This window comes from Cryptomeria japonica, chromosome 9, assembly GCF_030272615.1.
Source record: "Cryptomeria japonica chromosome 9, Sugi_1.0, whole genome shotgun sequence".
In the NCBI taxonomy this organism is placed as follows: Eukaryota; Viridiplantae; Streptophyta; class Pinopsida; order Cupressales; family Cupressaceae; genus Cryptomeria; species Cryptomeria japonica.
In genome coordinates this window covers 468,008,172-468,080,260 of record NC_081413.1, presented here as the reverse complement: position 1 = coordinate 468,080,260, position 72,089 = coordinate 468,008,172, and the positions used below count along the sequence as shown (strand labels likewise).

Here is a 72,089-nt window from a genome sequence, read left to right as displayed (position 1 = left end):
ACAGATAGAATTTGAAAAAAAAGGGTATGAGGAATAGGTTGATGGTACGATTAGTGGGGATAGGAAGGGTGGGAGAGTTCCAAAAGGGATTGGATAAGGTGTACATGGTGCATTTTCCCAAGGGAGTATGGACTCATGACTGGTGTCTAGGGGATGATAATTGGGAGGGTTGGTCAATCCTACCCATTACACAGCCACAAGCGACTATTGATAACTCAATATCATGGGTATGGTAATTAACTTCATGGTCCTTGAGATTTCATAATTCATAAGAAATCATCTAGTTATCTTTCATAAGGACAACTCCTAACCCGTCAGAAAAGGGCATAAACTACAAAATATGTGGTAGGAATAGGCACTATGAGAATTTATTCACTATTCAACCACTCCTTGAGAACCTCTAAGGATCTCTCACACTTATTTAAACACACAAAATATTTTCCTTCAACTAAAATATAATGAGATGTGACAGTCAATAAATCATGAAAAATCAATATTAATATTACCTACTAAACCTATGTAACTATGGACCTCAAAAATATTTTTGGGCATAGGCTAGTCCACAATAGCTTGAATCTTAAATGAATCTAACAAGATACCATATCCAAATATAACATGTCCTAAGTACTTCAACTCAAATTGGAAAAACCCACACTTCATCAAGTTACCATAAAGTTGGGTCTCATCGAACACTAAGAAATTGATGCAAGTGGACTTCATGTGCTTCCATTGTGCTCATATAAATTAAAATTTCATCAAAGAACACAAGGACAGATTGGTATAGGTAGGTGTAGAACACATTATTCATGAGGCTTATGAATGTGCATATATTTATTGACCCAAATGGGACTACAATGAAATTCAAATGCTTATAAGGAATCTAAAAAGTCATTTGAGGAATATCAACCTCCTAAATATGAATTTGATTATATCTTTAATTCAAAAAAAGTATAGGTAACACCTTTTCTCCCCTCATCTAGTTGAACAAATTATTTATCCATGGAAATGGATAAATTTTATTTGTCGTCATCTTATTTAATTGTTGACAATTAATACACAAATGAAGAAACATGTCCTTAACAATAATGACCAGTGAACCTTATGGGGATGCACTAAGGAAAGTGTCCTTTTTCTAGAAACTCTTGCAACTACAACTTAAGCCCGCTAAGCTTTTAAGTAGTCATCATGTAATGTGAGATAGGTTCAAGTCCTAGAATGAGGTCAATAAGGAATTCAACATTCCATGTGATCAACATGCCAAGGATGACACTAAAAACCATGTCAAAAAACTCCCTTAAGAGTATCATTTTTTTTATTAGGGGAAAAACAGGTTTTGAAGGGACCCGAAACCCTTTACAACCAGTAAAAGATAGGATCGGGAATCCTCAACTAGAAAGTTGTCTAAATAAAAGGAACAGGGAAAGCACCAGACAACCATGGGTAAAAAGGATACCCATAATAAAAAAACAACAAAGATGCAGAAAGAACAACCTATAGGCAACCAAAAACCATCCCCTACCTAAGAACCGTTAAGGTTTACATTTAGAATTTCTCTTCTGGGATCAGAGAGTCATATCGAAAGAAGTATTAAAGGACTTAGTTTTTTTGTTTTTAACAGAAATCCATCCCTCTTCCACTTTTGTTTCCTTAACATGCCAATCCAGCGCACCAAAATATTGAGAGTGAGAGCCAACAACCGTTGTCTCAGCCTCACCAGAACCAACGGACAACACAGGCAAAACCCCAGCATCACCAGTCCGCCTCAATCTAACAGACATAGCTTCACCAGAACCAACAGATGACAAAACCCCAACATCAGTAGGCGAGTCAGCAAATTTGGTAAAAATAGGAGTACTAGCCAAATCATTATCACCAGAAGAAGCCTCCTGAGTCTCCTTCACACAAGAGACATCAGGAGACACATGCACAGTTTCAACAACCCCACCAAGAGAGACAACCAGAGGGGATGCCTCAGGATCTTGTGGTTCCAAAGCAACCACCTCAGAAAAACTCCTAAGTTGATCGGGTAACTTCGACACCGTATAGTGTTGTACCGATGCGCCTTTCCACCATGTAGCCTTAGTTGCCATTTTCTCATATCCACAATGCTTAGCAGCATATCTAGTTTTAAAACATCTTCTGTAGTGAAACGGAATCCCTTCATAGTCCAAAGATTGGACACAAGAACCCTTTGAAGAATTAAGTAAAATTTCAGCAGGCAACCCATTTGAGATATCTAAGTCAACAAGTATGCGAGCAAATGTGGAGTGGAAAATATCAGAGAATTCAACATCCACCATCAAAAAATCACCAAGGGCATCTCCTACTTCCTCTAAAAGAGAATCATTCCATAAATGAATTGGGAGATTAGGAAGTCGAACCCAAGTCGGAATCTTATTAAACATTTCAGTAGAAGGGTTAAAATCAAAGTGTCGAGGCTTAATCATCATCAAAAATTTATCCTCACCGCTAAAAAGTGGTCACATTAAATTTTGTCTTTGTCCTAGGCATTATCAAACTTTGCAATGAAAAACCCCTTAGCCATGAGGAAAATATGAGCTTTACCTGTGATAAGAGGCTCCCAATGTTCATATATCCAAGTGTGCAACTGAGAAAGAGAAGGCCAAAACCCCCTAAAGCGGCAGATCACACCATGTAAAGAGAGGATAGAACCATTATAAACAATTTCCTCTGTTGTATCATCTTTCAGATTGACAGATATGGCCTTAGTAACCGGAATGAACCCACCAAATGGTCTAGGTCGTGGCTTTTGAGTCACACCAGGCCACACACCAGCAGCATTGGGACGAGAGGACACTGGGGAGGAGCCCATCGCACCCAAAACCCCAGTAGGAGCATCCAAGGGCCAAGAGGCATCAGACTCCCCTAGGACATGAGGATCCACACTAGGTTTTGTCTGAGCATCACCCTGTACAGCCAACGCATCAGCAGAGGAGACGCGAGCAGTCGAGGACGAAGAGTTTGAATTTTTTTGGGCGAGATCCCTTGCTTCGGTGATTGAAAGACAGGAGCAATACAAGTGTTATCAGAAGCAGCAATAGATAAAAGAGATGGAATATAAGCAGTTCTCTAGTATGATTATTAAGGGAAAACTCATGAATTTTTTCCTCAAGAAGATCACTTTCCATGTTAGTGAACATCGGGCACCCCTTTCACATATTTTATATTTGTTACATGGCTAATATCATACAAAGAGAGGTAGGCCTTTGGATTCCTACTATCAGTACATGATCACCATAGTATTCAACATACTCTACTATCTTTTAGCAACAATTAATAATCACATCGTGATCATCAAGATAATCCATACCACGGACAATCTCATAAGTCCCTGATGGCAGGACACACAAATATACAATGGTGGTGAAGGTACCAAGATCCAACACATAAGCATGTACAAAAGGATCTGACGTCACCTTGACACATAGATAATTCAACCTGCCAATCAATGTCCTTCCATGCTCCTACTAGCCTACATCTCAACCAATAATGTAAACGGACTCAAAAGCTCTTAAATTAATTAAGATAGAAACATGCACACAACCAATCATACTTGAAGTCTTAACCATTGCATCCTAATGGTCGATCCAACATTTATCCATCATTGTAAATACTTTATGAGATCTACCAACACATCCAACCATCTTCTCTAGCCTTGTGGCACCCTAATCACTATTTACTACTAATATTTGTTGACAATCTATAAAAATGTGGCCCTCCTAACCACAAGTGAAACATGATCATAACCCCTAAGGCTACATGAGTATAAGTTTTCTCAGTTTCTAAAAACTCAAGAATCTAGGATGAGGCTAGCTACCCCTAATTTCTATTAGAAATCATGCTCTTTGACACACTACATGTGACTCTCCTTGCAAGTAGAACCTCCTCTAGTTTGGGCACTCTACTAACCCTAAGGCTTCTGCTTTTGAGGTAATACTATTAGGGAGTCCTAGGTAGTGCTTAGAAAGTCTTATAACTCTCCTTGGGTTGTGGTTAAAATCTCCAAACGCTAGGCCTTGCCTAATAAGGTACCACTAGTTATGAACTAAACTAGCTCACATGGCCTCTAACCACATTCCTCATAAACTTTCTCACCCATAATGCAAGAGTTCAAACCCCTCATAAAATTTCTCACAAGCAAATTTTCATCGTCTATAAAACATATATTTTTTTGGCACAAAGAAATGATTCTCATACTAATCCACCATCATTCAAAGATGTTGGAGTTTATGAAACTCATATGCAGAGTGTTGCATGAAGTTATCAAAAAGGTAATGAGGATGGAATCTATATCAAAAATTCTCCCAATTGATACTGGAGATGTCTAAATTCCTCTGTACTCCTTCCAATCCAGTCAAGTGGAAGCATACCCATTAACTTACATAATGGCTAAATGAGCCTTGATGTTGTTCTCAAAATGTTGTGTGATGAAGCATCAATAAAGAACCAATAGTCAACCCTCTAACTTAGCTCCCTCAATGGATCCTTCAAAATTTAATGGATGAAGAGGAAGTAGGTCTCTTATAATCATTTTATCCTTACACTAGATCTTTGGAAAATATTTTTCAAGGTCGCTTTGAAGAGTGTAGTAGTTCCTTAGAGTCATTTTCCTTCACAAGCAAGTTGCATAGATTATAACAAACAAGTCAATATATTCACACATAGTAGTAAATATAAAGAACAAAGATACACACAATCTATAGCTCTCAATATTGTAACATGGGCTCAAATACAAATGCATTAATGAATAAACACACACACTTATACTAAGAGGTGGGGTGAATCAAAATAAGACCAACTTTTTGCTTATTTAAAAATTTAGCAACTATACTGAAATAATTGAAAGCATCCACACAAATAAGAATTAACAATTGATAACACAAGCTTTAAACACGATTTACATGGAAACCCTTGTAAGATAAAACTATGACAAAGTATTGCTTATATTGGAAACCCCTTACAATCTACATAGGCACCAATCCATAGGAGACACCAATCCCCTAAAACTGGACACCAATCCAACAAGAGACACCAATATTATTCCAATGAGAGGCACCAACCTCACTTTCTCTTAGAATGGAAAGAACGAACCTTCAAATTATAAACTGAATATATGCAAACTTTTGATCTGAAATATCTTTATAAAAATTGGCCTTAACCTCGTCCAAATCTACCTATAATCTTCAACACATTTTGTACAATAGGATGCAATAATTCAACTTATAATTTTTTCATATCTTTCAACAAAATCTACTCTTAAAGTCTAAAAGAATCAGCTCATAAAGTTTGAAATAAATTCCTCACATATCCTCCTTAGAACTACTCTAATGTCTCTTCAAATCTGCCTTGAATGGGAATAGTATTCAATGAATTGCTTGATAAAATAATCTTCAATTGGCATCTTATTTAAACCAACTACAAACCTCTTCATCAAATGGTTGTATCTCTTCAACAAGGTCAGTCAAGATAGCAAGCAATATATTTTTTATTGATAATTATTTGCCTTGTCCAAAGTTGGTGCTCAAACCTAGGGGGTCGGCAAAGTAAAGTATTTTTTATTTAATTTAAATGCCACCAAACTTGAGGTGTACCACTTCAAGGGATTGTCCCTCATAGCATTAATATTTAAAAGCGTTCTTTTATTCCCATAAACGAGCTGGTCCAAGAGGGAGGTCGGCCACAATAATAAATAGTTATTTTTTCATTTTGTCATTCTTCTTTAAACATGGATGAAAAACATTAAATACTTGTGCAATTTAATAATTGCATTTCCTCTCAAATGGGTTAACGAGATCTCGATCATAATGCCATATATTTGGCATAACTGCTCCAATCATTATGACATTGATTTTTCCTTTGACGTCAATGACAATAATCCAACAATTAATGGATGAATAGTTTTTTCACATTGCAAATATGACATTAGCAATGCCACATTGCACCTCTACATACACAAGGTACAATGAAACCTACATTGACACATGAGTCATTCCATCACCAATGTATCATGCATAGTGACACAAGAACATATACCAAAACATATGTCAAATCAATATGAAAAGTATAAAATAACAAGTGTGACAAAGATGTAGAGTTCCCTTTCAATATGCAACTCTTACAAAGTTGTTCCTAACCTCTACTTTCTACATCCTTGCATTGTGGGACTACAAAAACCAAGTGCTATTCTACATCATTTCAAACTTTAGAGTCTAAATTGCACCATTTTAGACTTCACACTCCAAATACATTTTTACAATATTTTGGACTTCAAAATTTGAGTTATCATTTTGACTGAATTGCATCATTTCACAACATTTCAAACTTCAAAGTCTAAATTGCATTATTTCAAGCTACGAATTCTAAATACAATTTTGCATGCTACAAATGGTTGACCCAACTTTGACTACAAGACCAAGTATTGCAAACCAAATGTAAGGTTTTCTCATTTCGGGTAATACAAAAATGGCTTAGACCAAATACTATAAGAGGTCCCAAAGAGCTCCATATCATACAAACCCAATGTCAAATTTCTCATACCTTAATGGGTCTACACATGATAAGGAAATGACAAGGTATGCAAGGGGGGAAACTACCCATAAAAATAAATGTTGCAAATTCCAATTGCAATAGATTTGTAGAAAAAATAAGTAATTCAACGTTTTTTACTACATGTTTAGTCACACAAGACAAATCATGTTTCCTGAACAACATCAATAAATTTCCACAATCCATTCGATTGATAATGTATGCTTCTAGATTCGATTGTGTAAGAATTTTTGCATCAACGTTTCGGATCACACTTTGTGATCCATCATCTCCTTATACTCTCTATCATCATAATGATGGATCATGGGGTGTGATCTGAAACGTTGATGCAAAAATTCTTACACAATCGAATCCAAAAGCATACACTATCATGTTTCCTGGATTCAACCAAATATAAGAATTTCATACACATGTTATACACCTTCGACTCCAAGGTCAAAAAATACTAATAAAATGGTAGATTTCACATATATAATTGAATTGCAATTTGTCATAACAATCATGAATCATATTTACCTATTTACATATAAGGACTACAAAATATGAATTATACAAATTTTCAACAAAAGTATAAGATAATTTTATCACATCTACAAGGTCATGAAATCCTTGTATGCTCTCAAACATGCCCCAAAGTATATGTGGGCTCCAATGGTAGCTCAACACCACCCAATCATATGGAACCCTTAATCCACCTCTCTAAACTAGGAAACAACAAACTGGGTAATTATTCAACACACATGTGCACTTGGGTATGACACATGACCATCTCAATCAAATAGCACAATATCCAAGGCACACATAAAAAGATACCCACATGAGATTGGAAATAATTCACGAATCAATGCAATTTAGGTTCGCAAGTACTCATCAAATCCACAATCTAACGAACAAGCAAAAAAGGTAGTATCACATGTACATTAATGGAGTGTCATCACATGGATTTAGCCGACCATCATAGAGAGACCTCAAAATATGGCCTATCCAATAGATATTCTCAACAACACCATCATTGATTCTTGGGATTGAATGAAATCCTTTACAATCATACATTATATCCACATGAGCATTAAGAAAATGAACTTGTGAATTGATCTTTTATTTGGGAAATGTGTAACCTAATTCTTTGTTGCTATATTTTTTATTACCTTTCATTTACCCTAGCATCATTTGCATAAAAAACAAATGAGGGTGTTACTTCATTAAGACCTAGCACCCCCTCCTCTTAAGGCCATAGTCAAAAAAACACAATATGGGCATTAAATGGAAAACGAGATCTAATCATAACACACATATAGCCATACTATAATTCATCCTATTTCTATAAGAAAATTTTGTTCCACAAAATAATACTAAATAAGTTAGCAATTCAAATTTCATTTTTCAATGACATGAATAAATTTGCAAAACTTTTAAACTTCAGTGATGGGAAATTTATACCCCACCCAAGATCCAAACTTATAATTTCTAAATTCTAAAAATAACCTTTTGAAGGAAACAATATGGAAAGCACACTTTCCTACTAGCAATTTTTTTGTAAAATATTGCTATAATTGCAATGCAAAATGAATAATCTCGAAATTTTACAACATGAGAATTGTTATATTGATTTTACACAATTTAACAATTTATCTTACATGTTTTATCCTAAAACAAAAATGTCATGTGCAACCACCTAAGGTGGGCATGGCAAAAGCAATATAAATAAAAGTTCGAATTTGAATCGCTTACCTTCAATCCAAACAACTGAAAGAATATAAATGAGAGTTTAAAGAATCTCTTCCACTCAACCCAATTTCAGCAGCTCTTCAATACAATCATCGATCCAAGGCAACAAACCAACTTCAAATCCTTCGAAGCAATCTTTCCAAAATCTCAAGTAAGTGAGAGGAGAGAAGAAAATCCAACACAAAAGCATAATAAAAATAAAACTCTCCAAAATGATCTCTTTTCTTTTATACAATGGAAATTTTCACTTTACAAAAAGTCGCCCCTTTTCCATTTCACACTTAATACAAGACATTTCTTAAAAAGTGACATTTCTACATTTCTTTTTGAAGAAAAATACTTAATTTAAATACCATGCACCCTTCTTTTCACAAATGCAAAACTAGAACATAAATAACCTATATAAAACACAAACATGTTTTACATGTTTTACAAGTTTTCACATGATTTGGGAATCCAAAATCAACATATTCAAATTCAAGCTCACAAGGCCACACAAGACTCATCTCATAAATCAAAATTGAACGAGACAGTGATATGAATGCAACACTCTTACCCAAACCAATTGTGTTCAATTAATTACCATTGAAGAAACCCATATCTACACACACAATAAAACATCAAGCATATATACACTGTTAGGACCCAGAGGCAACTGAGAGGGGGGTGGGGTGGAGTTGGGAGGGGGTGGGTGAATCAGTCTGCACATGCCTAGAGCTCACTGCTCAATCACAAGATGGGAGTCACACTGACTACAATTGGATGGTTAAATCTAATGATAATGTACTGCTCAAAATAGCATCTTCATATGTTGGATTCAGTACCGGTTAAGCTCTGATTGTTTTCTTCAAACCTTCCTTGTATCTTCAAATGATGTCTGTGTGAGTAGCTCTGCTTATATTCGCATATACCTTATTACATTCCTCTTCCACTACTACTACATAATCTCACAAATGAGATCTTACATATATACCAAAACCTAAGACCAAATGTGTAGGTCGGCTCACTAAGAATATTACAATTAAATCAATTACAAATGAATCAATATGCGATACATCATGTCGGCTCAAATGCATTTACAATAATAACCAATCAATAAATCATCTCCATAACGTGTTTTGCTGATCTGGAATAGATAACGCTTGTCGGTCCATAACCTAGACAAATTTGTCGATAACAGCAAATATGCAAACTCGATTAAACCAATAACCAAATCACCAAAACCAAGTGTCCAAACCACGTCTTCAACATAACCAAGTAATCTCCAGATGATAACAGATCATCCTCAGTGTCAGTGAACAATATAACCTATCAGTGAACCAAATACCGGTGACTGTGCATAAGTCACTGAACATGCCGATGAACATAACCAAAGATCTCCAGTGTTGACAAGTGTTGATAAGTGTTGACATCAAGGACAAAACCAATGCAACACATCCATAATACCAACATACACAACACAAGATAGTCAAACCACAATATATACCAACCAATAAGATAATGTCATAATCTATATATAATTGAAAAATCGTCCAACATCGGGATAATTCAAATAGTCATGTGCTTAATACCATAATCACAATGTAGAACTCAATGAACCTAACTATAATCATGCACCCTACAAAGCAATGAACTTGAAAACACTATAAAGTCCAACATATAAAAATCCACATGAATAAATTACAAGATCCCTACACCTTGAAGGCAATCCAAAAGACCATCATCAACAATTAAATCCATACAACTCAATGGCAATCCACAAGAACATCATCAACAAGTACGATAACAACATCAAAACACATATAAGAAAAACAAAATAAAGCATGTACTCCCAAGGCCAAATAGTAGAAGGTTACTTGAAGACCACTTAGATACCTTGAATCAAAATGTCATTTATACAAATGTTGGCAATATTGAGGATGCTCGAGAAAGTCTTCAATTTCTTTTTATAAAGACAAATTTGTGTCTGGATTGAAAAGGAGGGAAAGAGGGTGAAAGAGCAAGCAGGCTTTAGGCCAAAGCATTCTACGATCGACCATTGCATTACAATCGGACATTTGATTGAGAAGGTTTGGGGCAAACAAGGAGGGGAGGTCTTTTGTTGCTTCATTGATTTCAAGAAAGATTTTGACACGGTACCTTTAAGCAAAATGTGGAGTAAAATGGAAGAATTGGAAATTCCAAAACATTATAGGGGGGTTGTTCATAGATTGTATGACCAAGTCTACACCAAAATCTGAACCAAACAAGGATTATCAAAATGCTTTGGAAGTGACATTGGGGTCAAGAGGGGCTACCCATTATCTCCTACTTTATTTGAGATATACATTGACAAATTAGAGAAATGGATAAACAAGTTTGGTGGTGGACGAGTTCACTTGACCAATTATGTAATAAAGTTGCTTTTATATGTTAATGAAATGGCAAAAACAACACAAGATTTGAAGGAACACTTAAAGGCTCTAGAACATTTTTGCCATGAGGTGAGGATGCACATGAACACTAACAAAATTAAGGTCATGATCTTTACCTTGAAAAGAAAGCTCATAAAGAATTTGCTTTTGAAGGCAAACCCTTACAAATAGTCAATGAATATAAATACCTTGGCTTTGACTTCTACAATAAACTCAACCTGAAATCATTTAGAGCACAAAAGATTCAAGGGGGATGGAAAGCTCTATACTCATTACAAAATAGATGTAGAAGAGCTTAAGTATGGGACTAGAAAACTAAAAAACCTCTTTTTGAGTTTCTTGTGGTTCCAATGGTACTTTATGGATTTGAGGTATAGGGTAGCAACACTTCAGCAAGCAAATGGAGACAAATAGAGAGATTATAAAAACATTTAATCACAAATAGCATCAAGATTAAATCATATATTCCTTACAAGATTGTCTTACCAAAGGCGGGGGTTTTTCTTATTGAGGCGTCAACTATGTTTCGGTTACTAAGTTATTGAAGAAGATTAGAAAACATGGAGATATATCGTTGGCTAAAAATAGCAACAGAAGAGAAACTAGACAAAAGGAAGAGCACATGGATGAAGCAAAACATTAAATGGATGAATAAGTGGGATATTAGCATAAGAGATTGCCCAAATAACAATAGAGGAATAAAAAAGTACATACAAGAAAAATTCTAAGAAAGCATGTGGACAAGACAACTCCGGAGAAAAAAAGAATACTATATCAAACATTTCAATCCCACACATGACGATACACAAAAAAACTACATAGGTATGGAAATAAAATGGAAAACAAAAATGTCAATTGTCACATAGGTACCAGCTCACATCAATTTAGATGTGAAACCAGAAGATGGATGATACCTAAAGAGCAGTGGGCAGATAGAATATGTAGATATTGCACTCAAAGTGGTGGAGACAGAGTGTCATTACATCATGGAATGCGCAAGTTACAAGGATATTTGGATCAACTATATTGAGACGCTAAATGTAAACACCTTGAGTAATCTCTTTCAAGAAGAAAGGATAACAGGAGTTGCATATTTCTTGATCAAGATACATTGTAGAAGATCCAAGATGTAGAAGGAAAAGGAGGTTTAGTAGACATAGTGTTTTGGACTTGCATGCTTCGCTTTGCTAGCTACCTATGGGTCCTATAGACTGTTTGGCCTCGTGGATGTTATTAAAAACATTCATTCATTCATTTCACTGAATTGAGAGGTCTAGAGAAGCCGATTCATCATTACATCTTTAAGTTTAGTAGACATAGTGTTTTGGACTTGCATGCTTCGCTTTGCTGGCTACCTATGGGTCCTATAGACTGTTTGGCCTCATGGACGTTATTAAAAACATTCATTCATTCATTTCAATGAATTGAGAGGTCTAGAGAAGCCGATTCATCATTACATCTTTCATAGAGGCTAACCAGCCAGAAAAAATTATCAACCCTCTAAAGTTGAATCATAATGATTTTGAGGAATATGTAACTTTCCTCATAGTTTGTTAGAATTGAGGACCTTGGTTGGAAGTCATGTATCTTTGTCAAAGCTTTTTTGTACTAATGGCATTTATGCCCTTCTGATATAAATATTTTAAATTTATCCCAAAAAAACAAAAAATGCCAGTGTTACAATTCATAAAATCCTCTTATTTAAGAGAAGCATTTAACCGAAATTGAGAGCATATATGATGTATTATAATTCTATCGATGCTTTTAACAAAGTTCAATTTAAAGGAACTTTTTACCAGCATTCAGATTGGATTTTTACGGTTACTTCGCTCCAAATATTATTCCTTGTTTTTGATTGCCAACCGCTCCTTCCTTTATTCGAGAAGAGCCTATCTACTCCTACTGTATCCTGCTAGGTAAGTAAATATAAGCTTCAATTTCAAAAATACTATAAAAAAGCAGTTGAGATATATGATATATTGAAATGTGAACCTCTTCATATCATTTCAGACGTAATTTCATGATACTTAAATTTTCAAAATTCAGTTCCCCAAACTAAACACCAGCATTTATTACATCGTTGGTTTACCCAGCTGAGAAGTGTTGATGCAAACTCTGAATGACATAGAAATCACTCGGCAGGAAATATAAAAAACTGCGTATCATGTCAATCTTCATAGTCCAAGAACATACAACATAATGGCATTTTGGGCATGCATCCTATTTTCTGCCTGCGGGAAAACAATAGAATTAGAAGCCTCTATAACACCATCAGTGACTTCAGTGCCTCTTTCAGCAGGAAGGCAGTGCATGAATAACACATTTGGATCTGCCAACTTCATCAGAGCCTCATTAATCTGCAGGATACATGTTTGTGTAATTATTAGTTCTAGCTCGATTTTCTAAACTGCTGTAAAGTATAAGAATTCTGATAGTGACCAGATTTAAAAAATGCTACAGCAGATCTACAAAACATTTATATGCATTCTATTGACAACTGTCCTCTCTCATACCTGGAAGCCTTTAAATCGTTCATAGCGATAAGCTGCTTCATCCTTCTGGCCCATACTTGCCCATACATCTGTATATACAATATTTGCCCCCCTCACAGCCTCAGCAGGATCATTTGTTATTTCAATTTTACTAATCCCAGCATTCCTTGCCTTCTCTACAGTGGCATGATCAGGTTCAAACCCTTTAGGGCATGCACAAACAAAATGAAATGGCACCACAGATGCCAATAAAAGCCAAGAATGCACAATGTTATTTCCATCTCCAATGTACACAACCTGTATGAAACAAGATGTTATAGCCAGCAAATCATGAAAAGGAGTAGCTTAGTAAGCCTTAACTTTGTCCAACAAGATCCTTATCAATGAAAGAATCCTCATAGACTAGCCGTAGGTAGAAGAAACATCCAAAATATATGTAATCACTGAAATATAAAACCATTATGAAATTCAAATGCCTGCCTGGATGATGCATACCATATCGCAGCTCACTAATGCTAACTATCAGAATATTTCTTGCATCCATGTCAACAACTAAAACAGATTGTCTAAAAAATTGCATAAAAAGGGAGCCCTATTAAATTACCTTAACACCTTCCAGCCCACCAAGGTGTTCTATAATAGTTAGTGCATCAGCCATAATTTGACACGGATGATTAAAGTCAGACAAGCCATTGATAACAGGTACACTGGCATACTTTGCTAGATCTAGAATATCCTATTTAACCAATAAAAAACAAATGATTAGCGATGTTGCACAACTCTAAAAGATTAAAATGCACTTGTATGAAAGCCAACAAACAGTTTAACTTAATTCTTTTAGTCATGACAATTTAAATGAAACCTCTATTAGAACAAATACAGGGTTGTGAGAATTATACCTGATGAGCAAAGACCCGTGCCATAATGAGGTCATTATAACCCGATAGCACACGAGCAATATCACGTGTCTCTTCCCTTTTCCCCATCTGTATATCATCTGGGCCTAAGTATATGGCATGCCCACCCAAAAGGAAGAATCCCGTTTCAAAAGAAACACGTGTTCTCATGGATGGTTTTTCAAATATCATAGCCATTGACTTTCCCCGCAAAGGCTGGAAATTCTTATCCCCAGATTTAATTATTGACTTCAGTTCCACTGCCCTTCGAAGGATATGCATTATTGTATCCTTGTCAAAATCACTAATATGTAAAAATCCTTTAGGGCTGTGGTTCCCTGCAGACATTCCATCAACATAAAGGCAAGAGGTAATAAGCATTAGTTTCAAGACAACTTACAATTTCTAGAGCAATTAATTTATCTAGCTTGATCCCCCACACACCAACCAATATTTCTTCAAGGAATAAAGAACAGACCATACCGTATTTCTAAAATATTAAAAATAGAGATTACATGGATGAATTTCTATATAACTAGGGTTCAAGTACACCAGCCTTCCAATCTTCCACAGATGCTAAATACCACAGTCTAACATCAAACTTATTGCTAGCTAGCCAAAAGACTACAGCTACCTAGACTAACAAAAACTATGAAAATAAACATGAGAAGGACGATTAAAGATATATGCAGGAAATAAAAACTAACAAAGTATATTTGATAAGTATCATAGTTAGCAGAATTCTCATAATTACAGGTAAAATCCATGTTAAACCTCCAGGTTTTGTCATTCCTCAAGCAATTGGAGCTACCCTTATTTCACAAAATACTATTGTCCCATTCCATTCCAAACTGGCTTAAGTCTATGGGAGTTGGAGATAGCTAAGGATTGAAACATTCTATGCCACCGAAGCATATAGATAAAAATGAGCGTCTATTAAAGCATCTATGACTATTCAAAGTGTGGACCCCATTTATCATTAATCATTGACTTCATGTTAAAAGAAATACACATATTTTCATCTATCATTCTTTGTAACTCAATTGAATTGAATGTAGAGTCAGAAGTGTTTTGATTAGACAAGCGCTTTCAACCGGAGCTATGAACTGGGTTACAAAAACAGCCAAGAAAGCAAAAAAAAACCTTGGATGCAAACAAAACAAGTCTCACAAGGAGTGAGACAAAAACCAACCAACAGAAACACTGAAAAGAAATACAAAACAGCTGGCCAGCGGCTAAAGAGACAAACAACAACAGAAGCAGCAGCACAACGACTGAAAAGACAAAAAGAAACAGGATGACTTGAAACCACTCAAGGCGGTTTGAAGCCAAACTTAAGTAGAGGCCTCAGATGAGGGGCAAGATGGGAGTGAAAAGACCTTCTATACTTCAAAGACTCAAACGAAGGATTTCCATGTACTTCAGCAATTTTCCTTTTTACCTTGCCCAAGGAGTCAACGAACATCAATTTGGATCCCCAAGGAGGGGCTCCCACAATCAATTTGTTCCTCACAAGAATTGGGAACCTTTCCAAAGCAATCACTCACTATAAGATTTGAAGACAACCTGGAATCAAATGAGAAGCCTCATAATGCAGTTCCTGCTCCCAAACCCCAAACTAGATCGAAGTTTCACACATTTCGGCAACATAAAACTTGCCTCAACCAAAACATAAAATCTAGCAAAGAGGAAGTTGGTTCTAGATTTAGTAATATTGTCAATGGATACCCCTAATAACACAGTCATCCTAGAACTCTAAGGGGAGTTGAGGAAGATGAACCCAAATAGGAAGCCCGTTTACTTTGGTAGCATTAGAACCAGCAGATCAGCTTTGTAAATGGAGAAGGGCCTTATCGAGGAACCAGGGGCCACCATGAAGAACTCGAGTGCAATCTTTCAAGGAAAAAAAGAAGCAGATAACCGTTTGGTAGTGCCATGATATTGAGACCTAGAGACTTCCAGCAATTAGAAGCCCAACTATGGATAAAGTCAATATTCATTCTCTAACCATAAAACCTCCCAATGAGAGCAAAATGAAGGCCAGTGGTAGCTATATCTACCCACCCATCAGAAATTCTTAGAGAAGCGTAAGGCAACCCAAGAGAGGTAGCATCTCCAAAACTCTGGTTAGCAAAGTAGATCTAGTATGAGCAGCTGTGAGAGGAACACCCAAGGGGGACCCCATATCCAAACCCTCACAAGAGCAACCAGAGAATTCAGACCTCTTCTCATCCCGAACAACAAATACTTTAGCAAGGGGAGAACCTCCAGTTCTAGGATCAACAACATCTAGAGGAACAGGTGTCATCGATCCCCCAGACATAGGTTCTGTGTAAGGAACCTCTTGAACCCCTTCATGGACCGGCTGCAAAGAGGAAACTGGGGAAACAGAAATCCCTTCAGTGAAGGCCCCATACCAACATGGGTCTGCAACAAAATAGAGGGAAATTGGGGAAATAGAAACCCCTTCAGTGAGAGGCCCCATACCAGCATGGGTCTGCAACAAAACAAAGGAAACAAGGGATGCACTGGAAGAGGGCATCCCCTCAGAGGCAAACCCCTTGCCATCTCACTCAACAAGCGGGGCATCCACCCTATAACCCATTTTAACAAGAGGTTGGGAAAGGAAGCCCTTATGCAAGCTCAGATCAAAGCCAAACAAGGTCACATTACCAACAGGCAGAGCAAACTTGTTCTACAATCTTGCTTTGAAAAGAATGTCAATAAGGAGCTCCTCCTCATCAGAACTGAGCTCCTCCAAGCCATCACTACTAAACCAGCTGTCACCAAACTCAAAATCTTCTGAGCCAAGGGCAGAATCCCACATTGAACCTCTACTATCAACTGCAAGGTCCTTGCAAGAATCATCGCTCACGCAGGAAGCAGACTCCAGTTGGAGGAAAGGAAAAGCTGAGCCTAGGCCTCCAGCATCTGCATTATCATCCATCGCTTCTTCTCCAACGCTAGCAGAGCCTTCATCACTAGCGCCTCCTACAGTTCCCACTGACATCTACGACATTCCACATATAGTTTGAAGTGTTAATGTGTCTGTTAGAATACATTTTAATTTTTAAACCATGATCATGATAACTAATTTCTATGACTAGTCTAAAGAAACTCTGCAAAGAATACAAGCACCTAAATATTTGTTAGTATCACAAAGATTTGGACCTATTTTTGAGTATGGGTGTACCTTGTAAGACTTCCTTCTATTCATCTTTAGCTCACATTACTTCTCTTTGATTTCAATACTTAATGCGAAATTACTTGTTAGTTGTTATTAAGGACAATACATCATAGGGACTTAATGCAATGTGACTCTTATTAAAATCTTTCATTCATTCATTTGTAATGCTGGAAGGAGGGGTAGAGGCTAACAAGGGGATGTGGATGCAAACTCTTTTTGATTTGTATTTTAAAGGATAACATAAATGATAAGAAACATTGAGATGTAGCCTAAACCAAGAGAACGTCACCATTAAAACTAAACATATTTGGTAAAGTTATGACTTTAGAAGCTCCAGATTTTGTGATTGGGGATAGAAATGTGTCATGCCCCATCATAGACGCTAGCTGCAGCCCTCATAGACTCTAGTCGCAGCTGTCATAAACCCTAGTCACAGCTTTATATAATTAAGTATAGGCGATTAAATGAATGCAAGGGCCAACCCAAAATAAAGACAATCAACATTTGGCGGTTATTAATTAAAAGAAGGCTGACTAAGAGTAATTAGACTGTGTTTAAGGGAGAGACCAACTAGTCAGAGGGAAAATTATTAACAATATTCAAATGGTAATAATCTTTCTAAGGAAGCCAACTAGGATTTGTTAAGGTGACACCTAGCTGTGAAAAGGTGTGACCCTTGCCTAGGGTAAGGGGTGTCATGAAGAGATATGACTCCCTTCAAATGGAGATATAAAAGGGAGAACAAGTCATCCAAGAAAGTCATCGAATGAAGTAAGCATTTGATCTGAAATCAGGTATCAAGCCAATAAAGAGCAGATTCTGATTTTATGGTGCAGCCTAAAATTAGTAAGTCTATGTGTGGAGATTGAACAGGATCAGATGACAGAGTTTTAGATATAAATTGCATTCAGAAATAAAGCAGCCATTTATATTCAGCAGAATAATTGATATGCAATATGATCAAGTCTATTATTTAATCTCTTATATGAATCATTGATTTGTTTATTTGATTAACTTGACAATCCACCAAGGAGTCAGAACTAATAATCATTCATCAGATTTAATAGAGCAATCTTATTAAAAACAGGCAAGGAAACACAATAGAGATGCAGGACTACAGACCCTACCCATTTGGTGGATGCCCATTGAGTTGGTTGCTTGAGGGCCAAGGGTTCAGATTGAGTTGCTTGCATGTTTGATGCTCTTGGGCTTAATTGTGGAGGATAGTCTCCCGGCATCCTATGGTGTTTTCCCCTCATGTTTCTAATATGGTTGAAGCTATATTGTGCATGTTGACAGTAGGAAACTACATTATCATTGGTTTAACATTAATTAATTATCTTCCTAGATTCAACTACTATTATGTCTTTTAATAGAAAAATACTCTTGTGAATAAATTAGATTATTGTTATTATTATTTTTGGGCAAATTTCAGGTATATCCCTGAGAGGACATTACAATTGGTATCAGAGCATTAATCCTACCAACCTGCGAGACAAGCCTACTTAAACACCATACAAGTAGGGTTAAGTATTCAACCCCTTTTTAAATGAAACAAAGAATAAAATCAAATAGGCCAACATTGCACTTCTATATATGTGTGCCTTTCAAATGTATACTTCATGCCTTACGTATATTTATATGCTTCCTGCCTTGCGTGTATTTACATGTATTGCTTCATGCCTTACATGTATTAACGTGTATTGCTTCATGCCTTACATGTGTTTATGCTTCATGCCTTACATTTATTAACGTTTATTGCTTCATGCCTTATATGTATGCTTCCTGTCTTGCATGTATTGCTTCATGCCTTACATGTGTTTATGTGCCATGCCTTATGTGTGTTTGTGTTTGCGCCATGCTATATGAGTGTGTGCCTCTCTAATGTATGCCTTGTGTTTTGCATCTTGTGTGTATTTGCTTCATGTCTGATGTGTTTTCAGCATATTTACTCCATTTGTGGTTTATAGGTGTGCCTTTCTCATGTTTGCTTAGTATCTTATGCGTATTTTTTCGCCATGTTTACACCATTTGTACTTTATGATTACTTTATGCTTAACAATAATGAAAATGCCAAATCAATCTAGGCTCTATAAGAGTTCTCAAGTACCCATGAATCCTTTCAAAGTTCAATGTTTATTCATCAAAATTCTAAGGTAGTTTATATCAATAGCATTAAGACATTGATTAATATTACATCCTTTGATTAATTAGTTTAAATAAAGAGCTCATTGTAACAACTTCCACAATCAAATTCTCAAAACCAAGTTAACACACTTATGATAGCCTTCACTACTGAAAGGTTGGTTTAACAGAGGATCTAATTCGTGAAAACTTATTACAACAGTTCTTAACAAATTTTATCAATCCCAAAGCTTTATGCTTAAAGTCAATAATGATGGCACAAGGTTCTGTTGTGACGTTTTCACACATCGCCCCATTGCAAATGGGGACCCATGTTTTTTGCTCGTTTTGTTCGTTTTCGCTTTGCTTTTTCTAGGGTTTTGTTAGTTTGTTAGTTGTCTGGATTTAGGGTCAAGCCTTAGGGTTTTAATTACCGTCTTTTCGGACCAGAATCCAGTCGGTTTTGGGAGCTTTTTGATTTTCCTTTTCTAGAATGCAAATTTTGAATGCAATGAATTCGCCAGAATGGTCTAATTTTCAATTGGAATGTTGATGCAGAGCTTAAATTTGTCTAAGTGTTGAAGATGAAATGTGAATTTTTGTCCAATTGAATATTTTTGACCAAATTTTGACTTTTTTGAATTTTGATCCTAGGCATCTCAAATGATTTGTTTTCGCCTTGTGAAGTGTTAAAATGTGAAAAATCATGTTATTTTGGCCTGTAGGAGCAAAATCGCTCCTGTCCCTCAGTGAAGGACGAGAGCTCGTTTTCAAATATTTTACTATTCCTGCAGGGTCAAGATGAATTACGGATTGGAAGTGATGGAGAAAGGCGAGATCTTTCCATTGAATATAAATTGAAGATTTTCATGAGCACAGAAATGCCTCCAGGGGAAAAATCGCTCCTGTCCCTCAGTGAAGGACCGGAGCTACAAATCCAATTTTGCTTTGTCCTTGCAAGATTTTAACGTCTTGACGATGTGAAAAGGTCCAGAGAGGTGCATTTTATCAAATGAATATAACTTGAAGCGTCGCCCAGGGGATCACATAGGATAGCAAGTCCGGCCTGAGTGAGGTCCTGATCCTGAAATTTGGTTAAGTCTGGAATGCCCTGATCCTGAATTTGACTAAGTCTGGAAACTGAAAAAACCTCCAAAAACTAGATTTTGCAATATAACTCCTGGAGGTCTAAAACCACTCTCAAACATCCTGAAAGTATATATGGAATATAACTTAAAGTATAAGAAATGTCACTTATACTTAAATGTTATATTCCATTAAAATTGTCCTGATTGAGAGTGCGAAAAGTCAAATTTCGCTCGTGTCCTTCTCCAAGGGACCAAGGCGAATCGCTCGTGTCCCTCACCAAGGGACCAGAGCGAAAATGATTAGTTGAGCCATTCCTGACCTTGTTCGGACGAATCGAGACATCAAAGGCATGGTGAAGGACGAAATGAGCATGATAGAGCATCCAGACTTGATCAAAACAATAAAATGCTTAAGTTCGCTCCTGTCCCTCAGGAAGGGACCAGAGCGATTTTTGTTATAGATGATTTTCTCGCCAATTTACGACCGATTCCAAGGCATGGATGAATGGAAGGACGCATTATGAACCCGTTGAATATAAATCTGGAAGCTAGCAAAGTGAAGTGAAGCATACAAAGCCAAGATCGCTCCTGTCCCTCTCCAAGGGACCAGGGCGATATGATGATTATATTGCCGTCCCTCCAAGATCAGGACACTCCAAGGCGAAGAACAAGGTACCAAGGACGTTTCGAAGCATCTCCATCAAGCACAAAGTTACAAGGATCGCCACATTGAGGGATTTGCTCTAAAATATCCTAATTCGCTCCTGTCCCTCAGGAAGGGACCAGAGCGAAATTTCCATAAAGACCAAGATTTTGAAAGTTTAACAAGTATCAAGCCACCAAGAGGAATCAAGGGACGTCATTTCACGCATTGAAGGTAATGGCAAGTTGAAGAACGCAAGGACAAGCTTAAAAACTTGAAGTTCGCTCCTGTCCCTCAGGAAGGGACCAGGGCGATATTACATCCAAGCTAAAATGGCGATTTGGACGTAAGGATGAAGACCTTGGACGTAAAAATTGCAAGAATCATGACCAAATTGATGGATCGCTCCTGTCCCTCAGTCAGGGACCAGGGCGATGAGGTACGTATCTTCTCACTTTTTCATTTTGGCGCTTAAAACACATTTTTTAAATTTATTTAAATGCTAGGAAAAAATCGATATTTAATTAAAAGCATTTAAATAGCGCATGGTATGTATTTATTAATTATTTTTTGCCTTTGTAAAAAATCGAAATTTATTAATTAAAAATAAAGGCATTTAATAATTAATTATTAATTTAATAAAAATCAAAAGGGAGCGCTTGGGTTTATTTTGTCAAGGTCGGCCTTTATTATTTATTTAAAAATCGTTTTAATTGCTATATTTTGCAAAAAGTCGGCCTAAGGTCAATATGAAGGTGAGCGCCTATAAAGGAAGGTGTTTATTTCATTTTCACATCATCATTTATCATCTCTCATATGCAACTTGGAGAAGGCAAAAGAGGAGCGAATTTCATACAAAGGAAGGGCAAAATTATCATTCAAGAAGAGGAGCGAATTCAATCAAAGGTGGTGCGAAACTACTATCCAAAGGAGAGGCGAACTTGAAGTTTCCATTTGAGCGAAGTTGCCTAGGACGTCAAAGACATATTAAAGATGGCGAAATTGCTAACTTGAAGAGGAAATCACGTCCAAGACTTGAAGGGTGGCGAAGTTGATAAGAGGAACGTTCTTTTGAAGATCACATCAAGACTATCGAATTTCAAATTTTGCCTAGGCGAATTCCTTTATTTTGCATTTTAGAGTTAAGCTCTCAAAGAGGTATGACGATATGGATTTATTGTTTTGATTTTGAACGTTGATCGTCATTTCCTTAATTTTGGATTTTGAAATTTTGTTTTGCCTTAGCTCAGTTGTTTTTAGGAAATGATTAATAAAGGACTTATCATTAAGTTTCCTAAAATTTGCTCTCTATCTATTCATTGCAAAATCATGTTACTAATTTTGAAATGTTGTGTAGGCATCAAATGGAGGTCTCTTCAAGGAAAATCAAGCCGGATCAAGGACGGTCTTCGCCAGGACGGTCTTCGCCAGGACGATCAAGCCAAGACAAGGGCGACCTCTTCCAATCCAGCGTTCCAAGGCGAGGTACATCATCCTGCACATCAAGGACAAAAGGAGTTAGAACAAGAGTTAATTAAAGATAGCCTCTCAACGACATCAAATTGAATATCTAGCAAGCTTCAAGTGTCAGATGAGGTGGCATCCCAGTCATCACTCCTCCAGTCAGTGAAGTCTACCTCAGCATGTCCAGATTCAATGTACTTAACTCATGGAAGGTGGCACAAACTTCGATGTACCTACCCCAGCTATCCATTGGTCGATTTTTCTAGAAGGGACATGTGTCCAAGCAATACAATTTTATCATTGGTCAAGCATTAAATGTTATGTAATGGTTGTAACAAACCCTAATTAGGGTTTTCATTGTAAAATCTTGGCCATTGATCTTGAATTGATCTAAGCCATCAAATTGTATTGTGGGCACTATATAAGCCCAGGCATTTCATTTTGTAAAAAAGGGGAATTTTAGATAGAATTAGAGAGAGTTGTAAATAATTGATAGAATAGCAATTAGAGTAGAATAGGAGGACAAGGCAAGAAATTGTTGCCATTGATTGTAAACAAACTCCATTTTCATTGAAGTAATGGTGAAATATGTCGTTTTCTTGCAATTTGCATGGTTTCTTGTTGAGTCTTCAATCTTAGATGGTAGATGATTAGATGAATGGAGGAAATGTGATTGATTAATGGTGGAATTCGTACATCCATACTACTAGCAGTTTGTTGATTGCAGACTTGCCTTGCGTAGTCAACTGGAATCATTCAGCCTAAGCTCAATTTCAATTTGTTGCCTCTTCATTGATATGCATCAACTTGGATGGTATCTATGCCTGCGGTGATAATTTGAACATCATAAAGCTCCCCTTAGAAGATTGCACTAGTCTTGTGTAGATGTTCCATTGATGTCAATACAAGATCTAGTTAGAGTTTCATCAAAAGGTCAAGTCATTGCTCCTACATTCTTAGTATTAGGATTAGATCCTAATACTATATAAGCCTAGGCATTTTTAGATAGAATTAGAGAGATAAGTTAGAAATAGTTGAAAGTAGTTAGTAGTTAGAGAGTAGAATAGGAGGACAAGGCAAGAAATTGTTGCCATTGATTGTAAACAAACTCCATTTTCATTGAAGTAATGGTGAAATATGTCGTTTTCTTGCAATTCGCATGGTTTCTTGTTGAGTCTTCAATCTTAGATGGTAGATGATTAAATGAATGGAGGGAATGTGATTGATTGATGGTGGAATTCGTACATCCATACTACTAGCAGTTTGTTGATTGCAAACTTGCCTTGTGTAGTCGACTGGAATCGTTCAGCTTAAGCTCAATTTCAATTTGTCGCCTCTTCATTGATATGCATCAACTTGGATGGTATCTATGCCTGCGGTGATGATTTGAACATCATAAAGCTTCCCTAGAAGATCGCACTAGCCTTGTGTAGATGTTCCATTGATGTCAAAACAAGATCTAGTTAGAGTTTCATCAAAAATCAAATCATTGCTCCTACATTCTTAGTATTAAGATTAGATCCTCTCTTCACCCCCATCCTTTTTCCATTTTTTAATCTAAGCTAGTAAGAGCCTGTGTTCCAGCAAAGCAGATCGGAAGTTCAATGTAAGTCCCCTTGTGATTCCAGCAAATCACATCATACCACTGGAGCTTATCCACATGTAGAGACCCTACCAAAAGGAACCTTGGAGTCATCCTAACTGATCCTTCATGCGAATCTTCAGCAGTTAGAGGCTTTATTCAAGAGAGGATAAGATACCCTTAGGTATTTTATTCTGTGTATGATGGTGTACAAAATACACGTCAACAGGTTCCTAATGCAATCTGGACCTCTTCTCCCTAACATGATATCTCGGTCTCCAAGTCAGAAGGTAATCCAGTCATGTCCCAGATATCGACATGGAATCCAAAGAACCCAACGTAGCTAAACACTAGAGAAGCTAGATACACTTCCCACTTATGAGTAACAAACATTACTATATCATGAAAGTATACCCACAGGAAGAATTGATGAACTATCTGCAATAATTAAATCACTACTTGCAGTCAGCCATTTTGCTAAAAGTATTGTTAATCATTCACTCTTTACAGTACTGAAATGAACGACTTCATTATCACCATTATCAACAAAGCCCAAAATCTCCAATGCAGGAATCATGAAAGGTCACAAAACCACAAACTGCTCACTCATAACCTCCAGATCTAGAAACACTTTATCCAATCAACCAGGACTGATCTCCACAGAAAAATTTAAAATAGATCCACTTGAAATCTCACTCCTAAGTTCCTCTGTCAGATAAAGGGAAAACCCTTTTCATAGAGCCCCCCGGAAGGAAAAGTGAGTCTAAAATACTAATGTCAAATCAATAACTCGGACTGATCCCATATGTAAAAAAAATATAGTTGCATAATATAACTAAGGGGATGAATTTTGAGAAGATTCAGTCAAGTCTCCCTTCAGAATTTTCAACTTAATAAGTACACCAGCAAATAATTCAGATTACCATACCATGGTAACACGTCTAAAAGATAACAAAATGCAAGATCTATCCTAAATGTAAAAGTACTCTTAAAGCAAGATTATGAAATAAGGAAGATAGTTCCCAAACCAGTTTTTAAACCTTTATATTTTAGGCCATCGATGTGTGTCATGCTTCTAATCCTGAATTTTAAATTTGTTGAGTTCTTGTGTAAACACAAAGAGATATCAATGATATTGTGCATATGTTGGGTCAATCCAAGTCAATCCTTTACATTTACAAGTGATGAAGAAAGAAAGATAAGAGAAAACTTGTCTTAAAATTACAAACATAGCAAACTTTCAATACCTTAGTTAAGCTGTTCAAATTAACAACTTGTGATAATCAAAGTAGCGCAGCAGAAGTGAATTGTGTGATCGATTTTCATAAAAAGAAAGATAGAAGTCCTGAAGATCAAGCCATCTTCATATTAAGGAATTAATTATTAATCATTCCAATTTAAAATTTGCTCGAGGACAAGGAATCTTGGAAAGGGTAGACTGCCATGCCCCATCATAGACCCTAGTTGCAGCCCTCATAGACCCTAGTCACAGCCATCAAAAACCCTAGTCACAACAATATATAATTAAGTATAGACGATTAGATGAATGCAAGGGCTGACCAGAAATAAACACAATTAACATTTGGCGGTGATTAATTAAATGAAGGCCAACTAAGAGTAAATAGACTGTGTTTAAGGGAGGGGCCAACTAGACTGAGGGAAAATTATAAACAATATTCAAATGCTAATAATCTTTCTAAGGAAGCCGACTGGGATTTGTTAAGATGATGCCTAGCTGTGAAAAGCTGTGATCCTTGCCTAGGGTAAGGGGTGTCATGAAGAGATATGACTCCCTTCAAATGCAGATATAAAAGGGAGAACAAGTCATCCAAGAAAATCATCAACTGGAGTAAGTATTTGATCTGAAATCAGGTATCAAGCCAATAAAGAGCAGATTCTGATTTTATATATGCAGCCAAAAATTAGTAATTCTATTTGCGGAGATCGAACAGGATCAGATCACAGAGTTTTAGATATAAATTGCATTCAGAAATAAAGCAGCCATTTATATTTAGCAGAATAATTGATATGCAATAGGATTAAGTCTATTATTTAATCTCTTATATGAAACATTGATTTATTTATTTGATTAACTTCATAATTCCCCAAGGAGTTAGAGCTAATAATCATTCATCAGATTTAATAGAGAAATCTTATTAGAAACGGGCAAGGAAACACAATAAGATGCAGGAGTACGGACCCTACCCATTAGGGGGGCACCCATTGAGTTGGTTGCTTGTGGGCAAAGGGGTAGGATAGAGTTGGTTGCTTGTTCAACGCTCTTGGGCTTAATTGTGGAGGATAGTCTCCCAGCATCCTATGGTGTTTTCCCCTCATGTTTCTAATATGGTTGAAGCTATATTGTGCATGTTGGCCGTAGGAAACTACATTATCATTGGTTTAACATTAATTAATTATCTTCCTAGATTCAACTACTATAATGTAATTTAATAGAAAAATACTCTGGTGAATAAATTAGATTATTGTTATTATTTTTGGGCAAATTTCAGGTATATCCCTAAGGGGACATTACAAAACGGGAGGGTTGAGTGTTCATTCCTTTGACACAAATGTTGCCTCGCCCATGTGTTCGGAAAAAAAAAATAAGCTGCACTATCATTTGTGTTAATAAGGCATTCATTGCATGTGAAACACCTGCTATTCAATCACAAGGTCAGTATTCAGTCAAATTTCATTTCCCATGCTTCAATTTACACCTAGAAGTAAAGTGATTCCATCCTAGGAATTGAGATAAAATTACTAAGACACTACTCTCCAATCACAGGTTCATTTTGGCCTTAAACATGCCAAAAAAAGATAGTGAAAATTTTGTGAATTCAATTAGTCGAAACTCAATCAAAATCACTAAGAAAATTACAAAAATGACCTGAATTGACCAAATATCAGATTTTCTATACTGCCAATCATAATTTTTGCTAGTGTATTGTAAACTAGAAATTTGTACGTAGAAATAAGAATGAGAAAGTGAAAGGCAGTTTTGATATGTAATATCCCAAAATAGAGAATGAATTTCTATAAAATGGATAACCGAAGTATTAAACCCCAGCCATTTAGGAGCAGTTGTATCCAAGCTTGCTATATATTAAGCATAGATATGAATTTTGATTGAATCACAGCTTGCTTGGATGAGTTTCTATAATTAGAAAAGGGATAGGTTCCTAAAAACCCTCGACCCTTCCCAAGGATGAATTGTTGATAACTCGATCCACCTTGTGGTTGTATGCTTGCTGCCTAACAGCAATTTGACTTCGATCTATTACTGATTATTGGTTGCTGCACAGCGATATGTCACTGGTCTTTGATGTGAAATGAGATTTACCAATCTTGTGATGCATGGATGAGAATTGCAACCCTTTTTTAAACTTCCCTTTGGCTGGATTTTATATCAAATTCAATTGTTGTCCCTTCATGTTGGAATTTGAACCATAAACCAGCATTAACTGCTCTTTATGACTCCTGCTCAAGGGATAATATGATCAACCAGCATTCAAAATTAATTTGTATAGAATTATTGATCTACAGTATGCATCATTGCTTCCTTCTTGAATGTTACACCTTAATTATAATGCAGAAGTGAATCACTGGGTATAGGATTGGCGAATGATATCAATCTGCCTGTTACATGAAACTCATATGCAAATTGCAATCCCTAGTTGAAATTGCTCAATTCTGAATTGGGGGGTTTCGTCCAGTAATCCAGTAATGATTATGGTGTTTTTGCCCTCTAATTCCAGACCTGGAGGGGTTTCATTCTCAGGTTAATTGAACCGAAGTTACATGCTCCATAAGGATTAAAGTCAGATAAAAGATGTTTTCTCAATGATATATCTCTTTTTTCTTGCTTGTCCTCTCTTAAATATCCTTTTCCCTCCAAGAGTTATAACTCTTCAAATGTCCCTTGATACTTTAGTTATTATTTTTTTTATCATATTAGTCTACGTTATCGGTTCGCTCCCCTAGAACTGCCGAGTCAGGTCCAGTCTGACCTGGATCCAAATCCAGGTTCGGTTAGGTAAAGGATATGAACAGGATTCTAAAATCTCCCTATGGGTTCGGCTGGAACGATACATGGCTGATCTGCAACAAATTTCAGCATTTTTTCCTACTATACCAATGAACCCACCTTGTCCTCTGCAAATTGCCTTTGCTCAAATTTTACACGCTCGCATTTTGGTAATTTTGTGATGAACCCAATGTTCCACAGAGTTTCCTGACTAAGGGATGCGAGGACGGGTTTCAGGGACAGGGGACCAAGGTCCTAAATTTGGGGACAGCAAGGGAACGGTGGGGGAACGGTGGCGGAGTGGTGGTGGGGGGCTGGTGCTGATATAAAAAAATAGAGGTAAATTGAACTCTTCAAGGCAAAATCTGCAACATAACATCTCTATGAGTGCCCCATGAAAGGCCAACTAGTTTTCATGAAGTTAAAGGTTGCAATCAATATGTAACAGCATGTGACATATAGCAAACAACCTAGCAGTGTCCCTGCCAGAGGTGGCAAAGGTGGCGGAAGTGATGGTGTTGTGGGGGGACATTTCCCCACGTCCCCAAGTCTCAGAAACGTCCCCCTACAGAAGATGCGGAGTTTTTTTGGGGGAATGCGTCTCCGTGGAACCATTCAATCGTCAATGAAATAGATTCATTTTATTTTTCCGGAATGGAAGACATGGAGTGGGAAGAAGATATCATGTATCAAGCATGGATTGGTCCTCCTGCTTCAAAGGTAAGAACTTCAAAATTGAGACTCATGGACAAAGAACAACCAGTCATCCTTCAATTATCTATTAATATTATGATTAATAATAAAAAATAATTATGTATGTTAATTAACTTTACTATTTATAATGTATATTAATATTTATTATTTATTAAATTTTTAATAATTTTATTATTATATTATAACATTATATATTAATTTTATTATTATTATATCATATAAATTTACTTTATTATTTATTAATATTAAATTTCTTTAATAATTTTATTATTATATTATTAATAATGTATAACGTATATTAATACTATTATACATCATAAATATTAAAAATATGTATATTATGTGTAATATTCTTGATTTTAGGCTGTAAATATGTATATATTTTATTGTTTTTGTACCAACAAACCCAACTCCAGAAAATTTTTGCATCAAATCCACAAATCGAACCAACAAATCTGAACCCAAACCACTACCAGGATCGATAACTTGAATTATGAGTTAATCCTTAAGGAAAATCACATTCGTCATTAAGGAAATCGCAGGAGTATGCTTTAGAAGGTAATCAATGCAACATTCTAACATCACTGCCAGCACTAAGCAAATCTCAATTATGAATTAGGCTGATGCATTATTTCAGAGGGATTCATTCTCATCTGCCACCACCCAGCACTCGCCAATATTATCTACTTTGGGTCCTTGGTTTAATTTCAAGGAGGGGACATTACATGATACTATTAAATTTGTTTCTTCTTTTAGTTTATCTTTTAATTGAGTGCCATGTCCCCAACACACATGATGAGTTCTGCTTCTGATAGTCCCTTCAACGGCATCATCTATTTTGATTTTTTTATTGCAGTGGACAGAAATTATACATGCTGTGATGTGTTCACATTGTTTTTTTAATGCAATATTCTTGGATATATTTTTTGGCTTCTTAGTTTTGTTTTATATTGTAGGAGTTAAATGTAAATGTGTTTAAGACAAAAAAATAAGAAAAAAACAGCATGAAAAATCTCATTTCAAGTAGATATCTTAAGACACGCATCCCAAAATAACTTTATTTCTATATATTATGTTAGGTTTGTGATTCAAAATAGTATTATATTCTTGTTTTAATTTTTTTTAAAACAAAATCATTTTTGTATGGGGTATGTATCTCGCTTAAAAGAAACCCCTTGGGTTTAATCTTGTTAGTTTAATGTTTATGTTGTAGTTTTGGTTTTACTGAGTTGCTTTCCCACATGGTGGTTTGGGTGGTTCCTGATAGGAAGTGGCTTATATAAATCAATATTAAAGAATGTAACAATCATTCCCACATAACATAGTTTGCGAGTGTGTTATAATATTATTTGCAATGTAGTTTCAATCTATTTGGATTCTCAACAGTGGTATCTAGTATCAAAGCCCTCAATGAAAATGGGTTGAGAAGAAACTGAATACTGGTGAAGCATTGAACCATTGGGAGATTCTGAATTTTGAGGATATTTTTGGGCTGCCTTGGATATGCAGAACTATGCCTTCGGCCATCCTCCTAAGAGTAGGCAAGAGAGCAGAATATTCATTTCAGGAAGTTTGATGTGTATACCAAAGAGCTTGGAATAAATGTAACTACCATGTACAATAGTAACTTGACTTTCAATGGTATAAGGTGCATGATTTGAGGCCAGCAGATTGGGGGAAACTATTTTTCCTGAAATAGGCATTGAAATTAGTATTTTGTTAGGTGTTAGATTTCTGGTGAATAGTGGCATTGAAATAAGAATGTGTGGGATATTTTTGTTGATTTAAGTTGATAGCATGATAAATAGTACCGTAAGCTTGGAAAGCTAGTGCCACATTGAAAGAAGACATTGAAATTGTTGCCTAAAGTGTTAAAAATCGTTGTCTATTGTTGGGAAGGTGTTTTATTTTCTGTTAACGTCTCTTAAAGGATGTTGAAATACATTTGTTTGTGTTAAAATATATTTGTCTTTGGAGCCATGCTGGAAAATACAAATAGCAGCTGAATCTCCTTGGAAACCGATGCTGGGCATAGAATTGGATAGTGGAACACTGTTTTGCAATTTGAAACACCATTTTAGCATTAATATTTGTCTTGTGCTTCTGGAGAAATCATTCACAGTGATAATATATGGTATGAGTTTATAGTATTCTTGAGGAAATTTTATATTGTCGGAATTTGCCCTAATTCCTAGTGTATTGGAGATTAAATGTTTTACACTTATTTTCGAGTAACAAGGTCAAATATGTTTGTTTTTCCCAACTACAGGTCTCAAGATCAAACCTAAGAAAGAGGCATTATGTCTTTATTTTGCTTTTTATCTTTTTTAAGAAGCAAGTATTGTATCAAGTACCTACTAAAGGGTAAAGGCAAAGCACCAATTGTATTCCTATTCCTTTTTAGTATTTCTTTGTGTCAACATAGCTAGAATAGTAAGCCTATCTCAAAAGCAAGGAGACTAACACCAAAAAACTACAAGGAATAGAGCATGAACATGGAAAACACCGTAGTTTTCAATAATCTTTGGGATTTATGGATGAGGAAGAACTGGAAAAGCAAAGGAAGTATATGAAAGAGCATTATTTCAGCAGGCCTGAGAAAGAAGTATAGACAATCTCTGCCATTAATATTAAACATGAGCAGGCTGTGAAAGATACTTATCCATTAGATGCTGTTGATCCCCCAATTGGCACTAACGAAATTGATACATACCAGTTCAGAAATAATAAGAAATGTTGCTGGGAATAGACTGATGTTTACCTGTTGTTGATACATTTCTGCTGTGGCTTTTTGGGTTCTAGTTTGTTATTCTAGTTGACTCTGCTAATCTGGTGGACTGTTATTCTGTTTTGTATAATTTGGACTGAGAGTTGTTCATATTTGCTGGAAATATGGTGATGTTTCACCTTAATATTGTACCTGTCTTTTTTAAACAATCTCTAATACAAAATTATTATCTTTGGCATTTCATTGAAAAACAGCCCACACTCCCTGCTAATGCTACTAAATTATTAAAATTCCAAAACTGAGATAAGCAAGCACTGGCACTGTTAAAATCTTCATGTTCAACACCAATTATCATTCACATAGAAGCCATTAAATCTGAAGCTTGGAAAGCACTCAAATACCTATATAACAAACATCAAACATATAAGAAAATTGATCTTCTTATGCAGTTGCTAAATATTATACTTAATGTTGATGAAGATATTTATGAATACATTTCTAGCATGAAAAACTTGAAACAAGAATTATACTGCAAGTAGAAAAATTAATGATGATATGCTAATCTCTATTATTTTCAGTGGATTTGATTCAACTTATACAATTTTTTAGAAATAAAAAATTGTAACTCGATGAAAAGATAAATAACACAACAGTTGATTCCATCTGTCAATTGCTTACTTAAAATGAGCATCAATTTGCAAAGAAGCAAAGTGGTAAAGCTACATAAGATATTTACTTTGAGTAAATGAGAAGCATGAGAAAATGAAGCACTTTCTGAAGCATCATCCCAAGCATTCTCCATATTCCTCCAAACATAAGAATAAGCATTTTTCAAGCTTTCATGACTACTCAAGTGATTCTTCCTCATCTAATAATCCTAGAAGTCGCAAAGCACACTATAACTGTGGCTGTATAGGAACTATATTGCCAAGTTTGAGACTCGCGGAACTCACGAGTTCTAAGCCTCGCCGAGTCGACTTGCCATGGACTCGTGAGCTGAGACCTGGAGAGTCTTGGCCAAAACTCACTGAGTCTTGGCATGACACTCGCACAAAACCTAGACTCAAAATCACGAGTCCTGACGCGCGACTCTCGCATCCAGCTGGGACGTCCAGCAGCTTTAAAATTTGGGTTTTCAAAAATAAAATTAACTTCCTTTTGCACTTTCTTGTCCAAAACAGGTCTGCTGCAACTCAAACTCATCCATTTCTTCATATTTTGGCTCAAACTCATCCATTTTCAATCATGCAAAAAAAAAAAAAAAATCACCCTTCTATCATCAGGTTTTTCTCACATTTAACACCTTGTGTGGCTGATTATTTCTGCCCCTCAAACCCATTAGGGTGTCCACCCCCAATCCCCCACTAGTTATTGAGTATGAATTATGAAATTTCAAATATTATGTGTTTAAAGATCATATGACATATAATGTTTGAATTATGACAAATTGATAGTCAAAAGAGGCTTTTATGTTCTCTGAATGCATTAATTTATTTTTGTTTTTTTGTAAAACTACAGTTTTTCTTTCTGCCAAGTCCTGGCCTAGTTTTTTGCCAAGTCCTGAGTCTGAGTCCTATTTTGGGCTGCCAAGTCCTGAGTCTGAGTCCTATTTTGGGCTATGTTGATGTGAAATTTTCTAGAAAATAGTCCTCCAGACATAAAAAGAAGGCAAAAGCACATTGCTCACTCCAAAGGACCTTCTTCTGATTATTCCAGTTCCTATGGTTATTATAAACGAATTATCTGAACAAGAAACATCCTACATAGCTGAAGTCTACGATCCAGATGGACATGACAATGACAACATTTTTTCAGTGATAAGAGTCTAAGGGTCAAAATGGAATTTGGAGGAACCATCAAGAGGCTGGGAGACAATTCCGTTCTCTACTTAACTATTCGCCCAGAGTTTAGTTAATATGCTTGAATACTATTTTTGGTAGTAGCAGATGGTTTTGCTTTTCAATTTCAGTGTTGTATGTTGCAGTTGCTATGTTCAGTTTTGGTTTTTCTTTTTGAGATTTCATGAGTAGACCAAATTTTTGGATTTGGTTTTTTCTGCAAGAACTTCTCACCTCTCACCAAATACAGGGAAGAGACTATATTGACCTTTGATCAATCATTGAATATTGTACAAGTTGACAAGAGTTGCTAGCACCAATAGTGTTGTGCAAAGTGAGGTATTGTTGTTGGGCATCAAGATAGATGTGCCATATACAGTACTGAATAGTCATTGAGGGCTTCTGTGTAGACCTTAATGGGTTGATGAAGTACAGAAAACCATGATTGTCTTATACTACAATATGTGTACAGAATGGTCATAGGAGAAGAGCATGTCAATAGGATGTTCATCATTCATGTCGCAACTTGTGAAGTAACAGGTTTTTATGTAAAGCAACATTAGTTGATCAGTGCCAGGATGTATAATGTGTGTATTTGTAGGTGTAACAAATACTACTGCACGATTTTACAATCATATACTTTATATTATCTTCTAGAACCCTTTGGGTTAGGCAGGGTTTGTTAGGTTTGTGATCCACAATAGTATTATATTTTTATTTTCAATTAATTTTTGTATGGAGCATGCATCTCACTTACGAAACACCCCCTCAGGTTTAACCATGTTAATTTAATTTTGTGTGGTAGTTTGGGTTTTATTAGGAGTTACTTTCCTGCATGGTGGTTTAGGTAGTTTCTCATGGTATGTGGCTTATATAAGCTAATGTAAAAGAATGTAATGAACATTCCCACATAATATAGTTTAAGAGTGTCCTTTAATATTGCAATGTAATTCCAATTTATTTGGATTCTCAACATAATATAGATTATTCTTTTTTGAAAAAAAAATTTAAAAATTAAAAAAAGGTCCATTAAGATTAAAGGGAAAAAGGATTTATACTTATAAAAAAAGTGTTTTTTTCCCATTTTGCAGGTATAAATTCATATACAAGAAAGAAGAGAAACAAAACCTCTAGATCCTAGCTTTAATTTACATATTTAAGTAGATAGGTAGTTCTATATATGGAGTTCACCTTTCTTTCATGAATTATTTAGTTTTGCAGAGCCAATTGGTAATATCTTTGTATCAATTATGCTGCAAATGAGTAGTAGTTTTATAATGGAACATTACAAGAACAGTATCAAATGAAAGGACTACTTTGAAAGAGAATCCCTCAAGTGGCTCAAATAACTGGTGTATAAGACTACACAAACACTCCAAGCTCCCCGGAATTAATCCACTCCTTATATAGTCAGATTAGTTAGCCCCCTTGAGTGATTCCCTTTTGAAATTCCATAGGCTTATTGACTTCCGAGGCAGTAATTTTCCAAGGCTCCTAAGGTTTTGGGCAAACTAGCTTTTGAAGGCTTCTTCGGTCCTTATCGAAGTAGGGGCTTGACCGTGCCCATAGAAATAAACAATCAAATGCATTAAAACATGTTATAGACAGAAACAAATAGAAGCATAATAGAAAGCAAATATATTAAATAAGGGTATTTGAAAAGAAACAATGTTCAAAAATTACTGATATATCATGTTAGAATCGTAAATTGAGAATTTGTGCCATGCAAAAGTTCTCTACAAGATCCAAATAGTTGGATGTATGATGCCTTACTGCATTGCCCCTGTCTTTCTTACCAAAGAATAGTCATGTTACATTAATGTACAAGTGTAGAAGACGAAGACACATCATGGTACTTACAAGACATGCAACCACTTGCCCTCTATTAATTCATTTCCTTTGTTTTGTCATTTTTTGTAAAAGCTATGAGACAATTGTGTAGAAGAGAGCTGACACTATCGCATTGTGGCAAAAATAAAGATGTGTTAGAGTTTCATGATACGCCCATGTGTTCTTGGGAAGGACTTGAAGTTCCTGGTGAAAACATGGCACGAGTGCTGTTGATATTGTGATCCGATCAAAATGCCAAAATTTCCTTGCTAGATCAACATTGCTTGAAAATCAATGGTACCCAATGCAACCAGTTATAGAAGATGCAAGAAGTTATTGACAGCTTGAGCTTTGATGAACCATTTCCCTTTGGAAGAAACTCGACTTGTTTTTCTTATGAATTTGACCCAAGCATCAATAACTTGATCTACTTTTATTGCAATGCTGCGGTTAGGATTAATCTCTACTAGTTGAAGTTCTTCTACAACATCTGGATTCTGGAGTATTCAACAAAGGAGGGAAGTATTGGTGCAAGTTTTATGCATTCAAAACTAGGTGTAGGACAAGATAAGTTGGAAGACTAAGCTCGAAGGTGTTATCTCCAACCTCAGCATAAGGACCATAATGAAACAAAAATATCTTGTGGTGAGGTTTTGTGACTCTTTCCTTCTACAAAAAACCATACTTTTTCACCAACCCTGATGGTGTGTGGCACTTGATGTTGATCACGGTGCTGCTTGTATTTGGCATTAGACTTTTGTTAATGTATGGTAGCTTCGGTAAGACAAATGATTGAATGAGAGATAAATGAAGTCTCTCATTCAATCATTTATCCTATGGATAAACTATCAGGAAAACTTCAAGCTATTTCATTTGATGATCATTCTTCAGTTGTATATGTCCAATCTACTTAATCGATCAATATCGATAATCATAGCATAGTATATCGGTTTGCATTATAACAGTGATCACCGATTATTATCAGGTTAACCATGTATCCTGATTTATATCGGATATCTTCACAGCAGTAAACAAATGATGATTATCGATATTGTTATCAGGTGGCAAAGTATGCACCACTTAGTTTATAACTATTAGTTAGTGATTGGTATCAGTCAACTTAGACACCGATTGACATCGGTTAACATGTCACGCAAACACCGATTGGCATCGGTTAACATGCCACATGAATACCGATTGGCATTGAACACTAAGTTACGTAGACCTCGATTAGTATCGGGTTGTTGATTAGAATAAACACCAATTGATAATTATATATCACAGGGTGCGATCAAGTAATGTCTTGATCGGTCATATCCATAAGACATGACCGGTCAAGGCATTGCTTGATCCTCCCCTCTTGCATATATATATATCAATCGATATTTGTGAGAAGGATATTGAAATCGATAAATACTCCTCTCACCTGCCATACAAAAGAAGATAGTCAGATTTATAATATAAATAGATAATACATAGATAGAGAGAATACAAATTAGAATACATCTTGCATATTGAATTGTAAATTGAACATCATTTACATGGTATCAGAGCTATAGTTAAATCGAACCTGAGGCTGTTCAATTTTGCGGAAAATTCAAATCAAGCATATATTCAACATCACAATTCTTTCAATGGCTAGCACTATCAGATTTGAAGACAGACTCGAAGGAGGTGATGACTTCTCAACATGGAAGTTCAGAATTCAAATGATTCTAAAAGAAAATAAAGTCGAATCATTTGTAAAAACTGAAACTGCAGAACCTAAGACTGAACCTGACAAAACAACTTGGAGAGAGGAAAATGAAAAGGCAATCAAAATCATAGTTGATGGGGTAAGAAATAATATTATGCCCATCATAAGGAAACATGAAACAGCCTTCAACATGTTCAAAGCACTTGAAGATGCATTTGAGATATCTAATGCCAGAAGAACCTTGGCTTTAAAAAGAGAAATAAATCATATAGCCATGATCAAAGGAGAATCAGTCAATGCCTACTTCATGCGAATATCTGCCCTAAGGGATGAACTGGCGACCCTTGGATATGAGATCCAAAGCAAAGAATTAACACTCATTGCTCTAGATGGGTTGCCTAGCATATGGGAAACATTCGTCCAAGGCATCAATGCAAGGGATGAATTTCCAAAATTCGATAGGCTAAAGGCTGACTGTCTCCAAGAGGAAACAAGGCAAAATAAGATAGGGATCAAGCAAAAGAATATAGATGAAGATCTCCAAGTTCTAAATACGAACTCAAACAAGAAAAGCAAGCAGAAACAATTCAGAAAGAGAAAAAGTCATCACGGCAAGAACACCTTCAAGAAGGACCTTTCTCAGATTCAATGTAACAGATGTGATAAATTTGGGCACTATGTTGCCAAATGTCCAGAAAGAGCTAAGCAAGCCACATTTGCCAAAACAGGAAAATCTAAAAGGGAAGGACCCCGAGAAGTATGTACTCTATTCAGCACTCACAAACCAAGCATCAAACAAAGTTAACTCCTGGGTGATCGACAGTGGCTCATCCAGACACATTACAGGATTCAGAGAAGTGCTAGACTCCATGAAAGAGGAGAATGATGAGGAAGTAACTATCGGAGATGACTCTACACATCTAGTCAAAGGAGTTGGAACCTGCACCATCAAACTAAAGTCAGGTGTATCATTACAACTTAAAGGAGTACTATATGTTCCAGGCATCAAGAGAAATCTAGTCTCAATATCAACACTGGAGGACAATGGATACAGAGTGACCTTCATGGACAACAGAGTATTGGCTTGGCCAAAGAATTCATCCATCAAGAAAGCTAAAATGATTGGTCAAAGACAAGGCTACTTGTATGAGCTATGCATAGAGCCCAACTTAGTCCTAATCCTTGAAACTACAGATGCTAATGAAGTTTGGCATAGAAGACTAGGCCACCTAAATTTTGGAGCTTTATCATCAATGGGAGACCTTGTCACAGGTCTACCTAGGTTAAAGCAATATCATTCAGGGGCATGCAAAGGATGTGCCCTAGGTAAAAATACTAAGGGTTCTTTTCAGAATAGTACTAGGAAAACAAGTAAAATTTTAGAGTTAGTTCATTCTGATGTATGTGGACCCATGTCCGTACCTTCATTGGGGGGATTTTTGTATTATGTAATATTTGTTTATGACTACTCTAGGAAAACTTGGATCTACTTTCTGAAATCTACGTTACCCGGGAATGCGTCCCCGACCTGAAAACCCCCATCCCCGTCCCGGGGACGTTTCGGGGACTTGGGGACGGCCAGGGGACGTTTCCCCCCGTCCCCAAATTGTCCTGCATTTTGAGGGGACGCCTGCCCTAGCTTTGGGGGACGTCAATACGTCCCAGGGACGGCTGGGGCGTCTCCAATCTGTCCCGGGGACAGCCAGACGTCCCCCATATCTAAGGCCATTAAAAAATATTAAAAAAATTTAAAAAGTTGTATTTTCAATTTTTTTTTAAATTTTCTAATATAGGCCCCCTATTAATTCAAATTGTTATTAAAAATTAAAAAAATTAAAAGATAACATTAATTAAATTTTTAATTTATTAATTTAATTCATAATTTTATATCAAACGTTTAAAATTTTCATTAATTCATATTATAAATATAAATATTAAATTGACAAATTGTTAAACATTTAAAAATTTAAAATTAATAAATATTATGACATGCATATTGACAATGTGAATGAATTGAAATTCTGATTTATGAATGCATAATTGCATATTGTCTATTGAGTATTAACAATGTTGTATGTTCAGAATTTACATTCTAAAATGTTTTCAACTTTTCATAGTATCATACACATGCTATATCCATGTTTTCATATGAATATAATATATATATGCATGCTTTATCCATGTTTTCATATGAACATTTAGAATTTTGAAATTTTCCTACATATTTTAAATTTTTCCTATCTTTTATATAGCCGTCCCCTTTGTCATCCCCCGCCGTCCCCAAATTTGGCAAAAAAATTTGCCGTCCCGGAAACGCGTCCCGCCGTCCCCTGTCGTCCCCGTCCCGGAAACTCGAGGTAACATAGTCTAAAATGTAAAGAATCGGAAGAGATCCTTAATAGGTTTAAAGAATTCAAATTACCAACAAAGAACTACTCAGGAAATAAAATTAAAACCCTAAGAACTGATAATGGGGGGGAATACACATCAGAATTATTTAAAGAATTTTGTAAAAATTCAAGGATTAAGAGGGAGTTAACAATACCTTATAACCCTCAACAAAATGGGATAGCTGAGAGGAAAAATAGGACAATCGTTGAAGCTGCCAAAGCTATTATTCTTGATCAGAATCTAAATGTCAATCTTTGGGCAGAAGCAACTAGCACTGTTGTATATATCCAAAACAGATGTCCTCACTCCCATCTTGAAGATAAGACCCCTGAGGAAGTCTTTACTAAATCAAAACCTGATATTAGCCACCTTAGGATAATTGGATGCCCTATCTATATTCATGTACCTAAGGAGAAAAGATTAAAATTAGAGCCTTTTGGAAAAAGGGGAATCCTTGTAGGATATAGTGAAACCTCCAAAGCCTACAGGATCTATATACCTGGTCAAAAGAATATTGAACTAAGTAGGGATGTGATCTTTGAAGAAGACTTAGCCTTCAAAAGAGCCCAAAGTTCTCTAGACCCTGAAGTCTATATCCCTACCCCTAGCATAGATAAAGATCCTACTCCTGAGCTTCAGAGGGAGAATCCTGAGGAAACTATAAGTGAAACTCAAAGTCCACCTAGAGAAAACCTCAAAAAAAGACCACTATGGGCCACCAAGACTGTAGCAGAAGCTCAGAAGTTTGTTGCTCCTTCAGGGACCTTCAGGGAAAGTAAAAGGCCTAATAAATTCACTAGCTATGTTGCCCTTATGAATGATCCCTCTAAAGCCGAACCAAACAATGTATCAGATGAACTTGAACATCAAGTATGGAAGGATGCCATGTCTGAAGAGTATCAGTCCATTATGAAAAATGATGTTTGGGAGATTGTTCCTAGGCCAACTAAGAAATCTGTTGTTTCATCTAAATGGCTCTTTAAGATCAAACATGTTGCAGACAGCAGTATTGAAAAACACAAGGCTAGATTTGTAGCTAGAGGGTTCTCACAAAGGGAAGGAATAGATTATGAAGAAACTTTTGCACCTGTTGCCAGGTATACATCAGTAAGAGCTATATTAGCCATTGCAGCAGCAAAGGGGTGGAAGGTATACCAGATGGATGTTAAGACAGTATTTCTGAATGGTGAGATCTCAGAAGAAGTCTACCTAGAGTAACCTGAAGGGTTTGAAATTCATGATGCAGAGTCTCATGTGTGTAGACTCAAGAAAGCCCTCTATGGGCTTAAACAGGCTCCCAGGGCCTGGTATGAAAGAATTGACACCTATCTCTCAGGACTAGGCTTCTCTAAGAATGATGCAGATCCTAATCTCTACTACAAAAGAAATAAAGGTGATATGCTAATATTGATTTTATATGTTGATGACTTATTAATCACAGGAAATGATCACCATATCAATCGATGCAAGAAAGATCTATCCAAAGAATTTGATATGAAGGACTTGGGACTCCTTCATTACTTCCTAGGATTGGAAGTATGGCAGAATTCTGACAACATTATACTAAACCAAGGAAAGTATACCTTGGATATTTTGAAGAGATTCGGAATGCTAAACTATAGGCCCATGACCTCTCCTATGGAAGCCAACTTACACATACTTATAGAAGCAGCAGCAGAGTCACAACCCACTAACCCTACTCAATAAAGACAAATAATTGGGTCCCTGATGTACCTAGTGAATACAAGGCCAAATATCTGTTATGCAGTTAATGCTTTAAGTCAGTTTATGTGTGAACCTAAGGAGATACACCTGGTTGTAGTAAAACACATCATGATATACCTACAAGGTACCCTAAACCTTGGTCTCAAATATGAGAAAGTTGATATAGACCTACATGGATTTACCGACTCAGATTGGGCTAGAAGTGTAACTGACAGAAAAAGCACTTCAGGGTGTTGCTTCAGTCTAGGTTCAGCTATGATATCTTGGATCAGCAGGAAGCTGTCCTTTGTAGCTCAAAGCTCCACCAGGGCAAAATACATTGCAGCTTCTATGGCTGCCCAAGAGGCACTATGGCTTAGGAAGTTGCTTGTGGGGTTGTTTGGAGAGCCTATGAAACCCACTGTTATACATTGTGACAATCAGAGCTGCATAAAACTTTCAATAAATCCTATGTTCCATGACAGATCCAAGCATATTGAGATTCCATACCATTATGTGCGAGATATGCTAGACAGAAATGCGATTCAATTAGAATATGTTTGTACAAGAGATCAAACAGCAATTATTCTGACCAAACCTCTTTCCAGAGTGAAGGTTGATCACTTCAGAAAAGGTTTAGGTATGATAGAAAGGTAATTTGCTTAGTAATCTGTATTTACATATCAATAAGATGTTTAATGTGTAAACTTCTTTGTCATGATAGGACATTTTGGGTTTTATCCCCTGGGTTCATATCTAAGAGGTGACGATCTCTCAAGATAATGAACACTTGTATGGAGACATTATAAGGTGACGATCTTATGATGTCCAAACCAGTTATCGTGTTGGATCTCTGGTGTGTCATGGATGTGCCATGATTGGGTTGTGGTAAAACATTTGTATAAGATGTTAGTGCACATACCACAACTTGGATAAAGATGAGAATTGAATCTTTTCTCATATGATTATCCTTAAGTATTGCGTGTTTAGGCAATACTAATATCACATGCTTAGGCGATATCCTGTCATCACAAGATTGACATGATGGACGTTTTGTATCACATGTTTAGGTGATACTTCATATCATGTGATTAGGTGATATGACTTCCTAGAAAGTTAGATTGTGTAAAGAATACTAACCATTATTTGAATTGTGATGCTTGATATATTGTTTTCATTTATCTTACCTAGCTAAGAGGGAGTGTTAATGTATGGTAGCTTCGGTAAGACAAATGATTGAATGAGAGATAAATGAAGTCTCTCATTCAATCATTTATCCTATCGATAAACTATCAGGAAAACTTCAAGCTATTTCATTTGATGATCATTCTTCAGTTGTATATGTCCAATCTACTTAATCGATCAATATCGATAATCATATCATAGCATAGTATATCGGTTTGCCTTATAACAGTGATCACCGATTATTATCAGGTTAACCATGTATCCCGATTTATATCGGATATCTTCACAGCAGTAAACAAATGATGATTATCGATAGTGTTATCGAGTGGCAAAGTATGCACCGCTTGGTTTATAACTATTAGTTAGTGATTGGTATCAGTCAACTTAGACACCGATTGACATCGGTTAACATGTCACGCAAACACTGATTGGCATCGGTTAACATGCCACGTGAATACCGATTGGCATTGAACACTAAGTTACGTAGAACCCGATTAGAATCGGGTTGTTGATTAGAATAAACACCAATTGATAATTATATATCAAAGGGTGCGATCAAGTAATGTCTTGATCGGTCATGTCCATAAGACATGACCGGTCAAGGCATTGCTTGATCCTCCCCTCTTGCATATATATATCAATCGATATTTGTGAGAAGGATATTGAAATCGATAAATACTCCTCTCACCTGCCATACAAAAGAAGATAGTCAGATTTATAATATAAATAGATAATACATAGATAGAGAGAATACAAATTAGAATACATCTTGCATATTGAATTGTAAATTGAACATCATTTACAACTTTTGCATGATGATTTGCACCTTCTGTTGAATGTGATCAATGAACTTGGTAGGTTATCAACTTTCTTTTGAGCTTAAGAAGTCAATACAACTTATAATAGCCTAGTATAAGCTAAATCAATGGGTGTTGATGGTTACCAATCCAAGCAAACTGGAAAAGGGTCGTACTTAGTAGATCTAAGCATTTTTTTGTTGTAACTATGTTGAATGAAAGAAAGAAATTCATCCTAAGTGTGACTTCTTGGAATTGTAAATTTAGTGAAGATGCATGAATATCCATTTTAACACTTGTGTATGTCACTTCGGTTGAGGATAGAATGCAATAGATTTTCAGTTTTTGGCCATCATTGACCAAAGCAAATTCTAGGAATATATCAAGCTTGTTGTCTCCTGATCAATCTGATTATAGAAGGTAAGCCACAGTGAACCCATATATTCTAAAAGTACAATTGAGTTGTTTATATAGCTGAGAGTGTCTTTTTACATGGGATAAGAATTGCCATCATGAGAATCTATTAACTACTACATAGATACAATCACTACTATGATTAACAGAAAGTGAACTTGAAAGGAAGTTCATGCAAACTGATTCTCAAGGTTTTTTAATACTAGCTTCTTGTTCCAAAGGCTTGATCAATACTAATAAAGGAGTATATATTCTTTGCTTCTTGTTAGTCGGATTGGCTATAGCATAGCAGTATAGGATTTAATGAATTTTATAACATAGTAGCTATGAAGGAGCAAAAAGAAATACATTTTCAAAACTGCAAGAGACTTTTCAACTTCAAAATGACTTGCATCCAATGTTACACAAGGACCAAAAAAAGTGTTATTGTGAGGGCAAGGATGTCCCCAGGTTTTGAAGATGGTGATGAAACGTCCCCCCACTGCCAGCTACAAGGGGAATGTCCTGCAATGGACATTGTGGGGAGCTCCCCAACAAGGCCTTGACCATTCTGGGGATGCTGAGGAGTCCCCACACTAAACGAAATTTCTCTCTGTCATGATAACAATTCTGATTTTTGTCAAATCTTTGAATAGGCAAACAATATGATGGCATGTACAGATGGTTGAACCTGAAGGAAGGAAAGAAGATTTACATGGTATTGGAGGCAAAATAGACAATTAAGACAATTGTTTTTGTTTTTGTTTACTCAAATGCACGCTCTCTTATCTTAACATTAGGAAGTTGGTAGTCAAATATTTCCTATTATGTACATCACAAATACTTTGGCTTAGTAGATAGTGATGGAAGTGATGGATGTTACCAAATTTTCAAAAATATTGAATTTTTGTTGATTGCTGTAAGGAATCGCTAAAAATAGAGAAGAAAATAAAAGAATAATGATATTCATGTCTTCAACTATGCAGCCCTCTTCATATAGACCAATCAAATTCCCTAGCTTCACCAGTAGTACTTTAAAGGAGGAAGGTTTGATCAGAAATAATGAAAAACACAGGGATCATGAGGAATACTTATATTTATTATTAATTAGTTTGATAATTATAATATTAATTAGTTTGATTAATAAATATATAATAATTGTAAGTTTTCCCCATAATTAATTGTATAAAATTATGAATGTATGCACGTATGTCTGTGTGTGTTATGTTCACTAGTAGTTGTTGCACCGCCCCCCTCCCTCCTCCCATCATTCCCAATTTTTGGTCTAAAGTACCCCTATCCCCAAAACCCATCCCTACATCTCCCCGTCCCCCCATTCCAAAACTCCATGGAACATAGCTTGCAACACTATTTAAGTGAGGTTCTCGTTGCAGCTTCTAACATCTTCCCTCTACAACAAATACAAGCACCAAAGATTAGATAGGAGACCATTTGATAAGTAGTAATCTAAAATTGTCTTACCAATAAGCAATGCCATATAGATATCTATGAAGTTTGGTACAATGTCCACATGCCTCAAGCACAGTGAAAAAAGCTTGGACTGCAGATTCACTCAAACAATTTGCGATTGGCACTTCCCTTTCTACAATGTTTAGGTAGAACTATTGAAGATAATGAAGACCATTTTTTATGCCACTCTTGCTATAACTTGTTAATGCTATCTAGAAAGAGGTTGTTGGTAAACAAATTTATCACTACGAATTCATCTTCAAATCTGACCCCATTTGCCCTGTGAGCAGTGACACAACTGTTCCAACAGTTGGAGAGATTGCAGTGAAACCACAATCTTCCTCTACGTTTGAGAGGGGCAGCTCCCTCGTATGATGGGGGTTTCTAAGATTTTTGTGTACTTTTAACCTGAAAATACAAAAAGGTGAAAACATAAAATTAAAAAAAATGAATAACAAAAACCCCAATGATAGACATACAAATACCAATTGAGATTTCACAATTGATAACAGATTACAAGGGGTTATAATCAAATATGTCTAGATGCACAATGACAATGAATGAAGGGTGATGATTCTCAACATACGAAGAGATCAACTACTTCAACACATTCAAACAGAGATACCAAAGCCTGCTTGTGTATCATTATATCAATTACACAAACTATGAACGTTTTAATGGATAAATTATGATTTGCACAATGAGATAGAAGGATTGCTAACCTAACATACAAGAGATTAGTAATGATAACATAGGGCAGCCAAAACATACGAATCAAATGCTTCCTTTATTATCTTTATGAAAATATACAAGCTCATAAACCATTCTATACAAAGTGCAACATAAAGTTCTCCAAAAGTCTCTCTAGAAAATTCTCCAGAGTTTTCCCTATGTAAGAGTCTCCTTTTACATTACAAATAGCCTTGCATTTATAGGCTTGAGAGAAAGCAACTACCTTGTAACCACTTAGCATAACTACCTAGGGTAACCACCTAGGTAACCACTTAGGATAACTACTCAAGATAACTACATAGCATGGCTACTTGAATACTACCTAAGTGATCACCTCTGATAACTACCTTTTAGAAGTTAAATTTACCCAACTTTTACAGAAATGAAGTCAATTTTCCAACTAGTAGTTACAATGGGTGGCATAAGTACTTTTTACAAAAAGACAATTTGAAAAGAGCAAGTGGGGGACTTTTGTTGGAGCAAGCCTTGCATCTTTTCTCAACCATGAATCTTCCATTCAATAGAAACTTGGCCTTGATGTACATGTAATATCTCAATAACATACTCAACATTTACCCTATTTCCATCTGCTAAATATATCATTCAAGTATTCCTTTGAATAACAAGGAGGCTTGTAGAATGTAGATCAAGCCTTGTGTACCCATCTTCATTGGTATCCTCATAAAGTAGGCATGTCATAAATCATAGTCATAATTTACTATGAACTTTCATTGTGAATTGAATAAAAAGTTCACCACACTTATCGTACTGCAAGCCCTTGTGAAATATCTTATGAGTACTCTCAATAATACCCATGTTATCATTGTATCATTATCTTCATCCCATATTTATCCATGACCGTATAATATAGAGGTAACATCCTTATGATCAACAATCATTGGGTTTCTCTATGAACAACTTTGAGGAATCATCTATTCACCAACAATTTGACCATACAGGGATATGGATTCCATTGCAGCTGCTAGACCTCCTTTCCTTTCATGAAAATGATATTTTATTTGAACAATGACAAAGATAAACCTGGAGTATGTGCCAAGCATGCATCACAAATCATGTCATAAGGTCCAACTTTTGCATTCAAGAATCCATTGCTACCCACTTCAACACCTCCAATGGAGTCACCTTTCTCAACATCAGAACCATTATTTCTTTCCACAATGCATCTGCCCTGTCCCTATACCATTCTAGAGGACTACTGACCATCCTCACACATTTTATCTCGTCTAGGCCTCAACCTTTCCTCTTATTAACTTTAAGCTTAAACCATTTTGGGAGTGGTAGGTGAGAAGGCCTAGGGTCTACTATAATATGCAGCATGAAGAGAGGGACATGATTTACATGTGTATGACACCCGCCATTGCATTTTCTGATTTTCATGAAAATTGCTTAAGCCTTTTCTCCAAATCCATTCTATGCATATGTTTTTCTATACTACCACATTTTGCAAACAAATTCATTTTCAACATATCTAGCAACCATGAGCACATTGTAAGACCGCATTTCGCTGAGGTGGTTCATTAAAAAGTATGCACGTTTTGTCTATGTTCCCAATTGCTTCAAAGTTTCTAAAGCATTTTAAATAAATCGATTTTGTGCATTCCTGCAGTGATTGCCTTAAATGAAATCAGATTTCTTCAAAAATACTTTGTTGCTCGAATATGCCTCATAGTTTGTAATGCCGATTCAACAAATTCATTATGTGCCTTACATTCGATGGAATGACATATTTTCAAGGCATTCTATCAAAGAGTTTGTGCTTTGTCTATCATTCCGCGTCTTGCATGCATGTCCAACTGAGCACTTTTGACTTGATTGGTGTATGTACTCTACAATCATCCCGATCCATGAGAAGTCCCTTCACTGCACATTTGTGTGAGAGTTTATAAAGCTTTTACAAAAAATCTAGTTTGCGTGTATTCTGTAAACATTGCATGCAATGAGAGCAAATTTCTTCGACGTGTTATTCCAAATAGTTGTTTTGCCGTTGCGTATACTTCCACATATGTCCACTAAGTGCATTCACTTAGAAGTTTCAAAAGCTGCTTCAACAAATCTACTTTGCGGAGAGCATCCAATCATAGTATGTTGTGAGACCACAATTATTTGAGGCAGCACATCAAACAGTTTATATGACAATGAATGTTCATTGTCTGTTCCAAAGCTTCCATTCTAGCGCGGCTGGGATATGGTGGCACTCTATCATTGCATTCTCTGAGATGTCATCTATTTGAGAAAACCAATTTTATGCATTCCTATGAGACCACGTTTCTTTGAATCATTTTGTCATACAGTTAAGGTGCATTGTCAATGATTTCTCATTTTACAAGCACGTCTACGAGAGCAACTTTACACCTGCAAACTATATTAGCTTGAGAGTCTTTGAAGCCTATTCAACAAATCGATTTCCTACCTCCATTGCACTCCATGAGATGAAGCCTTTTTTGAGGCATTGTGTCAAACAACTTTGGTGGTAGAATTGACTACCATTTGCATCTTCTTGAAATTTCTAAAATCTTTTTCAATAGAGAAACCGAGGGAAGCTTTTAGGCAGTTTTAGAATTATTTACATTAACTAACTTTCCCACAAAGAAGGCATCGTTGTTTTAATGAACATGGTCAATTTTAAAGAATCACCGATGAATAGGTATTGACACTACATCGGTATTTTAACAAATTTAGACAGCTTTGTTGAATGACCGATAAAATGACAATTGAATCTTCTTTAAGAATGCCTCGGCTTTTTCTAGAAGTTCACAAAGTTGATCAAATTGCCGATGAATAGTTGCTTGAGCATATCGATGCTATGAGTGCTTTTCATAACTTATTGATCTTGTTTTTAACACCGAAAACTTCATTAGAAGAGATGGCGTGGTAATGTCAATAATTGTTAGATCCCTTTTGCTTATCAGGTTTTCAAAGTGCTATAACAATAAAACCGAAGGACCGATACAAAAGGTATTCCTCAGTGTTTTAGTATGATTATAGAACTTTGCTAAATGGCTGATAGGCTGTGAACTTCAGCATAATTAACTAATTTTACTCGCTTAAAACTTTGCAAAGCCTTTTTAACAAATCCATTTTGCACATATCTCGTTGTTTGTTGTGATTTTCAAAATAAAATCCATTTGAGACATCCTATTGACCCACTCACAAGTTTTTGTAAATGCTTTGATGCTTAATGCATAACTTTGCCAGGATGATGGCGACTTGAACATTCTAATAAAACTCTCTTTTGCCATGACTATTAGGACTATATGCCAACAACAAGGAAACAAAGGCGACAAGATGCAGCTACAACTTTCTTTGTCATGTTTGAGAAAAGAGAACAATGACATAGTCTTCATAATTGTACATATCATCATCAATGATATTGGAAATTGGTCCTGCCTAGATCAACTTTATCTGTTCAAACATTTGCAACAATTTAATGACATACATATTCGTTTTTAGCACAATTCCTTATTTTCATTGACATTAATATGCAAAGGGAGAGACAACTTTCTCCGATTGAAAACCACAAAAGCTTGTACGAGAAAAACCTCGATAACTTTGAACTGTTTGACCTTTTGCCACAAAATTTTGCTCGAATAACCAAAATCCAATTGTAAGTAGAACCTAGAAAATTGAGCACCTCATAAGCTATCGAAAGCCTAATTTAAATGTTTTTCGGAACCAAGTCATGGAAAATAGAAGCTGTAACATCTCAAAATCCATAAATTAGGTCAAAACAAAAATTTGTCGCATTGCTTGGAATAGCAATAGGAACATCATCATAAAAGGATTATGCACTATCTTGCGCAAATTTTGAGATTTAATTGTTTTAGTGAATCTTGACAAGCTAGAGGACTACTCCTAGGGTTTGGAGTCTTGACGAAGATCACAAATGTATTTGCTTCAAAATGACAGAAGACTCAGCATGTGAGGGTTCTCAAGGACTTTTTCGACTAGGAATTACTCAATGCAATGCTTTTTTGTAATGTCCCCATTTTTGTGAGTATCAAACTCACAGTGAGATTAGCCTATTATCTTGACCCTCGTAGGCTAATAAGGTTGGATAGAGGGTCCTTTGAGGGATGCAGATTCTTCAGTATTCAGAGCGATGAGGATTGGTATCATCTCCAGTGTTCAGAGTGCTTCAGTTTGGTCTTCGTTTGGCATCATTTGCTCTACTTACTATTTTTGGTAAGTTTTGGGATGTTAGAGATGGACCCCTGCTATTTTTAGTAAAGGGGGTATGGTCATTTGCAGTCTCCTCATGTTAGCTACCAGTTCAGACGATGTTCGAAAATACAGAGTATTCATGGAGATATTAATGTTTAATTGGCTCAATTAAACTTTAATTATTTGGAGATTATATTATTAAGTTATAAAATGACTTTATATTATAAAGCACTTAAATGAGGGTCTATTTATCATGAGAAGGGGGCCAAATTTATTAATAATTTATGAGCACATAACCCAAGGTTTAATTACATTATTGATGCCAATGAAATATTATAACATTTTAATGTTAATTAAGAGCTTTTTGAAGTTCGAACTTCTTGAGGAAATATAAGTGTGCAAAAGGAATCGAACTTCATTATGTGATTGGAGTTTTTGATTGAAGTTTCTCTGAAGCATTGAAGTGTAGAATACCAAGGGTTTCTGCAGGATTCAAGGCTTGTCGGCATTGGAGAGCGTGGCTTCTTCATTGTAACAGCATATAGAGGGTGTGCAATATCATCTGATTATGCTTGTGAGAGTTGGCTTCATTCAGGAGTCGATATTGAGCTGATTGGAGGGTTTATTTCAGAGTTTGTTTGCAGATTGAAAGAGACTACAGTGCGCTACAGTGCGTGTGAACAATGCGCATGAACAATGCGCTACAGTGTCGTGAACAGTGCATGTGAACAGTGCGCATGAACAATGCGCTCCAGTGTCATGAACAGTGCGCTACAGTAGTTCGAATTCTATAGAAGGGGATTTAGAAAAGTGAACAGCTATATATATTTGACAAGGGCTTTGCATTTGAGGAGAATCAAACCAATATATCAAGGCAGCCATTGAAATTCCAGGTTTTCTATCTATGGTCATTGTATTAGATAATCATTACTTCATTGCATCATTTGCTATTATGATTATATCATGAAATACTTGGAGGTTGCATATGTTTAATGGAGATATAAGTTGCATATTCCACATTCATGGTAACATTCAACATTGATCAGCCACTTAGCTTTCATGCCAACTGTTTGCTTAAATGCCTAATGGCTGTAGGTATACATTGGGACGCATGACAAGTGTTTGTCTTAATGTCAACTAGCTGTACTAGTTAATTTTAGTCATTACATGTGTGTGTAAAGGTCTAAAACAGTTAGTATATCATTTCTATAACAAACTTGCATTGTTAGAAGCTTTCCATAACTTCATTTGCAACCTACAAACCCAAAGAAGACAATAAAAAAATTCATAACAGCGGCTTCAAACATTGTATGCCAAGTGTTTGGCAATATTCCTTGGGGTTCAAATAAGCGAAACAGGGTCAGATTAGCCTAGGGATACTACATTTTTGATGAATTTTTTTTTAAAATTTGATGAGTTTGAAATTGGGGCTAACAGAGGTCTAATGAAAAGTCATCCAATTTAGTAGCCCACATAATCACACAACCCACCCATATGCGAATAGACGCAACAAATGCTAAACTTTAGTACTTTTATCAATCCTCGTGCAGCACAACACAACCTGCTTACAGTTTTATAGTAAGCTATAGTAATTTTATTGGTTGTCCACAAGCAGCATCCAACCTAGTTACAAAAAATTATATTAAGCTATAGGAAGCTGCAGCAGCTTCCCATCACCTACCTCTCTCTTGCCATAAGCCAGATCCTACTGCAAACCAGCAAAAAGAATAGCATGCCACCATGTGTCATAACCACTGCCTCCTTGAAAATAATAAACAGCTAGGGAAAAGAAATGTGCAAGAAAAGCCATGCAGCCAAGGATGTAATTGATTTCTCAAGACGGAAAGAGTTCAACCCAAGGAAAATGTTTTGAAAAGTCGTCATACTATCCAAGAATGATTCAATTGTTTGTGCAGAAACAGAGAAGATAACAGCCCAAAAAAAGGCCATGCAATCAAAGAGAAAGCCAAAGTAAAAAAACACACATCTTCAATGTTCTAATTGCCATTCGAGTTGAATAAACAACTAAAGAAACATAGACTATAACCACATTGTCCAAAAGAACAAACCAAAACCTCAACACAATAAACAGGAAAATTATTGGCCAATTAAATGGCTCACACTAGAAGGATCCAGAGACGCCAAAATAGTAAGATGCCCTTGCGTGCAGGAAAACATTCCATGCAAACAATGTCAGTTGCCACAAAAGGAAGAATGTGAAAAGACATGATGAGAGTAAACTGCCCATAATAGAAGGAATAAAATCACAACTACAATGTAATGTGGGATGTTCCTAAATCTTGCCCTAAAATCACAAGTTCAATTAAAATAAAAAATATAATCCATTAAAATACAACTTACCAATTAATAATTTCCTTTGCAACATAAACTTTGGTTTAAACCCTGCACTAATGTTAGTCAACATTTGAAATATAATTCATAAGACCAATTATTTCCATAAGGGTTGGGAATCCAATAACATAGAGATGCATATATAATCAATCGCATTAACAATCAAATAGATATATAAGTAACATCATTCATTGGGATCTAATCTATAGTTGTATTTCCAAGAACAACCATTGTAGGGAATTGAGAGAAAAGCACGATTGAGCACCCAAAACCATTCGCCACAACTAAGCCCAAGGGCATGGAGCATCCAACCAAGACAACTCGACCCCTTGGCCCACAAGTGGTAGGAACATCCAACCAAGACAATTCCATCCAACTTGGAGTGGCATACTTAGAGGCGGAACACGTATCTACTTTCTCAACCGTGTCTCCTTACTAACCCATACACAATTGCTTCTTTCACTTCCAACAACCAGCCATCGTGGGGATGGGAGAGGATAACACAAAGGGTGCCCAAAACCATTCACCACAGACTAAGCCCTAGGGCACAAAGCATCCAACAAAGACAATTCAACCCCTTGGCCCACAAGTGGCAAGAACATCCAGCCAAGACAATTCCATCCAACTTGGGATGGCCCACTTAGAGGGGGAACCCATATCTGCTTTCCCAATCGTATTACCTTGCCAACCCCTACATGATTGTCTGTAGTTGATTAAATAAATAATTATAGGAGTCTAGATGGATTAGCAATTCCCATTCTTAATTATCTTAATACTACATATGAGATTATATGTTAGGCAAGACCCTCATATTGCATACCACAATACTTGTAGATTACAAGTCTGTTATTAGTATAATTAAATTCCAATCAGTTGTTGCAAGTTAAGAATATCTAATCTGATCCAATTTTCTTTCATGTCCTTTCCCCAAATGAAGATCTGCCCTATATATATATATATATATATATATATATATATATATATATATATATATATATATATATATATATATATATCTTAAGAGGGACAGAGGGGCACCTCTCTTTGTCAAGATCACCACCTTTCCAAGTGATGCATCCCTTTGAACCTGACTACTGCCCTTGTTTACATATACAAAATTGTTTTATATTAAGAAGGAAGTCGGACATGATTCTTTTCATATTAATTGCTGTTTGTTTTCCCCAATCGCTGCCCTTTCTATGATAACCTTAATCACTACTCCCCTTGTCATAGTTACGCTTTATTATATAGTGATCACCCTTTATTATTTAAACTTCTATATTGTTGCACTTAAGCCCCAGGTCATCTTCTTAAAGGAATTATTCCGAATGTTGCTCTTAAGTTTCCTGAAGCCTATCAGCCCCCTCAACCATAATAGCCTGAATTTAATAATTTCTAACATAGGTCAGCATAAATTCAAAAGATTATTTTACTATTTAGGGCTGTGATTAAGATCTGAGGCGGGGCATGGCAGTCCACCCTTCCCAAGATTGCTTGTCCTCAAGCATTGATAGTTTTAACCAAATATTTTCAATGCAAGGGTCCCTTAACTAACTCTTGGAGATTTGTAATCCTTAGATCCTCCTTGTGATATAATTCGCTTCTGTAACCTTGATATTACCTTAAGTTGCAAATTTAAACCTAAACTTGCAACAACATAATCTCGAGTTGGAGATTGGCAAGGTTCATAATTTTCTATCACCCTCATTTCGCATCACTTTGTAAATGGTTTGCACAATATCATAGATATCTTTCAATGTTAACGTGAGAACTTATATATTAAGATGAGGATTAGAAGCATGACACACATTTGTGCAATGTTCTTTCTCAAGAGGATTTTGGGAAACAGTCTTTTGTTTCATATTCTTGTCTGCTTGTGTGACTGGTTTTGACAAGGGTGTGATAGATCCTTGTGTTAGATTAGACATGTTACCATGGTAGGATAATCTTGACTAGAACTTCTTAAAAAAAAACCAAAGTTTGGTTACATATGAGACAAGTTTGATTTATCGGTTTAGCATTATATTTCAGATTTAGCATACAACGTTTGGCTTTGTTATAAGATGGCCTTCCATATTCATGTCCAAGCCTCAAGAGAAAAATCAAAACTTGTTCTTCAATGTGTCAAAGGAACACTCACCTTTGGCAACTTTTATTAATGCTTTCCAAATTCCATACTATTCAGTATATAATTATAGTAACTCTAGTTGGAACTTTATTCTCGACCAAGAGCAATTTCATGCCAAACTAAGTTATAGCATATAACTGCCTTATTTTCCACTAAAGAGAACTATAAAGCAAACATTATCGATTGATCTTCATCACTACAATGACCATTCTTTGCAAATATTAAGAGAGTCCACAAAATGTTGAAGAATCTAGTCTATCATGTCTGCCAAGTGTATTGATATTCATCACTATTATATCTACCAGCCGGTGGACAATGAAGATGTCAAGGGAGCTCGTTGCAAATATAAGAACAAAAACCACTTAGTAGAGATAAATTTAGTCACATTTGGAGATAGCTTGGAATTGAATCTAGTGTAATAATTAAAGTGATGTTAGCTATATCATAGATGGAATTAGACATTTGAAATAGCAGCCAAATTAGAAGCTTTGTTACTACGTTGTGGTGTTTTCTTCATCACACCTCCTCCTTTTGCTTGGGTTTTCTCTTTCTTCTTCCCGTGCTTCCTCGTCGGACTATGCCTCTATATTGCATACTTGGCTTCTTTTTCCACATATATGTCTTGGTTCCCATTTCTCCTTGCACTTGAAGCACAAATCTTTCTTTCAAATATCTTCTTGCTTACAAACATGTCCATGCTCCCATTTTTCCTTGCACCTATAAAATAAGTTTTCCCTTCAAAGCTTTTCATGGTCATCTCTAAGAAGAAATGTTCTTTTATGCCCATCTTTCTCATAATAGGGTTTATCTATTGACGATATATTTTTAGAGTAACTTGTGTCCCTTGTTTCAATGGTATCAAGTCGTAAGGCTTTTAATATTGCATCTTGGAGAATGGAAGGATCAAGGGCACTTACTAAGCCACAAATAGTTTCCAACGTCCCTCTATAAATAGGTAGGTGAGTCTTCTTTCGATAATTTCGGGGACCATGACTGAAATCCTTTGGAAGACCACCACATAGTCTTCAACAGTCCCTTCTTGTCTTAATTGAGTTAATTCTTTAAAATATCTTTCAGGGTTATTTGGTCAAATATTTCATTGAGTTTCCAATGAAGTAATCATAAGTTGTTATGTTTTAACTTTTGATGGCCTTGAGTCAGAAAGCCAAGGTGCCACCAATAGTGTTTGACCCCTCCTAAATGTAAGATGGTGAATTTGATCGCATCTTCTTCTATCACGGGATTTAAAGATAGATAAGCTTCCAATTTTTGGATCCATGAATGGGCAGTGACCTTCCCCGATCCATCAAAGATAGGGAGAGTCAATTTGCCTACTTTATGATATAAGTTTTTATTAGGTTGACCCCTCTCCCTTCTAGGATTACTTCTTTTTCTGACCTCACAAAACTCCCTACATGGAATGTTTTTCCTTACTTTAAGGTCAAGTCTTGAATATGATTTGGCTAGTTCCTCTAGGTTATGTTTTGGTCTATTGATTTCTTATTCTTCTCTAGTTGGCCCTTCTTTAGCTATGGAGGGTCTAACTATTCTTGGTGTTGATCCTAACGGAGTTCTATTGTCATTTTCAGGATGATTAGAGATGCCCTTCCATTAGCTTGGTTGGGTCTAAGATCACTGATTGTGTTGTTCATATTTTGAAGGGTTTGTAGAAGTAGTTGGGATGATTTCTCATTTTGCTCCATGTAGGCCCTCAACTCGTCTCTCAATTGTTCATTCATCATTTTGTTGTGAGAAGGGTTGTCACTTGCTGCAAGTTTCCTTTTTTCTCTCTCCAATGCCCTTTGAGCTCTTTGGCTTAGTTGCATCAACTATCTTTCGTCCCTCAGGCTGGCAAGAACGAAGCTCTGATACCAGTTGTAATGTCACCTTTTGGGATGTCCTAAATCTTAACCTAAAATCACAAGTTCAATTAAAATAAGAAATATAGTCCATTAGAATACAACTTACCAATCAATAATTTCCTTTCCAACATAAACTTTGGTTTAAGCCTTGCAATAATGTTAATCAACATTTGAAATATAATTCAATAACCAATTATTTCCATAAGGGTAAGGAATCCAATAACATATAAATGCATATATAATCAATTGCATTAAGAATCAAATAAATATCAAAGTTAAATAACATCACTCATTGGGATCTAATCTATAGTTATATTTCCAAGAATTGACCATTGTAGGGAATTGAGAGAAAAGCATGATTGAGCACCTAGAACCATTTGCCACAACTAAGCCCAAGAGCGCAAAGCATCCAACCAAGACAACTTGACCCATTGGCCCACAAGTGGCAAGAACATCCAACCAAGACAAATCCATCCAACTTGGGGTGGTCTACTTAGAGGGGGAACCTGTATCTACTTTCTCAATCGTGCCTCCTTACTAACCCATACATGATCACTTCATTCACTTCCCACAATCAACCATCATGGGGATGGGAGAGGATAACACAAAGGGTTCCTGGAACCATTCGCCACAACTAAGCCCAAGGCACGAAGTATCAACCAAGACAACTCGACCCCTTGGCCCACAAGTGGCAGGAACATCCAACCAAGACAATTCCATCAAACTTAGGGTGGCCTACTTAGAGGGGAAACCCGTATTTTCTTTCCCAATCATATTACCTTGCCAACCCGCACATGATTGTTCGTAGTTGATTAAATAAATAATTATAGGAGTCTAGATCAGTTAGCAATTCCCGTTCTTAATTATCTTAATACTACATATGAGATTATATTTTAGGCAAGACCCTCATATTGCATACTACAATATTTGTAGATTACAAGTCTGTTATTTGTAGGTTATTAAATTCCAGTCTGTTGTTGCAAGTTAAGTATATCTGATCTGATCCCATTTTCCTTCATGTCCTTACCCCCAAATGAAGATCTGCCCTATATATATATCTTAAGAGGGATGGAGGGACACCTCTCTTTGTCAAGATCACCACCCTTCCAAGTTATGCATCCCTTTCAACCTGACCACTGCCCTTGTTTACACATACAAAATTGTTTTATATTAAGATGGAAGTCTGCCATGATTCTTTTCATATTGTTTTCTTTTTGTTTTTTTCCAATCGCTGCCCTTTCTATCATAATCTTAATCGCTGCTCCCCATGACATGGTCGGCCTTTATTATATAGCGATCACCCTTTATTATTTTAACTTCTAAATTGTTGCACTTAAACCCCAGGTCGGCTTCTTAAAGGAATTATTCTGAATGTTGCTCTTAAGTTTCCTAAAACCTGTCGGCCCCCTCAACCATAATAGCCTGAATTTAACAATTTCTAACTTAGGTCAGCATAAATCAAAAGATTATTTTATTATTTAGGGCTGCGATTCAGATCTTAGGCGGGGCATGACATCCAAATCAACTGCTATCTGGAAAAACTCTGCCACAAATTGCTGTTTAACAAGTAAATTGTTAAAGGAATAGTAATATTATGAAACAAATCATCCAAATGCTATTAGTAAAACAAAAGACCCCCTTTGAGAATGACAATGGCTGGCAGTTTTTTAAAACATATCCTCATATCAATTATATTGCACAAAGCAACAATAACCGATTTATCTAATCAACACCATATATAACTCAGCATTAGTATATATAGCAGCCCTTATATTTCCTATCACAGATTCAAGGCAAAAAACATGAAGTCCTCCTGTAATAGCATCTTAATACACAAATCCTGTAGCAGAAATACATAGATCTATAGCAGGAAAATATGCAGTCCATTAACACATGAAACTAACCAATAGCAGTTTGGAAAAATCCTATAGCAACCTACATGTATCATGTAGCACAACTACAAGTGGATTGAAATATGTATTAAAGCTACATCCTTCCTATAGCACTCCTAAGAAAGAAAATTGACATGAAGCTATAAAACTATGTCACCAGTTTGCCCAAGTAAAGCCCAGGGTCCTGATCTGGTCCCTTATGGGTTTGGACAAGGTCCAGCCCACAGCCTGTAGGTTCAGCTTGGATGAACCCAAGCCGAATCTCATTTCCAGCTGCGTGAATTCGTCAAATTTGGGGTTTTTTAAATTTATATTGACTTTTTTATTCCAAAAAGTCAAAGGACTCGGTGCTTGTGCATTCAATAGACTACACTTGAAAAAGGTAGAGGACTTGATGTTTGTTCATTCAAACTTGTGGCTCCTTACACACAACAAAGTAGCTACAAAGAAGGGGAGACAAGGTAGTGGGATATTGAGCCAAAGCATATTGAATTGGATGCTTCCACTATTCATTTTGTTGCACTTGATGTTGATGATGACTATGAGCCACCTAGTGAGCATGAGAGTGGTAGTGTCAATGCTAGTGTTAGTGGTAGTGTCAATGGCACCATTTGTGATTCTTCTAATTTACCACAACATAGATCATCTAATATGGATAATGATGATATTTTTGATAACCCATAAAATATTTGATCAATGAAGCTGATTGTTGACACACATTATTATTTTTTAACTTTAAAGTCTAATATATATCATGACATTCAAGTTTGACTAATATTTGACTATTAATATGGTGGTGTATTTTGCTATGTAATTTGACTATTAATATAGTGGTGTATTTTGAACTTAATTACTGCTGAATATATGTATAAATTTCTGATTTTTATATGTTTTTGTATCTACAAACCCAAAAGAAACCCAAACCCCCAAAAAAAATGACCAAACCCACGAACCGAACCATCAAACTTGAACCCAAGCCTGAACCCGAACAAGTAACTTAGTATAAAGTGCCACAAAACTAAATGTGTGTTCCTTAGGGAGGGAATGTTGTACTTACACTAAATTATAAAGTGTAATGGAGGGTTGTGTGGTGCCTTGGATTTTCTGTCAAGGCAATGGATCCTCCTAATTCCCTCCTCATGCGTATGTGCCATGATGCACACCCTTTTTCATTCTCTTGTACATCTATTGACCTAATGCTGGTTCTACATTCCTATGCACATTTTTGTGCCCAACCACTTCCTCACCAGCATTAGGGGGAATTATGACATGATTATGCTAATGCTTCCTTGTTTCAATAAAGTGGTGGAGGAACGTCAATGGAGCCAAATGGACTTCACAAATTTGCAAGGGGTTCACATAGACCTACTCTATCTCTCCTACAGGAGGATTATTTCAGTGGATCATATTTGCAAGATTTGGTACTCATGTAGAACACCCAGGCACATTTTTGTAGTGTACTACAGGTCACTTGTGCTTTGTTGATCATGTTCCTCGATCATAGTTCTATCTACATCTTCAACTTTATGGTTAAGTAGTGTTCTATATGCTCACTCATGTAGAGTTTTGTATCTCTTGATGTACATATTTGGAGGTTCATTGATTCCAGTAGACACCATTTCATCTTCACCAAACTTTATAGCTTTGATATGCTTCAGGAGTTCTTCATCATCATGTTCATCATTATATGGACATCTTTTCAAGAGGTCTTATCCTTCTCTTTCTCTCTTTTGGAGGGGATTATTGTTCCCACTGAGTTTTCTCTTTCTCTCTATTTATGAGAGATTTTCATTTGCACATGAGTACCTTACCAGGCCTTGTTGTCAAAACTCATCTTTTCAGTGATTACATTACTCCCTAAGTATTGCTTAAGGGGGGATGTTAGTGTGAAAAGAGGTATTATCAAACTAGTTAACTTTTAGCCTACTTAGTACAGTCCTATTCACACTACACTTAAGCTCATTTAGAAGTTATCTAGACTTTTGTCTCACCTCAAGTAGACTTGCCAAGTGTCCCAACACTTGTCCATAGAGTCCTTCACCTAATTCATACTTGGGAGGGTATTCAGAGTTTGACTCCTACCTTCTCACATCTTCTTGCTTACCTTTATAAACAAGACTCATTTGTACATTGTACATTACATGCTTATTATATTTCCCATTTTACACATTTCATATTTGTGGAGAGTTTTGAGTTTGCAAACAGATCTTGGCTGCTCCAACATTTCTGATTTCTCTTTCGAGTAAACAAGATTCTTAAATGCATTGACATTCCACTCTTTAAGGATACCCTTTAAGTCCCATAATTTATGGAAGAATAGGGCAATTTGTACCATATCTCTTAGTGGGAACAAGCAACAATTATGTCACAATCCTCTCCAAGTCAAGATGATTTAGCCACACCTTCTCAAATTTGAATGGAGTTCTTAAAAAGCAATCATCCTCCACAGCCAAGCAAATGGGCTAGTGGTCTATGCCAGTTGTCATCAAGAATTTCAAAGATAGGTGTAGGTTACAGTCCATCCAGCTAGTAGGACAAGGAATCCATCCAAGCAACCAACAATATGAGATTGGCCTTTCCTTCGGTTGAATCAAGTAAACCAATCGTGAAACAGCTTGATATCCCAAAGATCAAGCTTCTCAATGAAGGTGGATAAACTTCCACTTTCCTTAATAATATAAATCCCACAATTACTCTCAAAGGAATCAAGCTAAGCATTGAAATATCCCACATCCAACTGAACCCCTCAAAATATTTTATCAATTGAAGGATCTGGTTCAAACACTTTTGTTTATTGAATCTTTGCAGTACATGCACATTAACCAAGAGAAAATTCATATTAGATTGCCTACAATTAAGCTAGCAAGCCAAAGCATTTTCATTATTTTCACCGCCAAAGGAACCTTTCACCTCACTGCCTTCTATTTTCATTTCCACTAAAAAGAGAAAAGTCAATTAATGGGATCTATCTTAGTTTCCTACACTAAAACAACATGTGGGTTATGCTTATCCAAGAGTCTCTAAAGGATTCAACTCTTGGCGGGGGCATCAAGAGCCTGAAGATTTTAAGACGATATCTTTATGAGAAAGGTTTGGATCTCTTGGTATCCACCTAGATGTCTTCCAGTTACATGGTTACCTACCACCACATTGTCCATTGCAACATTTTGAAGAAAGTCATGTTTGGTCGGCCTTCCAGCCCTGCTGCTGCTTAAGTCCCCTTTCCTTTGCTCACTTCTAGTTCTTCTCACAATTTTCTCATTTTCACCCTAGTCAGTACTAGAATCCTCTTGAGGGTTAGGGCTTTTCTTGGCTTTTCTTGGCTTTTCTACCTCCCTTCCTTTGAAGGATGGGGGCTTGTTATTCACATTACTCCAAAAGTATCTATTTCAGCTCAAACCTTTGTTCTTTTCAAGTTCACAATGAGATCATTCAAATCAAACTTGAAAACTTATTCAAAAAGGATAGGATTATCCTTACAAGCCATCTTCCCTATCGGAAGCTGAGTTTCTAAAACCTCCTCTTTCTCGTCAACAAGAGCCAAATCTGAAACAATTTCCTTTTTTTTTGTTCTAGCCTTCGATCCTAACTTTCTAGTTATTTCTTTCTCACTAAATTCTTTCTTTGAGGTAGGAAGAAATCATCACTATCCTAATTATTGTCCTCTTGAGCTCTTGCCTGATCATTTACTTCTTGTAAAGAGGACCATTCCCTTATCTGATGCCTGTACTTGTGATATCCTCTATATCTAAAAGGTATGCTTTCATATTCTTAAAGTTGGATCCACTCTATATCCCTTGCTTGTAGAGTGATACATTTTGGCAATGGCTTGGACAAAGATAGCTCCACACAGATTCGAGCATAGCAAGAAAGACCTTTTCCATGAAATGGCTTTGACATATCAATTGGGTTTTCCAACAATTTATTAAAGTAATAGTGTAATGTTTCTGTAATGGTCATTTGGTTAGTTAGTTTAGGATATTTCCTTTTCGTAGTTTGTTATTATTTAGAATGTTTCTTTTGGGTTTTTTGTTTCTGTTTTAGAAACTTTGCTTGTGATTGCTTATCAAAGGAGCCTTGCTCTCCTTAATTAATTACAACATTGAATCATCATTTCACAATTTAGCAATAGTGTCAAATACAAATGAGAACCAAAACTCATATGGAAGAACATACAGAGGAATCCAAACAAGGGTAATGGTTGGTAACTCCTCCAACGGTTTAAAACCTAAATGCCAATGTTTTGTGACAAATCTCGCATTCCTAAAGAAGTACAGAACTACTTTAAAGATTTTGTCCCAATCATATTCGTTGGTGATGATAGCAATGAAATATCATCAAGCAGACAATCTGATCTCAAGCTTAGTTTTCCAATTTCTATAAGCCCAAGCAAGCATATCTTCCTAAGGAAGTTAGGCCCCCATGAATCTACAAATAAAGCTATGGCCAAGGAGAGTTGTTACATTCCTCTTGATTTCTGTGGCATCCAAATTAATGAACGTATTCTCCTCCAGGGCCAGCATGCAGGGACTAGCTCTCCTTCCTCGATGATCCAGTTCTTTTTGCCTGCAGCGGCCATTACTGCCATCACTTCCTTATCCATAACATAGGTGCTAGAGCCAGAAAAAAGCTGTCTGAAAGAGAGGGACTGGAAGGGGTGGAGGGAGGACAGACGGGTAGGATGCCCCCCAAAGCATGGCTCACACCTACAGGATGAGCAGATAAAGAAGAGCAAAGCCTCCAAGATCAAAATAAAGCAAAGGGGTAGCCAGAGAATCAGCAGAACTGTACCCGCATATTCTCATCCTTCCTTCCTCTCCTGCTCTAGATGTGAATACAAATCCTTTTGAAATTCCACAGTATTTTTTTTTTAATTAAGTGCCTAATCATTTTTTAAACAGTTTCTGCAGTTATATTTTTTTCCTGAAAAAGCCTCCGAAATTTAAGGGCAGCAACATAAGACTTGTATGGGACCGAACTTTATTTCAATGTTTCCCAAATAACCCCATGCAAAACTCTATAGAAAATCCCGGTTGCCTCCTTCAATGGAACCACTAAAATATCCCATCCCTTGTTAAATACCAAAACCGAATACAAAATTAATTGATGTGTGTGTTATAAGTTAAAAAAGTAAACGTCAACAGCTCTCCTGTTAAAAATATTCAAAAAAGGGGGCTATCCATAGTGAAGCCACGCGTTAAAAATTCCTACCAAACATGATAAAGTGTTAAAAGTGGGTAACAATAAAATATTGCACGCAAGTGGGCAACCCAAATCAGGGTATAATGCAAGGGAAAAAGGTAACAGTATCCTTTTTGAGAACTGGAGAAAAGAAAGACTAAATGCAAGAAAACTTTGTTTGCGAACAAATTGAATGCAAAACGGTACCAAACTTACCTGATTGATTAATAAGAGAGGAGCGCGCTGTAGTTGTTACTCCAAGGCCATGCGGTTGAAATGAAGATTCGTTATAAGTGGTACTTGCACAAACCTTCAACTTGGACGTTTTCAAAAATAATCCCCTAACCCTGCTGGATATAAAAATAAAAGTGATGAGAATCACAGTTCAGAGCTTCGTTTACTTTTATGAATTCCAAATTATGTTTGCAACGGTTCCACCATGAATATAAGCTCTGTAAAACTATAAAACAGAATAAAAAAGGCAGTGGAAACGGGAAAGGAAATACCTGCAATCGAGGCATGGCGCAGCAGGCAAACGGGTGAAAGAAGTGTCTGACGAAACAGCAAAGCTCACCATTCTGATATTGAAATATATAGTCTGCTCTTCTGCAACTGCTCAAAAAAACCTAACGGGAGGAGGAGGAGGAAGAGTATTCTGTTAAGCGTTTCAGAATACCACGCGCGTTGTCAACTCTATATCTATGCGAGGCTTGCTCATTTTCCGGCAAACCAGAGCATTTTCGAGTGTTTCACCACTAGTAATAGTATGAAGATGAATATTTAGCGTGGCCACCATTAGTGGAAGCTTTGGGTGATCAGGCCAAACGCAATATAAAATTGTGGAAACTGAGGTGGTTTCCACGTGGTAAGCATAGCAAATGTTCATATGTTGCTGTATTTAAAAAATAATTTTTTATTTTTTTTCAGTGGGTGGATTCCACTTGGTAAGCATGTTAAATGTCTGTTTTTGTAATGGTGGAATTGGGGGAGGGCCAATCATGGTGTTCACTTGTAAATTGGTGCCATCTCACTATTTTAAAGTTGCATGGTCTTGTTGTTTGATGTATCAAGGTTGCTTTTGTTTTTTATATTAAAAGCAGTCAAAACAAGGGGGCGATCCAGGTACAGAACAAGAAACAATGGTAAGTCAACTGTCAGCAGAGCAGCACCTAAATTACAGCGCCTTCAACTTTCTTCTATCAAAAACACTAATCATTCTACGTATGTTCATCAGATATGTAAAAGTCTTAATAAACATTTTAAACATTTGTCACGCAGGGCAATGGGTATATAAGTTCAAACATAAACAAGAATTAAAACTATAAGCCCAGAGGCTACTAGAGCCGAACAAAAAACTAGAGGTTCAAGACATAGGTGCAGACTAATTCTTTTTCCCATGGCTCCTCTTGGGGAGGAGCTTCCTAGCCCATTCCTTGGTGAGGAATTTGAAGAGGGCCTTGTAGTTATCATCCTCCTTGCCTTTGCCTTTAATAGTACTTTCTTGCAGAAGACACAAAGTGGTCGCCCAGCAATGCATAACATTCAAAGCAAACTAGGGTTGCTCTTGTTGTTTTCTTTGTAGATTTTGATTTCCCCCTTAGCAATGAGGTTTTTTTCGTACTTAAGTCTCTTGTCTAACAACTGCTCAAACATGTCTATGGATTGCATTTGTAGTGCAAACATCATTTCTTAAATCAAGTTGTCAATAAATATTTTCATTTTTATTTTTTTCAAGGATATGATATAAATTCCTACTAGCAACAGCAATTCATTAATGTAAAAATGAGGTAAAGATTTCTCTATTCTTTTTGTTTCGTTGTGCATAAATCTATTATGATCATCTGGTGCTCTATGTTATGTGAAAAGTGAGTGATGAATTTCTCAACTAACTCACCCCAAGATTGAATGTCATTCGGCAAGTGGGAGAACCATTGCATCGCTTGTCCTCTGAGACTTCAAGGGAAGAGACACATAAGATAAGTATCATTGTATGTGACCTCAATACAAGCGGTGAAAAATTCTCTAATATGATCTCGGGGGCCTCCCTTTCCCTTGTATTTGTTGAATTCAATGTTTCAAAGTTCAAAGGGAAAGGAGACATGTGTACCGACCTATCAAAAGGGTAAGGACACAAGTCTTCCATAGTATATGATTTTTTAGGCCACCTACTTGGATGTTGGGCATTTGTTGTTGCAAGCTTTGCACTTGTTGTGATAAGGCTTTCATAGGTATCAATGGGACGTGCAGGTTGAAGCTTTGATTTGGGTCTGCAAAAGGGTTTGTGTTTTAGTAGACTGGAGGTTGAGTGAAATTGTAGGCATGTTGATTTGTGTGTTGGAAGTTTGAATTGATGTTGGATGCGGACGTAAAGGTAAATGTGGGAGTGTATGTGAATTCGAATTTATTCAAGGCGTCGTGTGGAGTGAAGTGGGTATGATATTGACTTGAACCCTAGTTAGATACATTTGAGGACATAGTATTATGTGGTGGTTGTTGGACCAAGTTTTGCCAATTAACGTTTTGGTTTGGTGGCACGTTATGCGAAGGAGCTAACTGACTATTGTTCAAAGTATTTGACAAGAACATGGTATTGATTTGTGACACAACTGTAGTAACCATAGGTTGAGAGATGTTGATAGTACTCGCTTGTGACATAGGACATTGGTTTTGGGTTTGTATATTTTGGGTTGTCGAGGTTTGTTTACTACTCTTTTGAGTGACATTATTTGGCATGGGAACAACTTAAAAGTGAGAGGTTGCATAGTAAAAAGCGGGTTCGTGTATTGTAAGCCAATCGTAAGTGATACAGATGTATTAACATTGTTAGCACATTGAGATGTGTTGACTAAAGGTACACTCGTGGGAAAATGATGAGACACTAGTTGTGCTTGGGAAAATCCTAGACATTGTGCCACAGATTGATCTTGAGGTTCTTTTACTAAGGACATGTCAAAATCAGCAGCCCCATTTTGAGCTAGCAATAAGAAATACCGATTGGGGTTTGACGACATGAGTGAGTTCCACACGAGTTCATGATTGCTATGACACGTGGATTTTGGAACATGATATCAATTTCCTCTTGGGAAACTATTTTCAAACCTTTTTGGACAATGTCCATAAAAAATTCATGATCTGGAGGTGGTAACAAAGATCCACTAGGAGGAGGTTGGTAGGAACTAGATGATGACCTTAGGTTCATGTTGCAAGTAGGATTATAAGTGGGATCAGAAGTTGGGTCCATCTTTCTCTTGTTTTTCAATTGCTTTTCAACTCTTTTGGACTCAAGGAATTGTGCTTGTTTGGACCGTGATCATGTGTCAACCATGTGAGGTTCTGAGACTTGTCTAATCTTGACCTATTGCGTGCAAAAGATGACAGTAAGAAGGAATGCTATGACCTTATGACAATGCAAGCAATCTACCTTATGTTTTCAAATATTTTCAAATTTTTAATTAAGGAAATGAAAAGGCAACCTATATTTTTTGGAGATTTTTAGGTTTTTGAAATGACAATGCTACTAAGAAAATGACACTATGTTTTTGTTTTTGAATTTTTGACAAACCTGGGATGACAATGCTACCAAAAAAATGAAAATAGGATCCTTTTTTTTTGGTTTTTGACTTTTGGAAAGAGTTTAGAAAGTGATTTGAAGATGTGAACCTAAGCAAGTGAAAGGAAAATCTAGACCTTGAAATCAGGGTGATGATAATGATGGATTTGAAAGTTTTGCACTTTACTAGACTAATGAGTTTGGGGGTTTGATTGTTGGTGAAAAGATCAAAGAGGTTAATAAGGTCCAAAGTATCCAAACAATGATTATGTTATTGATCTTAGATTTACTTCCTAGGACTTCCAAAACTAGTTTGAGGTAGTGTGCAAACTAAGGTATGCAAGATTGATTTGGGGAGAATGAATATTGAATGACCAAGGACAAGCTATTTTGAAGACTCGAAGGATCAATGATGCAAAATTGGACTAAGACATAATTTAGGATCTAAAAATTTTTACTAATGCAAATCCTAGAGGACACAGAGGTATATCCTAAATGGAATGCAAAAAGGTAGTTCTTAGTGTTGTCAAAAGTTTGACATAGATCGAGATTTCAAGCTTTTTTGTGAATTATGAACTCCCTGGTTTTGACTATCAAATGCGTGATAAAGACTAACAAATGTGTGATTCTAGTTTTTCCTAAGTTTTAGGCTCAATTTTCTGTCAATTTGACAAGCAATCAAAAAACAAATAATACAGTAGGCTATTGACTCAAACTATATGAATCTAAAATCCAAAGGTTTGCACTGAGGGCCTAAATTAGCCTAGAGATTTAACTAACTCTATTGGTATAATGCATCAAATTTAATAGGCACTCATAAGCATGTACATTCCCAAGCTCCAAGTTACAAAGGATACTACTTTATAGAGCTCCCTCTGCAATAAAATACATAATTATAGCATATAAATAGAGGTCCAGTGGCATGGCCCTGGTAGCATATGCTCAACTAACACTGGCTCACCTTTGCTCTTACCCCAAAGGTCTGGAGACCTTATGAATGGGGGAATTCTTGTTTACTATGGGAGGTACATGGAGAGTGTCTACTAGGTACGATTCACACTCCCTAAACCATCAAATATAAGGATAGCCTCTAAATTACAAAGGTTCTTAGTCAATTTTGGGGACACCTACATACATATATTTGGGGTGAGACACTTAAGTCTCTAGTCAACCGCTCTAGGGCCCATATGTCCCCTTCATAATCAACACACTTAGTATGTAATCACAAGATTTGGCTATAGCTTTTGCTCTCACCCTTTAGATATAGCAACCCCAACAAAATACCACTTAAGGTCAAGCCAAGCGATGATGAAAATCCCCAAGGAAGCCTCTCCTAAGAAAGAATCTTATGATTTATCTTGCACCCAGGTTCCACAGAGGCAAGGAGAGAGGATACTTTCATAAGATTTTTGGGATACACAATAGATGGCATGTAAAGCACCAAACAGCCACACAAGAGTTAATTTTCCTTAAGAAATCAAAATGTGAGCTAAACCACAAAAGCAAACATACAAGAAATGAAAACTAATTCTATTGTAAAGCCCTACAACAAATAGATTAGTAGTTTGAATTTTAAGCTTTCATTCTTTGTTCAACATAATTGCTAAAAACAATCATTAGTAACATGAAAGTTTAATCTAATAATTGAAAAATATAGAAAACAAAGCAAAGAAAGCAACTAGGAAATAGATTTAAAGAAGACATAGCTTAGGATTTTACCTTTAGAATTTGCTAGACGAATGTGTTACAAATTATTGTGCATGTGGTATTACATTTTGCATATGCAGTATACGAACAAGCAAATGTGATATTAGGCTCTACGCATGCAGTCTTCTACATGACAAGTGCGAGGTTTTGTCTGGTCAACGTGGCACTACACTATGTTGATTCAGTATTTGGTATTCATATGCATTGTGCAATTTGCGAATGCAGCATAGATTTTGTGAATGCAGCAGAGAAATTTGTAACCTGCAAAACCCAAGAACAAAAAGAACAAATCTGGAAAACATGTGTTTTCACATCAGGTTCACCAAATGTAATGATAAAAAAACATGAGAGAGATCCTATGAGCAACCACTAACTCTAGATCAATCACAAATCAAACTCCAATTGTAAGCATGATAAAGGAAGCAATACAAGATTCAACAAAGCATAATGAAACAAACATAAATCAATTAAGCAAACCATATGTTGAGCATGATGTCAATGCCTCTATTGCTCTTCTCTTTCTTCATGCTATGTGAGATGGCTCTCAGTATCGTAGCACAATTCCTACAATATGATAGCACGAAAATTCAAAGATTATGGTTGATCATGATTGAGAATGATGTTGAATTTATAGATTTTTCAGGATTCGAATCGACAACTAGGATTGATTTGACAACAAAAATATCAATAGTAGAGAATTGTTGAGATAAGGTGGTTGGAAGATGATCACCCAACATGATTAGATTGATTAGCAACTTAACTCATCTGACTGATGTAGTTAGTGGATAGATGAGCTAGTAAAAAACAAGTGATTTCGGAAAAGGTGGACTGACTGATTAGTTAGAGAAAATTATTAATGAGTGACTAGTGGAACTAAGAGATGAAGAGTCAATGGCAATTAGCCATTTTTGACATGTGTTGTAGGAGAATGGATGAAATTAGCATCTCAATTACTTTGGAGAAATTTGGTTTTTAAAATGTGAAAAAAAATCAAAAGGATATTATTTGCTAATTAAATAATTTGGAATAATTATTTGATTATGAGAAGATAATGGAAATTGATTTAATTAAACAATAGAGATTATTTAATTAAAGTAAATAAAGGGAATTGATTAAATAATAAGATTATTTAATTAATGTTAGAGAAAAATAGCTAATTAAATAATTAAAATTTATTTAATTATGGAGTTAGAGGGAAATTTGAAATGGAAGAATAATGTTAATTTAGAATAATAAAGTTAAATTAATTTAAAATTGTCGCTTTGGCCGAGTGGTTAAGGCATGTCCCTACTAAGTACATGGGGTTTTGTTGTTTGTACTTGAAACTATAAAAAAATTAACCCTTTGAAGGAAGTAACAGTATATAAAAACCTCTGGCAGATGTAAAAACTATCATTAAAACAGGTGTTGGCCTATCCAGTTATTTACTTACTAAAATAAAAAGCTAAATTAATTAAATAATTAAAATTATTTAATTAATAAAGAGGAATAATTAGTAAAATTAGCATTTACATGCGTGGGACAATTTTTAGGTGTCTACAAAACCCATTGGTTGTTAGAGATAGGTTATATAAATCATGCATTTAGCAAATTATGTAGTTCGGTCTTAACTATCTCCTTAATTGTTGGATTCATCCTTCTTTGGCATTGTCTGATTGGCTTGCAATCTTCCTTTATGTATATTTTGTGACTACAAAGATTATAACCAAGTCCTTTCATGTCACTATAATCCCAAGCAAAAGCTTATTTATGTTCTTGTAGCAAGGAGACTAACTACATCTGTTGTTGGTGTTGATTCAACTTGATGTTGAAGATTCATTGAGACAACATTCAAACATGTTATCCTTGGATCATCAATATGTGGTAGATATTGATGGAGTAGTTGTGAAATTGAAAGGTAGCTACCAGATGAGACTGGCGAAAATAGTGAATATAGAGGACAAGAAGTGCATGTCAACATGACAATGTTTCCTCGTGTTTATTGTAATCATTTTGGATATATGGTCCAGGATTGTATCTTCCTCTTGTATATGTAACATAGGATCTCTCTCTATCAGCATGAGTGTGTGTAGGGTATCTTCCTCATTTTCTCCAAGGTATGGCCACATGACTTGATAATTCTCTTAGTGAGGCTAGGTTGAAGGATATAAGACTAGTTTCTTAGTGATATTCTCATTTGAAATAATCAATTCCCCTGATTGACACCCTATGAAAGCATAAATTTTGTTACAAGTCAGGTCTTTCCTAGGATGAGTGAATACCCCCCTAGGTTATCCTCTAACTTCAAGATAATGAAATATATAGAATACTCCCAAGAGTCTAGTGTGATAACTAGATCCTCCACAACCCCCTCTGGCTTAATTGTTGAGCTATTAGCAAGCTGGAGGACCATCTATGTAGGCCTCAAATTTGATAAATATAAATCTTGCATGGTCTCTCTAGTCATCATATTGATGGTTGCCCTTGGGTCAATTAAAGTATTTGGAATAAGCATTCCGTTAATTGTGACATTAACCATAGGACTTCCAGGGTCAATGTATTTGGGAACAATTACTTTAACCAACATGATATCCGCCACTTGTCCCACCACATGAATAGTTGTTAGGTCTTTCCTTTTTCCACCTAGCTTTTGTTGAATAATTGGGCAACTGAGAGGGCGGGTGAATTAGTTGATTACAAAACAATTAATTTTATATTTTTAACATCCGGACCCAAACCAACATAATTAATTAACACAGATACAACATGAAACCAAAAATAAACAACAGATCTCACAACGAACACCAGCTATGATGTGGAAAATCCAAGAAGGGAAAAACCGTGGAGAATGTTAGTTCTCAATATAAACACTGGTTAAGGTGATTTTTACAAACGATGGCTCGTCGCCAGTCATTGCAAGTGGGTTCACTACCAAAAAAAAAGGCTCACTACTGAAGAAAGAGAGAAAGAAAGAAAGAATCCACCACTGAAACATAATCTACACAAGTCAGACTACTTCTGGTGCCTCAAAACCAACACAATCGCTAACATCACCAACAATCAGATCTTTCCTTTCCAATCTCGCATATCTTCAAAACAATGTCACACTTTTTCTATATCTAACACAAATAGATCATCCTCATAGATATATTGTCTTCTGGGAAGCATAATCTTCCAAGTCGGTCTAGACAGGGATCTAAAATAGGTCAACACTAAACATTCCAATGGTGGGAAGGAATGAGTAGTAGACCACACCACAACACACATCAATGGTTAGATCAACACACTACACTCATTACAAATTTTGGACCCAAAAACCATTATACACACATTACACCACAAGCCATTGCACATCCTCGAATTTCGGACTTAATCCAGACCTAAACACCATTGCCCAAAGCAACAAAAGATAAGCTTAGAACCAAGATACACATGAATACCATATCCGATAACCTAGAATATCTAGATCACCAACACATCTTCTGAAGCACCAAATATTTTGAGAACACATATTCTAGATCACCAACACCAAGAATCAACAGAGACATCTGTAGACATCTAAAATAAAT

At 36.2% G+C, this 72,089-nt stretch overlaps 1 protein-coding gene across 2 annotated transcripts; it reads right to left on the bottom strand.

The window, feature by feature from the left end:
• Window positions 1-12,686: 12,686 nt before the first annotated feature.
• Window positions 12,687-64,152, bottom strand: LOC131075929 (ornithine carbamoyltransferase, chloroplastic). 2 transcript variants are annotated; one of them, XM_058012891.2, is made up of 6 exons: window positions 63,791-64,152; window positions 63,501-63,634; window positions 14,101-14,435; window positions 13,806-13,937; window positions 13,223-13,498; window positions 12,687-13,066 (listed from the first exon to the last, which is right to left on the bottom strand). In XM_058012891.2, exons 1-6 carry the CDS (start codon window positions 63,859-63,861, stop codon window positions 12,884-12,886), a joined length of 1,131 nt encoding a protein of 376 aa, XP_057868874.2. In that variant the 5' UTR covers window positions 63,862-64,152; the 3' UTR covers window positions 12,687-12,883. The 2 variants fall into 2 exon arrangements, with proteins under 2 accessions (XP_057868874.2, XP_057868875.2); XM_058012892.2 differs by having other exon boundaries at window positions 63,501-63,631; window positions 63,791-64,150.
• Between the last annotated feature and the right edge of the window lie 7,937 nt (window positions 64,153-72,089).

What these genes read in the sequence shown, in the direction of transcription:
- LOC131075929 (XM_058012891.2), bottom strand. Translation starts at nt 63,861, where the DNA reads ATGGTGAGCTTTGCTGTTTCGTCAGACACTTCTTTCACCCGTTTGCCT. An exon ending in GTGGGCTGGAAGGTGTTAAG is followed by an intron (nt 13,499 to 13,805) that starts GTAATTTAATAG and finishes TGTTTCATACAG; the next exon opens with GTTGTGTACATTGGAGATGG. An exon ending in AACGATTTAAAGGCTTCCAG is followed by an intron (nt 13,067 to 13,222) that starts GTATGAGAGAGG and finishes TGTATCCTGCAG; the next exon opens with ATTAATGAGGCTCTGATGAA.